Source organism: Trachemys scripta, chromosome 15 (genome assembly GCF_013100865.1).
Source record: "Trachemys scripta elegans isolate TJP31775 chromosome 15, CAS_Tse_1.0, whole genome shotgun sequence".
In the NCBI taxonomy this organism is placed as follows: Eukaryota; Metazoa; Chordata; order Testudines; family Emydidae; genus Trachemys; species Trachemys scripta.
In genome coordinates this window covers 25,596,482-25,657,429 of record NC_048312.1, presented here as the reverse complement: position 1 = coordinate 25,657,429, position 60,948 = coordinate 25,596,482, and the positions used below count along the sequence as shown (strand labels likewise).

The 60,948-nt window shown below is 44.7% G+C and overlaps 1 long non-coding RNA gene across 1 annotated transcript; it reads left to right on the top strand.

Annotated features, from left to right (window-relative positions):
• The first annotated feature begins 432 nt into the window (after positions 1–432).
• Positions 433–33,842, top strand: LOC117888049. Its single transcript, XR_004648251.1, has 3 exons — positions 433–603; positions 2,378–2,500; positions 32,247–33,842. It is a non-coding gene; the product is annotated as an uncharacterized LOC117888049 (long non-coding RNA).
• The last annotated feature ends 27,106 nt before the right edge of the window (positions 33,843–60,948 follow it).

The window sequence follows — 60,948 nt, the reverse complement described above, 5'->3', positions numbered from 1 at the left end:
GACCCAAGCCAGACTGGAGAAAAGGGATACCCAGGGCAAAGATGGAACCAAGGCACCTCGTTACTCAACCGCCTTAAATCCAAATGGGTTTAAGACAAAACGAAGGGGGTGCCTAGCATTTTGTATGGTATCTGCAGAAAGATCAAAGCTCTTTTCCAAAATAGATCCTCCCTCCCTCCTCTCTTGACCCCCCACCCTACCCCACCTTTGCAAAGCGAGCAGGAATTCTCCAGCCCTTCCACTGCGAGATGCAAATATATACAAAAGCTCAGAGGCTCTGCTGTATTAAAATAATCAAGCCGTCAGTTGAGAAGCGGGGATGTGTTTTTATCTGCATCTTCCTTCTCTCTCGCTCTCTCTTTTTAATGTATTATTTTGAGGGTAAAGTTGAATAGGTCAACGCAAGGTAAACAGCCGCCCTGTCGCATTCTACAGCCTGAAGAGAACCAGATTGGTGGGTTGTATTTTTGATAAGAGTTGGAATAAATGGCATGGTTTAGATCTTTCTTTCCAAGTAGGGTTTCACAGAAGCTGAACAATCGACCCAGACTTCCACCAACAAGCCCCTGGAGTACTAATTCTGGATTCCTATGAAAGTTTGAGGTGAAGTGGGGATAAGACAACGTTGTGTAAAATGTGTGTGTGTGTGTGTAAGTGTGTGCGTGCATGCGCGCAGTTTGGCATCTGCTTAAACCTCTTCACGTGTCCTCCAGTTTAATTGCAACTTGAAAAGAATCAGTAGTAGTAAATTCTTTTAAAAATGTGCATAACTGAACCTACCGTTACAACCAACAAATTAGAGACCGGTATTATAACATATTATTTTCTTATTATTTTTAAAAGGGAAATTATATGCAGAGCAATGCAAAAAAAAAGTATTTTCCCATAAATATTGTAAATGTCAGAATAAATCAAGTTGCTTCTTTGGCCGTAGCATGAACATGCCTGCTGTTTATCTTGTAAAATTCATTAGCTCAAATCTCTGTTGCTGTTAAGTAAAGAGAATGACATTTCTGCCTTTCTGCAGCCCCCAAGTGCTTTCTGAATGAAAGTTTCCAGGTAAGCAACTTGGAGGCACCATGTCAGGTCTCTTGTATATTTTGTAACCACTAACTTGTTTATGAAATCCCGGAATTGCACATGATCTCAAAATAGTGAAGATCAGAAATGGAATTCTGCTAGTGAAATTTGAGATTTAAAAAAATAAAGTTAGAAAGTTGCATCCGTAGGATGGTTGTTTTCCAGTGGACAGCAAAGTAGCATGAATGGAAAGAAATGCAAAGAGAGATGATCTAGTCTAAGGTGCAATCCACAACGTGGGACAGAACGATCAAACACCGGGCAATGCTTCTGCCTTTAGGCTCTAATATTGCAATGGAAACACTCACCTCTCCAGATCCAAACTAGCTTTTTCAAGGACCTTGAAGAAAAGTTGAAAACGACGCTGATAAATCGCGTTTATTTCCTTCTGCAGGGTGGAAAAAACAATAATCTAGGAAAAGGACCTCAAGCCCAGGCGCTATAGGGCTATATAGAGAAGGAGCCTTCCAGCTAGAAGCCGATTTGTGGTCTCAGACAAATTAAATATTACTGTTTATTACCAGCCATACTCCAATAAAATAAAGAGAGTTCAAGGCGATAGCTGCTATCTCACCAGCCCTTGCACCTATAGGACTCAGAGACGTCATCATACACGCAACTGGCCCATTCTATCATGGTTGACTGCGGCAGTAATGGAAGGTTAATTTGTATTCTTCTTTTCCTTTAAAGCCCTATCAGCTAGGTTTCCCCCTTTGCAAAGAAACCACTCGGTGCAATGCAAAATGCAGCCAGCCTGGGGGGGAAATATAACCAAACAAACGTGCTTAATACATTTAAAGGGGAAGGACTGGAAAATCCGAGTGCTGTCTTGGAATGGAAGAGGAAAATGACCATTAAAGCCGTTGGCTCTCCAAGATCAACTCCGTTAATCCCATGGTACTGGCACGGTGCAGCTTACTTTTTTAAAACATGTACAATTAGTGTTAATAGGAAAACTTGTCAATGAATGTTGAGGCGCCTCTGAAAGCCAGGGTACTGGGCTGTATGTAGTAAAGGATAACCCGGTTATGGGCACAGATTCGAGTGTGCTTCGGAGAACTATTCTCTGCCATGATTCATGATAATAAAAATGGTAAATCGAGGCGGTTTCTTGACAATAGAAATTGACCGGAAAAACGTCTCCTCTCAAACTCTAATGAGTCGCTGCAAATGACTTAGCCAGAGCATGTAAACCAGATCTGTTAAGCTGGTGCCGTTTTGTGTTGCATTTCACCTCACCCTCTCTGGGGCACAAAGATTTTCCAAAAAGCTGCTAAAACATTGTGTCCTCCAACAGAGAGAGAGAGAGAGAGATCGGAAGAGAAATCAAGAGGAGAGAAAATAAATTGGACACCATACGGCCCTCAGGAAAACCCTAGATACAAAGCAAGAAGTTGTTGCAGGATCTGTGGACTTCAAGGTAAGTGAATACAGCAGAGACCCAGTGAGCTTCCCAGCTATTGTTTCACTGTTTCTCTGCCCTACAGTTTCCCCTGTTTCATGCAAGTGACCTGGCTTTTTCTGGTGGTTGAGTTTGTTCCCCGCCTCCCCCCCCCCCCACCCCCCCCGATTTTCATCCAGAGAACCATATTGGGGCTAGTGCTTCCCGGTACTCAGCGGGCTAAAGAAACAGCGGATGCGGACTGCAGCATTCCAAGCAAACAAGAGCGGAACAGAGTGAAGGCCGGTTAAAAAGCAATGCAACCCCAACTCTGGGGGGGGACACCCCCACAGATCGGCCCAGCAGGGCAATTGTCGCTTTTAATCACCAGGAAAACCGACTCCGTGCTCCCCGATCGAGTTCAGAATACACAGACACGCTCGTTTGCCCGGAGTGGATTGAGTCCCTTTTTATGGAGAGCCAATATCGGACAATTTAGCAACAATCTCACCAGACACGTTTTGCTGTACGGTTGGTCCTACTTTGCCCTAGGCTGCATCAGGCTGGCATTTACAGTTTTAACCTTAAGTGTGCTCTTCATCTCGAAGGGTCTTGACGCTGTTTTATTTCAAATGAAAACAATGCCCGTTCACACACTGCACTGGTGCTGATATTCCCCCGCACTCCCGGCCCATATATTGAAATTTACAGAGTCCTATTAGCTGGAGGAGAAGCAGGTACCGAGTGGCTGCAACTACTTTTGAAGCCTTCTCTCCCACACTAAAATAATCAGACCAACTCCCAGTGTCGACAATGAACCAGTTTACTTGCTGCCTTTTCATTCCAGCAAGGAACCTTTCAACTCAAGCAGGTTGGAGATTTTTGACTATTTTTCCTTTAGGGTTTGCAAACGATGGAAAAAATGCTTAAAAACTAAGCAACAGGAAATACAGATATGTGTGCGTATGGATACGCGCGCACACACCTAAGCACATACATCTATATCTATACACACACATATTGTGTTTCTTCTGTTGCTCGTTTGTTTACTCAGACTTGGGGGGTGTGTGTGTGTGTGCATATATTTAGATATAGAGGTAATCACATTCTGTGTATGTATATATGTGTATGGGGGGGTGCATATACATCTGTATATACTGTGACATTCTCTCACTTTATTCACAGGGCTGGAGCCTTATCTTCTCTATTCCAGCAATAACACCCATTAACTTCAATGGGAATGTTGCCTGAGTAAAGATTACAGGGTCAGGCCTACAAACATAACCTTTGAACGGGGGCGCCTTTGGGGAGCTTGCGGTGCCTACAATGTCTGCATATATTACCAGTGGTATTGCATTTAGCTGGAAACAGCGGCAGCACCCATGCAGCTCGTCTGACAACTTTATATTGTGTCAGTCGCATCAGTTACTTGTTTGTCTAAATATTTATTCGGGGAAGGAAAGAGAGATGGCAAAGCTGATGTCTTGCAGTGGGTCGAGATATCAAGAAAAAGAAATAATGCCTACCTGGGATCCCCTTTTTGGTAAAGGATTTCACATTTTAGGGTGACATTTGAACATTTTAGGAACAACATGATATTCACGAAATAAGGGAGTGTACCAGAATGCACTGGGAGTGCTTTTTTTACTTTTCCATTTTCTCTTTCGACTTCTCTGAAACAATCAATGTCTCCGAAACATGAGAGCAACTTCTGTCTTTCTTTCTTCCTTGGAAGTTGGCTACAACACCTGTCTATTTATACATTGGTGGAAATATGTCTTTTAAAAGTTTCTTAAGTATTTAAAGAACTTCACTCTTTCCTAAATTGCTGGGGCTTTGACTTAATGCATTAATTTGAGGATAGTCGGAGTTATGCCTCCGTCAAAATAACGCCCACACTAGTTCAAACTGTGTCAGTCTTCCCATTACAAAATCACCGCTTTTCTGTGGTGTATCACTCGACTGCTCTAGAGTGAAACTTCTGGGGGTCTGATAGTCTGCGTTGATCATTTTTAAATTACAGGTGGACAACATGTTTTTTAGAAGTTTTGTGGTTCCAACCGCGCTTCCCCCCCCCCTTCTTGTTACTTACAAAATATATATTTATAAACACATTTTCCTGCAGCCCATTAATTCCCCGTGCGAACTGAAGCTTTAGCATAGTTAGGAAAATGAAAAATTAGCAAATACACTTTCTAAACCTCAGTGTATCTTGTACAGGTACAGAACGTTCCTAGCGTCGGGGGCTAGGCAGCGTTTTTTTAAATGTCCCCTGGATATACAGTGATGTGGCTATGGTGTCACTAACTGGCACATTGAGTCCCTAATAATGTACACTGATATGACAGACCGGTCCAGAGACCAGAATAATCTGGTCTCAACAATCCACGGCTAAACTGCCCCAATGGTAGGTTTTGACTGTATAGTTATGTAAAAAACTTTGTCATCTGTCCTGACCCTATTAGAAGACCCCCTATAATACATGGACAGTAGAGGCAATCGGAACCCAGAAGGAGACATTATGCTGTCTCCTAGCCACCATCTGCTGATTACGGGTCGCTAAAATACCTGTCGATAGGACAGAGCACACCCATGTTACGGTCTTTTATCAATAACTCTCAGATGAAGGGTCAGAGACACCGATTGGAATAAATATAAAGGATTTGTTCATTCAGAGCTCATCTGGCTTCAGTGCACAGTATCAGACACATCTCAGTGGTAGATTCCCCCCCACCCTTGGTCTTAAGGAAACCATCCCCCCGGAAATTAAATACACGCGCGCGCACAAACCAGAGTTCACATGGTATTAAAGGTCTGGTTTAAAGCCAGGAAAATCAGAGTTAGTTTTGCCCTCCTGTACATAACTCAAGGAGTTTTGCCTGTGCAGAGTATTCCTATGGGTACATAGCCCATAGGGACTTCAGTGTTAAGCACAGGGTATAGGGGAAGCCTAGGGTATGTCATTTAAACCAGACCCTTCATAATTTGAGTCATTTAAGGTAATGCTTTGTTGGGTTTATCTGCATAGAATCCATCTCTCCCCATTACAACCTGCCCCCCACCCCCACCTCCTGAATCAATTACTAACGCTACAGCCGGATAAAAGCATGTTATTGAGGCCAGAATAGCAACGCTAATCTTCTATTGCCAAACACAGGGTCAATCAGTACTTTATCTCGGTCTGAAGAAGAAAATAAAATAAGATAAGGCCCCATCACTCCAGCCCCAGAAAGAAAGTTAAAGGGGCAAGGAGGGCTAAAGCCTTCAGTGCCCTGGGCCTTTCCCTGAGAGTGATCTCTGCTGTAATGACCTTGGAGGGGGGAGGGAGCCACACTAAAACGGTTAGAATCATTCACTGAAAAACGCTGCACTAGTGACACCTGCAATTTTTCTTTTTCCCTTTTCCATAACACGAGTGAGGAACGGCTCTTAATACCATTTGCGGTACAGCTATTTCTGAAAGACAAGTACTTAGAGGAGGGAGAGAACACGTGAAGGTCATTCAAACAACTTTGTCATCTGGGGAAACCAGCTTCTTTCTTTCTTTCTTTCTTTCTTTCTTTCTTTCTTTCTTTCTTTCTTTCTTTCTTTCTTTCTTTCTTTCTCAATAATATACCTATACACATAACATCTAACTGGGTGTGGAATGCATCTATTACATTACATGTGATTAGTGTGTCCAAAAGATGAAGTTTCAATGGTATTTAGGCAACATATCTTTCTATAGTTAATATTTGAGCGAATATATGTACTCAGACATATAACGGATTCCACTCTCTCTCTCTCTCTCAATTATAAATATCTTTGTAAAATCTCTTTCCTTTTGCTAAAAGCGTGCACAAATTTTCAGTTGGCCTCACGACCTCAACACATAGGTGTTTCCTTTTGCCTCTTATTTCCCTGTGGAAGGACCGATTTCCCCTCCAAGTTTTAATAGATTATTTTTAAAACAAAAAACACAGATTTTAATTATAAAACAAACAAAACATCTCATTTGGGAAAAAAATAAACACCCTTTCCTTAGCCACAACGTGTTGAGTTTTCCTGGCCAGGAGAGATGTTTGAGACTAGAATTCCTTTAAAAATATTCTTTCAGAGGAGCAAAGCCATTTTAAACGGCAACATCTCCCCTATCTCCCGGGGGTTTTGCTGCTTATATGGGCATCAGTGGGTATAGACACTCATTCCACATACACAGTCAAATTTGGGCAAATGGCTGTGTAGGAAAAATCAATTAAAAACTCCGTAAGACAGTTTGATCACGAGGTAGCTATCGTGTTTTTCGAATAAGGACCTCATTCTCACTTTCATCTTATTTATGTTTGTGTGTGGGCCTGGTTTTGTGTGTGTATATATGTGTAGGTGTATTTTTGTTTGTTTATACATGTGTATGCTTGTGTGTATATATATATGCCTTTGCGTCTGTTTTGCTATGCATTTGTGAATGTGTATGGATGTGATCAACAATTCCTAATTAATAATGATCATATTGAAAGCCTAACCCATCCCAAACTTTTACACATAAGCCTCTTCTAAGATACAATCTCCTTACCTTGAAACACTCAAAACTCTTCTGACTGCGTGTAGAACCCACTTTCATACTGCCGGGGGCCTAGGTAAGTAGTTTCCAAGACAATGCTTATTTTCTGTCATTAATAACACATTAAAAAAAGATTCTTGTTTGGATCCAAGACTGTTTTTTATGGTTCAGTTGGACAAGACTGAACACATGTTAGTTTAAGCAGGTTCATGAAATAGCTGTAAATCAAATAAAGTTTACGAGTTTAGCAGGAAATACTGGATAGATGAAAAAAAAATTCCGGAGAGCAACAGGCTGATGTAGGTTGCTTTGGTTTTGTCCTGCTCTGTTTCTCTCTGTTCTCTTGAGCATCTTGCGGATTAAAGGCCTCGGACCTCATTGGAGCCTCTGTGTTGGCGCCAAGTGGCATGTTATTAATCAATTGTCCATAGGTCCAGTACACATAAGAGAGAAATTTAATCACCAGAAACCAGACCCAACATAAAAGAGAATCTAGAATCAATTCCCACCCCATTCCCCTCAACTCGTGGAGGCAATCAAATATTTCTCTATTTAAAAAAAAATGCACCAACCAAATTGCAAATTTTTCAGAGGTTTAACCTGAAGAGCTCTTAAAAAAAGCCCTGCCTTGGTCTTGCTATAAAAGCTGATGAGGAAATAATACAGTCTAAGAATTTTATAATGAAAAATAAAATTTAAAAAGTGACCTAGAAAGAACCTATTCGTTCCCCTTTTTGAGGGTGAAAAGACGGAGGTGCGTTGCCATTTGGAAAGCCAAAGGCAGAGAGTACTTCAATTTTAGCTGTCACTTTGGAGTTCTGCGCATTGTTAGTTGCATTGCAAGTATAAAACCTGCTCCTTGAGTTTTGCTGGCTGCCTATGTGCAAATTAAGGAAGGTCGATACAATGAAAGGAAAAGAACATGTGGGAGACCACATCGATTTTTTTCTGTGTAGACAATAGATATTTTCTGCGGCCCGAAGGTTCTTTCTCCTTTCACGTAACTTGAAAAAGTTCATGGGTCTGATTTTATTCAAAGGCATATTTTCCCTTGAAATCCAACAAATCATATCTATTTTTAAAAGAGCCACCAATGTTCTTGTGGATATAATTAAAATAAATAAACTAGTTTATTTATACAGCTGATTGTAGCTAATTCCACATTCGTATCCAATATTGATTGTGGAAATATTTATAGTTAGAGATAACATGGGGTGTTTCTTTCATAATCTATCTATCTATCTAATGATATACATTTATTCAGACTACAAAATATCCAGCAATTTGTTTGCTTTGCTTTACTTTTCCGTACAACTTTTTCTGTATTTATTTTAAGTTTAATAGGCAGAATAAGAAATGATTTAAATGCAATCAGCCGATTTACTGAAATAAATTAAGTATCCTTCCCCCCGTATAGTATCTATGGGATCTAAAATATAAAGACAATCTCATCGAAGTTTAAAGAATACGAATGAAAACCACAAATAAAGGAATAATAGAATTTAATAAAAATACAGTGTCCAAAATGCCCTTCCCTTTATTTCTGGTTCATAGTTTGCTCCCGCTTTATAAACATCTAGAAGCTTCAAACCAATTCTTTGCATGTTTAAAACCTTCAAAGCTAGATTTTTCCCTATCACTGCAAATTATTTCTTGCCTTCGGAAAGTTGCGTTAACCTATTTCGCAGCGGTGGAAGCTGCCCGTAGAAACCACCTGAAAGGGTTTTATTTCGCCAAAATAAAAGCGCATTATAGTGAGATTGAGAATGTGGTTAAATTTAATCTTAGATTTAATCTTAAATGTAATCTTTGCTGTCCTAATTACACATTCATTTGCCTTCCGCGGACTGGAATGACTTTTCTTACTGGTTGCCGCAAGACCCTTTGGTAAAGCTCTTTTTTCCTCTTACCTTTGAAATCATATTTCACAGAATATGGGAAGCTGAGTCTAAATTATTCTACAAACCTATTGACAGTCTAGGGATGTCTTTGCCCGATTGCAATGCAAGGAATAGTGTGTGTGTGTGTGTGTGTGTGTGTGTGTTTTGGGGACAGGGGGTATGAGAGGCAACAATCAGAGGTCATAAAATTTGACAGACATGCAGCAATATTTAGCTCTTTATTTTTTCCCCGGGGTTGCCTGGTGTTTGTTTTTATTGTTGTTATTATTAGTTTTCTAACTACTTTTTGCCTTGCCTGGCTTAGGAGTTGGCGGTTTCTATTTGTGAGGGGCACGCGCAGGGAGGGGTGGAAGGGAAGAGGGTCGCTCTTGGGCTATATTTGGAAAAGAATTTAGAAGTCCTTCCAGCAAAGCTGTGCAAAAGGTACCAGGCAAACCCGACAGGCAGGCAAGGAGGCGGATGGGCTGCGTTATAACACTCCAGGGCTGACAGGCAGCCCCCACTGTTCCACTCAGCCCCATAGAGGTGCTACATCTTCCCCCTGTGATTAGAAAATGTCCGTTTCCTGTCTCCCGGTGTATTTTTTAAGCAAAAGACACGTTGCATCATGAGACATCCTCAGTAAGGAAACGCTGGTTTTGTTGTACACATTTGTTACTTGAATTCTTTTTGCCTGGAGAGAGTTCTCACCCAACGTTACATTATTCCCACCTCTCTCTGAAGATAGGGAACCTGATTCCCAAAAGCTAAATCCCGAAATAAGTTGAGATCTCATTTAGTAAAATAGAGAGACAGAGAGATCCACAACCAACGGGCGGGGTGCAATCTTGCCCCCATCAACCACGAGTGCCCTGCGAGGCTTAACCACCCCCGAGCTGCTCTTTGAGTTGTTTGTTTCAGTTTTAATCGATTCTTCTTGATATAAAGCGAGAGACAGGATCATTCCTTCCGTAAATGCTGGATCTGAGTGTGCTAAACGGGAATTAAGGAGCCCTCCAGTCTTCCTGCCGGTTTCAAAAGCCTGCTTTATTTAGCAGTGGAAAGAAAGCAGCATTTTGGGAGAATCACTTACCTTGAGCTTAGTTTTCCATCCAACTCTTATTTTTAAACGCTACACCCGGCACCAGAGAGGCACTTCAGCCGCAAACTCTAGACTCTGAAAAAAGAAGTTCGAATCAGAGTTTGACAAGTTACCTTTCAAATGTCTCCCGTTTACTGCCTTCGCAAACCCTGCACTCTAGCTACTGTGCTGAAAACCTGTAAGGTGTCCTTGGGTCCTCGTAGAGTTGTTCACATCCCAGGAGCCCCCAGTCAAGGGGCAGAACGTTGCACTGACAGTTAAACGCACACACATGCAAGTCACGTTTGCTTAGACCTCAAAGCCAGCACGTGGGCGAAGTTGTTTTTTGAAAAATGAAAATGTTATATTTGCCTGCAATTTCCATCAATCTTTCCCCTAGTTGTGGTGTTTTGCCGAGACGGGAGCGCTCTCTGTTCTGTTTGCCTGGAATTATACTTGGTTTAAAATGGTCAGCACAGAAAACCTCTGTGATCGCTTTCCTACAGCTCACATACCAGACTGGAATCATTCAGAGAAAGTAGCGTAAGTACATTTTTTCTGAACAATCGTAGGGAATGTTAGCATCGGCGAGAGATGTATGTTTGTGTGTATATATGCCCACACACGTATGTATATACATATATATGTACATGCATATATGCGTATAAATATGTACTTTTCTACACTATACAAATATATTTATCTATTTATGCTTCTGTCTGTATTTATATATAGGTACACATATACACGTGTCTGAATGCATATGTATGTTTGTAAGTATACACATATATATGCATATAAACGTCTATGTACAATTCAGACTACACACACACACACACACACACACACAGCACCATAATTTGGCAATGATATATATAAGCAGTGATTATAAATACATAATCACCCATATATATTTATCACTGTTAAAATATGGAGATATGTGTATGCGTATAGAGAAAGCGAGAGAGAGCAGGTATATGTGTACATAGATGTTTATATGTATGTATGTTTATATGTATATGTTTGTGTGTGTGCACGCATATACATACAAACATACATATGCACTCAACATTCGTATATGTACACACATACATATGTGTGTGCATATATACACAGATACATTACAGACACATGTGTGTGTATATACCAAAGTACATATTTATACATACATATGTGTGTTTGTATGTATATACCGTACCTATATACACACATATGTATGTATGTGCATATATACACAGATACACACGTGTGTGTATAAATGTGTCAGACACCCCAAGCGTATGTGTCTACATACCATGCATAGAAGATGTGTACCCATGTTTACACACATATACATCTCAGACATTTACATTGCCTGGAGAATTCACCTCCTTCTGTTTCATGTGATTGATTCCCAGTCTGGTATGTGGACTTGGGACAGGGCATCAAGCGTTCTCCTCTACTGACAAGTCCCCCAGAGCGAGTCGGGCACACCTCCATACTGACAGAACTGCACATTGCGGGGAGACCTGTCACCAACGGTGGGAGCTATAGGTGGCTAAAATCCTGCAATGTTGATCTCGGGGAAACTGTCTCTCCCTGCAAAGAGAACATTGATTTCCAAACCCCCGGATGTCAGTTACACTCCATAACTCCTCCTCTATGCAAGTACGGGGTTGCCCCCACCTCCTTCTTATATTTTGCAGCTGTGTGGCGAAGGTAACTCCAGATAAGTGAAAGTGGTATTTTTATAGGCTGATAAAACATACTTATCTAGGCTTTTCTGAATCTCACCGAGATTCCCTAATTGGTCATTTGCCCAGTACGGGCTCCGAAGTGCTGATTCTTCTTATACACTATTTTCAGCTGCAAAAGGGATATCCCCCCCCCCCCCACCCTTGTGTCTATAGACTGCTATTTCTCCCAACCTGGAACCATGACATGTTGCAGTCTTCCCCCCCTTGCTCTGGAGTGTCTTGTACCGACACGTTTGCCCTCCCATACTATTTAATGGTGCCAATCACATTAAATTATATACTCTCACAGTCTTTTAAATTCGTTTATGGGCTTTCGGGGCACTAAAATAATCATAACAAGAAGAAATAATAATAATAATAGTAGTAAAAAGCAGTACATGGTTTAGCTTATAGGCCAGCTTTTCGGAGGGATAATGTTCCAAACTGATTTCTTTGTGTTCTTTCTGGTCACCCACCCCCGCTCCATTTTTTTTTTTCGGAAAAGAGACCAGATTGTTTTCTTTATAGTTTATATTCCCACCGTTTTAGTGACTCCTGACCCCATAACCTCTCATTAGTGATATCCCATATGCAGCACGGCCATGGAAAAATAGTTTTGCTATTAGAAACGGAGAGATTATTGAAGCTAGGGGTGCCCAAGGGGGCTTGAAGGAGGGGGAATGCGAGCCAAAACTGGGATACACTGCAGGTTCTTAATTTGAAAGTAGCGAGTCTTTTCTGAAGCGTGTTTAAATAGTGTTTCAACTGTACTAGCTCTAAAGATGGACGGATAGATAGTTAGATATGGGTCTGATTGAGTCATAAGTCAACAGAAGTGTTGCCACTGACTTCAATGCCACAGTAATGAAACCTTTGACATTTTTGTTCCCATCTCCCGCTAGAGTTTGGTCGTGATGGGGGAAGGGCACCTTCCTTTCCCGGCCTTTGCTCCACAATCATAGATTCCCCATTGTCTCAGGAACCCAAATGTATCGGTGGGGTGGGGTCCGGCATCCTACGCAAAACGGGCCAGATCTAGTCCCGGTGTCTGATAGAGCGTGACCCACGTGTTCTCTCTTCTAGCAATCATAGGTGAATTCAGCCCCTCAACCCAACAGCCGCGCCCAAACTTTGAGAAATGTAATGAAACCCCTAGTCATCTGAAACCAGCGAATCCCGAATTAAAGCGCACCCACCATCCCTGCCTGGTAGACAGGACAGCGATGGAGGGTTTGTCCCAGATTAAAATGACGTCTTTCCGTTGAGTGGTTTTGTTCCGTTTAAAGATACAGACAAGAAATTGCCGTGTGACATAGGGAAGGAGCGGCCCTATCACTGAAGGAAGATATCAAACGATTACTCCCAAAATAGCTAATCTTTCCGGCGGGGAGTGGAGGGGAAGTTACTTGCTGAACTCTGAGTTAGTTGGTTTAGCTAGAGAGGACACTTTTCCTCCCTTGGACTCAATGGGGTTCTTTTATTTGTGAGTCTGTAGGGCTGGCGTAGGAGAATGCATTGACTTTCTCCGCACTGGCCTGGAGCACACAGGAACACAAACAAACACGCCTGGACAGACGCATGTGCAGGCAACACGCGCCCCCTGGCAAACCCAGACATCCCCAGTACCAAAGGCCCAAGCACAAACACCCACCCACACGGACACACACCTCGCGAACGCACCCAGCGAGCCCTCCGGTTCTGCGCGCTCGCCCTGGTTTTGTAATGGCTCCTGTATGACTTCGTAACAAGCGACCACGGATCTGAGACCTGCGCCCGTTAACCCCGGCCCCGGCTCGTTGCCCAGGGCGGCTCGCCTTTCTTTTCCCCTCAAAAGAGGAGTAAACTGCCACTGCACGTTCCCATTTCCTTAACCCCGCTGATCGTGTCCCGCTCAGTGTGAACACCCCGAAGGGAGCTTGGAAAGTTCCCGCTAAACTAATTGCGGAGCGCTCTTTTCTTTTCCTGGGGGGAGGGGGATTAATGGACGATCTGACCTATCGCTGCTGCAGGCGCATGAATCAAACCAATTCAAAGAGCCCGGTGCAAAGGTTACCCTGACCCCTGACTACCGAGTCAATGCTTCTTTGAGGCTCCCATGCAGCGGGGGCTGCTCCGGGCAAGCTAGGTCCATTTCCCGCTGCCCTGTGCACGCACAGGCTGGTAATAAGCTTATTAATGAATTTGGAATGAACTCAACGGTCGGTCTGGTTTAATGTTCCCCTCAGAGGTGCCGGGCGTTGGGGGGGGGGTTAGTGGGCGGGTTGTGGGTTTTAGGGACGATCCTGCGGAATCGGGCTCTCTGGTTTGGTGTGTACTGAAAAGCACCAGAATAGTGCGTGTGTGATCATTACAATTCATTTCCCCCCAATTCAAGCTATTAGCTGCAATTTGATCTGGGCATTTTTTTTCCTGCCTAGAGAGGCCAGTTGTCTATTAAGTGCCCCATCCGGCTCCTACTAAGGTTAATAGCAAAGCCCCCTTTGGCACGAATGGAATCCGGAGTGGGACCTGCTGAGAGGCAGTGGGTGAACCCCGGACTCCATTAAAATCGGTGGGATTCTCCCGTTGATTTCATTGGAGCCAGGATTTCCCGTCTTTCCCAGCCAGAATCCCCTGCACTTGTTGCTTCTTTATGAAGTATTCTAATGTCTCAAAATGCATTTAAATAAAGAAGGCATTTCTGGTTCAAATTATCCAATAAAAATCATGAGTCCTGGGAAATGAGGGAGCTGCGTGTGGTTTCTCTCGCTCTCTCCCGCTCTGTAAAATTTGCTTAATTTTGCAAAGAAAAATAGCCCAGTCAACTCCACGCTCTGTTCCCTTTGCTTTACGCACCTCCGTGGGCGAGCTATTGTTGAGACAGGCCTGAGGGTTGGGAATTTGGAAAGGAAAGACATCACCGAGCAAACCTCCCAAAGCAACATGCGCCGGTTGTTCGGCCTCTCGCTCCTAGCCCGAAAAGGAGCCGCGGGGTGGGGATATAGAGGCTCTCAGGCTGCAACCTTTCGCCAGGCGACACTCCCCTTTGAGATCATCGATTTCAAACAAATTTCCCTGAGTAAGAGCTGCAGGATCAGGTCCCATTGGAGTGGGGGTGAATATTCTGGCCCTAATGGGACCCAGTGGGGCTGTTCCACTGATGATCCCAATAGGACTGGGATCTCCAATCCAGACCAGCCTTGAAGGCAGTGCACATGCGTAAAGTTAAGCACGTGCTCAAACTCTTTCTTGTCTCGGGATGGATGAAGCACCTCCTGGACAGGAATGAACATAAGCACTCGCTAGATTCTTCCCTGACTGGTGGCCTGAGCGAGGAAGCTAAACTTGGCCGAGTTAGCCCAGCCCCCCTCCCCTTGACTCTTCCCCACACTAGTCTGGGTTGCCCCCGTGAGGTGACGTTTGCCCCCAGCCCCAGGGAAGGGCGCAGAGCAGGAGCTGGCGGAACAGGTCTCACTCCGGAGTGCTCAGGCGGAAGCGATCGCTGAAGTAGGACGTTCACTGCCCTGTCAAAGTTTCAAGTTCACCCTCGGTTTAAATGTCAGTTTTAATGGAAAGAGCCCCCCCCCTCCAGCCCAGGCTGACCTGGGCTATTTTTATTTCGGTAATAAAGAGCTTTTACTTATCTCTGCACTTGCTTTTAACCTGAAAAAACCCACCTTACAAATGGGGGGAGGGGAACGCACCCCCCTCTCTTGTTGCCATCCGCCTCTTTAACAGCTTCAAGACATTAGTGACGATTAAACGGTTGCTTAGTGCGGATGGCCTGGGACTCGGATGGGAAGGGGCGCGCCCCGACCTACCGCAGCTGCGAGAGAGCGGGCCCGATCCTGCCCCCGTTTGAAATCAATGGCAACCCTGCCATTGGCTACAGCGGCAGTGGGACCACGCCGGATCCGGTCCCTGTTCAAATCCCTGGCTAAACCCCTGTTGATTTCAATCGGAATAGCCAGGGGCCCGCTTCTGATCCCGTGTGGCAATCAAATGCCAAACTCCCCCTGACCTGGATGCGGGCAGGAACGGGGCGGATCCTGATCCCGTTTAAAACCAATGGCCCAGGTGGTGTGGGAATAGACCTGATCTGCCTAGCAACGGACCCCAAGAGAGGGCCCAGAAATAACGGAGGGGAAAGATGTGTCCCGTCAAAATAGTGGTTGCCTCTTCCCCCACCCTGGAGCCATCCATAAATCCTGTTATTGCGGCAAACTCCGTGTCCAGACCTGCTCCCGTTGGCATTTTGTTTGTCTGTTTTGTTTTTGCCATTAGCTTCAGTGAAAGCAGGGTATAGTCTTGTGCTACTGATATTTGCAATCCTGAATCGATCCGCAATCCTGAATCAAGTCTATTGTCCTCTCCCCTGTTCCCAAAGAGACAAATAAGTAGCGAGGTAGAACTATAATTGAGGGTCCTGGGTAGAGGATCTTACCCCACTCTCATAGTTCCAGGGTGCTCCCCCACCAGTGAGTTATACAGCCAGTTAATAATACGGGATCTGCGGGTCTAATAAAAAGTATCACCTCACCCACCTTGTCTCTCAAGGAGTTTTGGGATTTGGATCTCACTGTGCAGTTCTGGGCTATTAGCAGCTGAGGCTGGGGGTTTCAAATTCATCTACAGGAGTTAGGTGCTCAGCTCAATTTCAATGGGTTTTGGGCACCTAACTCCCTTAGGTTCCTTTGAAAATCCTGTTCTGTACCCTACGTGAAAGCAGTTGCATGGTCTCTGTGCAGTCCCTAGTGCATGACAGTCTTTATTACACCACCTGCCTTCAGAACTGGTGGCAAAATTCTCAGGCTTGTTGGGAGGCCGAAGGCTGAATGGACATTAGAGACTGATTTACGTCCTGGCCTCAAAAAGACCCTCCGGATAAGGGGTGAGGTAGGGCCTAAGGAGAGGGTGGATTTTGTAGTTAAGGCAATGGACTAAAACACAGGTGATTTAAATTCAGTGCCTGGCTCTATCATAGAATCCCTTTGTGACCCTGGAAAGTCACTGCATTTTGCTGTGTCTCAGTTCTCTATCTGTGAAATGGGGATAATAATACTTCCTTTGTCTATCTTGTGTATTTAGACTGTAAACTCTTTGGGAAAGGAGCTGTCTCTTACTATATGTTGGTACAGGCCTACAGCTTGGAGGTCACTAGTTGTATATGTTCTTTGTATAAATGGAGGACTTCAGCATCTATCTATCTATCTATCTATCTATCTATCTATCTATCTATCTATCTATCTATCTATCTATCTATCTATCTATCTAATTACAAACTCTATTGAAATTGATCACAGTCTAACTTCATTTGATCATTCATTCATGCTCTCTGTGGCCACATGCACACATTCTTGATGCTGCCCCCAGAATACAGCTGACAACACCAATAGTCATATTATGATCTCGCTATGACATCAAGCATCCATCTTACTTTGTGAATTCTTATAGGTGGAGACTGTCCTGGCCTGTCCTGGCTACCCATATGCCTACATTGCAGTTCAGCTAAATGCCATTGTAATTGCACACACTGCCATGAGTGTGTGTGAAAAATCAAATAAAAGGGAACATGGAAGGAAAGGAGTAAAATGGGGTGGAGAATGCAGGAAATCCAAAGTAAATTTGCCCTTCGTTTTCCTTGAGTGGGATGGCCATATTGCCTAGGATTTGCGCAAGCCCTCTGCACAGGGGCTAATTTCTCCTGAAATAGACAAGTTTAAAAGCCCAAATGGCCAATGTAAATTTAATATGCAGCATCAGCTGCAGTGTATATACAAACAGTGGGGTAAACTGCGTAGGCCGGCACTTTTGGCAAAACCTTCAAAAGAGCCAGGTCCCATGATCAGATATGACTCAGGCACTTAGGGCCAGATCATGAAAGGTATTTAGAGGCCTAACTCCCATTGGAATCAGTGGGAGTTCAATGTCTAAATAACTCTGGGCCTGAGAGCCATATTGAGACATCTAAAAGTGCAGGTAGTTGCCTGGTGAATTTTCCAAAGTCCAAAGTGTAAATCTGGAGCAACACAAGTTAAGTTAACGGAGGTTCTCTGGATTGACGCTGGTGGAAGTGGGATCAGAACTTGTCCTACAACATTTTAATAGGGAATAATTTATTTATCTATATTTTTGTTTGTTTTTCTGTTTAAAAACACTATACAATTCTACAGAAGGGTTATAAATTACTGTCCAATTCTCTATATTTTCCCCCATAAAGACAGACCTCCTCGCTTTGTTTCTCAGTACAATCATGAAGTGCTTCGTGTGGGTTTGGAGGCACAGTCTGTGAAGGAGTCCACACAAGGTATTCCTCTAAGAGCCAGATTGAACTTTGCATGTTCAAATACCCTATGGGAGTGGACCTAGAACTCTTTAGCCCTGTGTCCCTGATCTCAGCCACCCTGGGCAGATCAATGTTTGGGGGTTTCAAGGTAACTTTTAATGTTGCCTTGATTTCATGTCTCAATTGCCTCTGAAGCTGTGGGACAAGGATCATGTGTGTATATTGGTAAAGATGGGTTTTACAGTGTTTAGCAGGCATCTCAGGAAGTTGCAAATCTACTCACCCCCACCCCCTCTCCCCTGTTTATACTATAGCATTGGTGGTGGGGTGGCTTAGTTTTTACGTGTTTTTTTAGGAATGTTGGGTGGTTGGTTGGTGTAATATTAGCCTTATTACATCTTGTTACACCAGCCTGGAGCAGTATGAGTTTATAGCATCCATTAGACATTGCACCATTGCTGAATTTCTATCTATCTATCTATCTATCTATCTATCTATCTATCTATCTATCTATCTATCTATCTATCTATCTATCTATCTATCTATCATCTAAAACAAGACCATGGCATCTCTACAATCAGTAAAATAAAACCAATAGTTTTATGTAATGTTGATTTCATAGGATAATATTTTACAGTGTGGGGTCACAAACTGACACCTTACAGTACAGTACTGGGATTTGGCTTTAAGGATTACCCTGTTAATAATGTAATGATATCTTGCATCACTAGTAATTGCATCGTTAATGCTTTAGAAGCTATGGTAATGGTCACTTGACTGATAATTATGCGTTGTAGCAAAAGAGTATCATAGCAATGTAATTGCCACTTCCTTGTCAAGTTTAGGGATTGTTTTCACTTGCTGCCACTGCTGCTCCAGAAAAATCTGATTTGTTTCACTTGTTCGCTTTGAAAAAGTCTCCTTGGTGCTGCGTATTTTGTATTCACCTACCTGCCAGCCTATCAGATGGAAAGAGGTCAGTGATGTCACTGGAAAGGGGAAAATAGAGATAATGCCCCAGACCAGTCAGTGAGGATATAGGGATGGATCCGGGGCCAAATTATAACACAATTTTGGTTCTCCTTCAAAACCTTCCCTCTCTGCTCCCCTCATGGACTCTTATATACCTTCCATTCTTGAATCCTGGATCTTCTTCCCAAGTGAGGGAACCAAAACCATGCCTGCAGAGACGCCAGCCATCAAAGTTAGCTGTATGCTACACTGCCACTTGGTATTCTGTCTCAAATTAACTGTACCTGCCTCTGACTTCTGGCCTGGGGAATCCTGCCCTAATTCACCCTGAAGAAATCCAGTACCACATAATAAAGTTCCTCTGTCTATGTTGTGTTTATATAAAACAGAGATCAAATCGTGAGTAACTGGAAGAGGAACCAGAACCCAGGTAGGAAGAAAAAGGAGATGGATCTCTATGTGGGAAATGAATTGTTAAGATGGACAAAGCAGTTGTTGGCCAGAAGTGACATGCAGAGTATGTACATTGGGAATTGGTCCTGCTTTGAGCAGGGGGGTGGACTAGATGACCTCTTGAGGTCCCTTCCAACCCTGATATTCTATGATTCTACATGCACACCCACACACCCCTGCCCTACCCCCAGTTGTCCAGCTGATGCATAAACTACAAGAAATTGTTTTTATCATGAAGAAACCTGATTACACTGCCTTAGATGCCTGTCTGAACCAGGAAAGAAGCATTTTTTTTCCCAAAAGAAACCAATGCAGAGACAACTGTTTCCATTACATGGAGACAAGAAATTGTTGTAACAACAGATCTGTTGTTAAGAGACTTTGAACCTATAAACATTTACAGTCATGACAAAAGTGGCCTCGGTTGGCAGATGATCAGAATGCAACATAGTTCTTCAAAGATGTACCAACATCTGTGTGTGGAGGAAAGAATGGAAGAATGTGTGACCCTGTTATTTCCTTTGGCATAAGAGTGAACAAGAAGTCAGCAAATCCTAGATGCATTTGTGGCATAAGAAGCCTTCCTGTGGGGTATAAAAACAACTATAAAGCCTGGGTGAGTGTTATGGAGTTATCCCTTTGTCTTTGCAAGTGTAACCTGAGATCAATAGTGAAGCAAAATCTCCCTTGTATTGTGCAGTTGCACTTGGAATAATGCAGGTGTCAGCTCCAGGACACACAATCAAACTTTTACAACTTCTGCTTGAGGGCATTGCCATATTACTCGAGAAATGTTATCCACACTCACTGTGAGTAAAACAGAGTCAGAAGGGGACACCTTAACTGGACATGGTTCCTCTAATAGCCTTGCTATTATATGATCATATGATCGTGGACATAGAGTCATAAAGTTTAAAGCCTGAAGGGACCTCTAGACCTTCTAGTCTGACCTGGTCTATCACAGGCTACTAAACACCATCCAGCCACCAATGTGTGAGGCCCCTGCAATGACAGGTAATTGATTACATGAGATATGCCCAGATGATCCTGTCAAGTGACCCACATCCCATGCTGCAGAGGAAAGTTGAAAACAGCCTCTGGGATGCTGCTTTAAAAACTTATATGGCTGACTATTTCCAAAAATGTGGGTTCACCATATAGATTTCAAAGTACCTCAAATCCCTCCTCTTCTAGGAATGAGCATTGCTTCCCTACTAGAAGGAGTAGCTGTAGCACTTAGAAGCCCCAGTCAAGGAATTTAGGGTGATGGTGCTCGGTGCTGTACATATGCTACACAACTTGCCATCTTTACTATAGCTGGGAGAAATTCACAACTTTTGTTCTTCAGAATTTCCTATGTTAATGGTGGTCAATTTCACATGATATCTCAGGGACATCCGCTTCCCAAACTTTTGGTTTATTTAAAATTTCTGTGTAATGACCTTCTTTGCACTGAATATGCAATTGTTCAGTGCATGAGCAGTCTTCATACAACAACAGGCCTATTTTCATTCAGCAAGTAGCCCATTTCTGCTCCTACCTCTATTTAGAAGAAGATGGAGATTTTAATTCAAGAACCGTTGCTGATCTTCCAGTATCCACAAAGCCACCATGCCATATGCCTTTCCAATAGCAAACTATTAATTAAAATCAAAGCACTCATTAAGATTTTCATTCTTTTAAACCAGGGGTTCTCAAGCTTTTCTACTATACAAAATGCTCTACTTCGCGCTGATTAGACCTCAACTGGAGTATTGTATCCAGTTCTGGGGGCCACATTTCAGGAAAGATGTGGACAAATTGGAGAGATTCCAGAGAAGAGCAACAAAAATGATTAAAGGTCTAGAAAACATGACCTATGAGGGAAGATTGAAAAAATTGGTCTGGAAAAGAGAAGACTGAGAGGGGACATGATAACAGTTTTCAAGTACGTAAAAGGTTGTTACAAGGAGGAAAAAGAAAAATTGTTTTCTTAACCTCTGAGGATAGGACAAGAAGCAATGGGCTTAAATTGCAGCAATAGAGGTTTAGGTTGGACATTAGGAAAAACTTCCTAACTGTCAGGGTGGTTAAGCACTGGAATAAATTGCCTAGGGAGGTTGTGGAATCTCCATCATTGGGGATTTTTAAGATCAGGTTAGACAAACACCTGGCAGGACTAATTATCTAGACCATTCCTGACATGAGTGGAGGGGACTGGACTAGATGACCTCTCGAGATCCCTTCCAGTTCTATGATTCTATGAATCTATGAACACAGAGATTGTATCATGGACCATCTCCCTTGCCCAATCTTTGTGCATGCCCCACCTTCCCTTCCATTCCCCGTCAACCAGTTTCACCTCCCTTCCTATTCCCCATTGCCCCATTACCTCCTCTCCTATTCATGGTTGTATGGACACCATGCCCTCTTCCATTCATGGTTGTGTGGATTACCTCCTTTCCCATTTGTGAGCATATATCACCCCTGTGGCAACTACGGGAATTACTTACATGGAAAACTAATATTAGAAAAGGGTTAATTTTTAATGAGTATTTTAATGTGATGTAGCAGCTGGAAACAAGGAGGAGGAGGAGGAGACAACATCATGTGCCTGGCCACCTCTCTGGAAAACAACAGTGAGTGTCCCTGAACCACCGTTTGAGAATCGGTGCCGTAGAGCAAGCAGAGAATGCAAGGGTTAGTCACAGAATTTCTAACCGTTTCACTGAGAGGAGCTGAGATGTCTGATGGCTAAATTTTGATGCAAAAATTACAAAGTGGGCATGACATCTAGGTATCAGACTTTTAAAGAATGACCATGTGAGTGCCCGAAAATATTTTCAACCATGCTCATTTTTACAGCATATTATCTATTTTGAATGTTCAATGAGTACTAGTTGGATGTTTTAAATACATTCTCGTTGACCCCTTTTGTGTCTGCTTTGTTCTGCAAATGTCCCAGGATCTGACCCAACGTCCAATGAAGCCACACTTTGACTCCAAGAGATGTCAAAGTGGGCCACATGTGAACAAGTTTACTGGAAAGAATGTTTGCTTCAAATTTTTGACAAATATCTACAGAAATCAAATAACAGCTGTTTGTTAATGTAACAATTTACATGTTCAACCACTTGGGAACCAATAGGGATCTGTTGTAGCTCTCAATATGCAATGTTGCAGAGTCAATGACATCATCTTGCTCCCTGAGATAAGGTATGGACTAATAAAGCTCCCAGAAGGACTAGAAGCCCATGACCATAAAATGACAATTCTCAGATTATGTGCTTTGGACCACGATGATTCACAAAGAATTTGCTGATGGTCTGAAGAGCTAGTCACCTAGCTAGCTTTCTTCCTTGATTGGACTTGCTAAATTACATGATATAGGGAGCTAAGAATGCATTAAATACTTTCCTAATATGTTTCCATGTAAGTCCGAGCTGTAGTTGATAGAGGAATGTAGGCTCTTCATCATGAACTGCAGGGGCATGGTGCCTGAGATCATCATGAATGGATGAGAAGGTGCCCTTCAAATAATCTCTCTGTGGAATCAATGGCCCAGAGTTTGAAAACCTTGCATAGTACCCAACTCTTCCACACTTTTCTAACTTTTCATTAGGAGATCTCCAAGTACATTAAAAAGGAGGTAAGTATCATGGTCTCCATTTTACAAATAGAGGCACAGAGATGTGAAGTGACTAGCCCACCCTCACTGATTGGCAGAGGCAGGAATAGACCCCAGCTCTCAGGCCAGAATTCTAGCTAGTAGGCCACAAATTGGCATGATCTAAGACCCCCCCCCCAGTCATGGATCAGTAAGTAAGAACTGTGGAGCTCTTAATGTAATATCCTTGGACCAGATTCTGCCCACCCTTACTCATGTTGGCTAGTATCTTATTCTGTGAGTAGCCCCATTGATTTCAATGGCAGCTAGTCAGGGAATAATGTACCTACCACTCATTCGGAGTCACAGTCAGAATCTGGCCTTTCATTCCTAATTATAATCATGGGAGTTGCATAGATATTGACTTTGGGCCGTCCAAAAGGAAGGGAAATTAGAATAAATGAATTAGAGAGTGCCATGATGTGCCTTGTTTCGGCTCGATTTTCAGAGGGTCGTATGCACAGTTAGTACGATGATGATTGTAGTTGCCAGGAGTTCACATGGTCGATAAGGGCACCAGTATGTGTTGAAATCTGACCATGTTTGCTTGACAGATGGTCAGAGGTTCGGGGATTGCAATCGTGGCTACAGTCAAACCCTCGTCTCTGGATCTCCTGAAATGCGCTACGAGCCTGCTGGAAAGGCACCTGGAGTCTTTTCCTGGACTTTGCGGGGCTCTCACTCAGGCTCCAAGGATGGTTTTCCCTCTTTAGGAGCCCAAACCTGACTGATTTTCAACAAGACTCAGTCACGTTAGAAAATCCCACCGCAAATGCCCATCCTGCCGTTGGTTCTTGTGCGTTGGGCGTCCCACCCGCGATGACTGCCCGAGGCTACGGAATAAGTGGCATTGCCTTTGTGCTATGCTTGGCAGTAGCAAAGCCCATAACACTTCTGGTCGCAGTGTCTAATCAAAGGGCAGATTTGGGATGGCGAGGGGAGTCCGGAGTGTGTGGGGGAGGGGATAGGGGTAGTTCTGTATGAACATCAGGCTGCACGGATTGCTATACAATCACAAAGTGACACGTCCAAACGTGTGTAACCTGACAATTGGGAAGACGATAGGCGATTGCAAACATGCTTGTTAACGATGAGAGATTTGGCATGGCCGCTCCTATTTAGCGGGAAAGTCAATCGACATGGGGCCGTTTAGAATATTAAAATCTTTTATTTCGAGCACACCCGAAAGAAGACAGGATCCCCCAGCTCCCTGGCGGGAGTGGGGCGGAACAGAGAAACATCCAGGACAGAGGTTCCGTCTGGGATCTTTCAGCATTTCTTGTGATCTCTGTTTTCCTTTGTGCCAATACCGGCAGCCAGTGGGGCTTGTCTGGATCAAGAGAGCAAGATGAAAGATACAGGGCGGGAAGGTGTTTTCTGAAACGCGCCGTGCTCTGCTTCCATGCACATTTCCTTCGCAAAGGTGATTTGTTTTTGTCCGATTAATTTCCCATTCCCTGAAAATATACTGAGAACTCCCCTTCCTATCTCTATGCCCCTTAACATTGCTGGGAAAGTTTGCCCCATTCCAACCCTCAACGACACACACACACACACACACACTCTCTCTCTCTCTCTCTTGTGGCTTAAACATCGCGGTGCGTTCCATAACTTGCTGATGCGGTAGAAAATTCCTTCGCCATCAGTAACTCTTATTTTTCACCAGAGGACTATAACAGCGTTTGTGATTAATATTGGAGAAAGCCAAACTATAAAATGAGAATTAGCCAACAGGAATCAGTGCCCCAGAGTCTATTACTGTGCCAGCTTCGGGGGGACACAACAACGTCCTTTCATTTGCTCCCAGTCAAACCCTCCGGGACGGGTGGCACTGAGGAAGTGTGTGTAGATACTATGCACTCTGACAAGGGATTTTTAGTTCACAGATGGTATCTTTAATGCTGGGAAGAAGAGCAAAGGAGCCCGCCTCTCCATTGATTTCTTTGGAGCCCTAATGCCCCATGGTAAAGGGCTTGGCTGGTTTATGATCATTATCTAGAATAGGAAAGAAGTCCGTTTGAAGCTGCCTTTTCCAATTCCTTATTAGCCTCCAGTGCCTTAACTTTCTTCCCTAGGCAGGTAGAGTGACTCCAGCTATGGCACTGGGTATCCTTATTAAAGGGCAATCTGTGTTCTCCTCTTGACAGACTCCCACTTGAAGATTTAGCTTCCTCGCTCCCTGCGGGGATACCCCTCTAATGATTCCACTGCCTTTGTGCTCTGCTGTTTGTCAGGAGGGCTGACTTAAAAACACCCTGCATCTGCTTAGGCTAGAGAGCTGGGTTGCCTACGATTTAATAAACCTATAATTTGCACATTTCTAGTATGCCCTGTAATCTCACCGCTCTGGGACCCGGGCTAAAGACAAATCGCAGAGCCCGAGAGTTGGCATAAGGCACCGCCAGAGAATCAGAGTAAATCATGGCCTGAAAGCTGCAGCAGTAAAATAACCGAATGGAGAGCAGCCAACAAGGATTGAAAAATAAACATCGCTCCGCATTCCCTGCAGTTTGCAGCCCGGCTTTATTTATCGTCCCGTTTTGAGAAGCTGTTGGGTGAACTTGGGCCATTCGAATAGCAGATCTAGGGGGACGCTCGAAAGAAACTGACCTGGCTTACGGAGGCCTTTTTATAATGCAACTGGTAGTGCTAACCGAGTTTTACGTATAGATGTTTAATTAAGTCTCCACGTTTTAAAGTGCCAAAGCTGCTCAAGGAAATTGACACAGGCCTCCCACCTTACTGGGACCATGTGTGCGCTTATTCTCAAAGTACAAAAAACAACACCCCCCTCCCATCCAAAAAAACCGACAACCAACCACCCCCAAACCGCACAAAAACTAACTAATTAACCAACTAACCGCAACCCAACCATCCATTAGGGGCTTTATTTCTGCACTAAGATCAAAGGCACACGCACAAACAAACACACACACGCATTATATATGGACAGACACTCACAAATGACTGAATTTGTGATCAAATGACCACGCACGTGTGATATCCATATGTATGGCCCGTTTGAAGAGTACAGGCAATACCTCAATAAAGCCAGATCACCTGATTACAGACAATAATGTGTGTGTGTGTTTGAAGGCATATGTGCGTCAGGATGTATGCTATGGTTCGGACTCGGTAAACTGAAAATTAATATGATAAAACTTGAATAGCCAAACTGAAAGCTACAAGAGAAATGATGGGGGTGTTTTTAGTTTGTCTGAAACAGGCATTGTAGCGGGGAGGGGAGAGAAGCTTTTATTTGGGAGAGAAGAGAGCTCGAACTCATAACCCTACACGGCGCCTGGAAGAGTCAGTCTGACTTGAGCGCAGTACAGATGTTGATAAGATCGCCCCACTAGAACTATCCTATGTCTGGCCCCGCATGCCCTGAACGTCAAATCCTATTATGGCTACTTAGGGCACCATAGGCCCAATTCAGTTTTCCGGAACAGCGGTGTAAATCCATAGTATGTCCTATTTGCACCGATATAATAGAGCAAGATCTGGCCCAGCGCTCAGTTTTACGCAATACAATAATGGCTGGGGGAGGGGCTATTTGAACAGGTGGTTGCAACTTTTACAACATTTTGCTTAAGTAAAAGCACATCCAACATGCGCCGGCGGACGTTGTAAATGAAGCATGGGATATAGTTCGTTATTATTTGTGTTGCCCATGGTGCCAGGCGCTGTACAATCCCGTGGGAAGATACCGTCCATCCCTGCTCCCAAAGGGCTTCCTGAAGAGGCGATGTGACGGTGAAAAGAGCGTGGGAACGTGCACGTGTCCAGTCGAGCGGAAGTGGTTGTGTGGGAGGCACGTGCTGTGAATGCTCGTGAGTCCTCACAGATGTGTGTCTACGTGTGACTCTGTGTGTGTGGCACGAAAGCATAGGTGTGCGAGCGTGGAAGGGGGTCGGATCTGCGGGTGTACGCGCTTTCTATCCTAATCCAGCATGCGAAACTCTCGCTGCACGTTTTGACAAACGGTGGGTGGTGTGTGTGTGTGTGTGTGGGGGAGTTAATACACTCAAGGATACATTGTGCGTCTACATGGGGCACCAGAGTCTAACCAGAGCGGGACAGACCCCTGCAGGCTCCCCAGTATCTCCTCTGAACTTCCTCACGCCGATGTTTGGGATTCTCTGCACAGACTTCTGCTTCTTTGCAAGGTTTCGCGCTCCTGCCCTCGTTAGCGGCAGCGCGAAGCTTTTAAAGAAGCGTGCCCGCGGAGTTTGGAGTAAGGCCGCTATGAGACGCAGCTCTTTCGGCAACACGAGATCGCTGAGAGCTGCACCGGTCCATGAGTCAATAGGTCGAAGAGCCTTTTGCTTGGGAAAACGTTTTCCGGCTCGGGTGCAGTGGAGGTGCCCGTTGGAGCTGCACCTTTGGTTTGCAATAAATGAAATAGCTGCGCTCGGAGATTTTATACGCCAGGGGGGAGTGGTGGTGGTGGTGGTGGTGAAATACTCTTCGGACGCAAGAAATAGAAGAAAGAAATCCCTCAAATGTCAGCAACTAGAAGCCAGCTCTGGCAGCGTGTTTACGATGTAAGATCCTGATAAAACTTATAGTAAAGTTATCTCTCCCTCTCTCCGCCCCAAATATACCTTCCAGACGGGCTTGGAGGTAGCTGGGCTCTGTTAGAATTGGATGCTTAGAAGACAAACCGAGGAGGGGGTGTATATATATATATATATATATACACTCGCCTGGGGAATTGTAAAGACAGATTCTCTTCATTCTGCCAGCTCACAGCAGAGGAGAGAGAAGCGCGCAAACAGGGTGGAACTGACCAAACTGGAGCGCACAACTAAGCGCACCCAGGTAGATCCGTGCGCTAGAAAGGCAGGATAGGGCCCCTGGTTGCGCTCACTCCAGGAAGAGGCTAAAGTTGTTGATTATTTGAGGGCCTCCGTTTTGCCACCCTTCTCGTTAGTAGGGACTAATCCCTACCCGGAAGAGGGAATCAATGGGGTCGATTGGGGTGAGGAAGGTATTAAAATCTGTGGGGATCTTATTCTCCCTGTTCGGGAGGGGGAGTGATATGCTTTGGACACGGGTCTACTTCTGCTCTAAAAGCTGGTTGGAGCGATCTCTCAAAGGAAAATCACCTGGCGTAGATCTGGGCCCGATCCTTCAAACACAACCCGGATCCTCTTAACACTATTACAACCCCGCTCATCTCTCAGGGCCACTTACACACCCTGCTTCCAGGACCCTTCAGTCGGGTTTCCTTTACTTTTTCAACTCAATATGCGGTTGTGTTTTTTTTTTCCCTCCCTAGAAAAAACAAACATTTTCTCCCATCACAAGCTTTCGGGCAAGGTCAGATAACAAGGCAGCTGGTGTGCAACGAAGTTGTAAGGAAATCATTGATATGTCGTAGGCTGAGTGAATCTATCCCAAAGAAAATATTACGTAAGTGAGTCTGATCAACGTGCCCGGGCGAAAGGCGCTCTCATAAAGGGCTAATGGAGCAAATGAAACAAATGATCATTGGAAATGTTAAACACAGAGGGGCATTTCATCACACCAACATAAATTCAGCTTGGAAGAGTTTTTTTTTTTTTAATCCTCTTGTTGGTCAATGCCAAGCAGTTTGAAGACCAACCGGGGGGAGATTTTTTTATATTCATGCTGGCAATTGAAAAAGGTTAAAGGGAGGTGTAGGGTGGGGATAAAACTGACAAAGCCAAAGCCCGATCCTGGCACGCCTGGTCCAAAGCCCATTGAAGTCAGTGGAAAGACTCCCGTGGACTTCAATGGGGTTTTGGATCCGGCTGTTCTTACGCACGGGAATAGCCCCCCGGAACTCATGGGGTCACTCGTGCGACTGGCGCCTCTGAAGTCAATGCGGGCTTTGTCTCTGACTTCAATAGGCTCAGGATCGGCCCCTAAGTGGGGAAATCTAGCGTGGCCCATCTTTTTTTTTTTAATCTAACAACACCTTACTCACTTCTTCCCCTCCTCCCTAGTACAGGACCAGTTTATATAAGCTACAAAGTTTGGTACAATATGCTAGATAACACTGTCTGTCCATGCCTTAGCCTACACCTGCCCCTATGGATGCGTGACTCTAATAATTATGATTTAATAAAGTGATACAAATGCCCTTATACGCTGCATTACGGTGCCCCTCACACATTGTTTCTTCTGGGGACAAAACAGGGGCTTTCCGTTCATTTTCGCGCCAAGTATTTTCTAGGAGACTCTAGGGAACTTTTGGATACATTAAAAGAGACAGAAGCTCGGGAAATTCTCCTTAAACTGTTCTCTACTGGAAATTCCAATAAAAAAGTCCTTACGAGTATTAATGGGGGGGGGGAGTATTTGAAAATTCAGATCTATTAGTCGAAGTACTATTAAACTTATTGTGCAGTTAGTTGTTTATAGAGGGCAGTTTTCAAACGAGCCGGTATTTTTGTTTGGCAACTGTTGGCTTGGGCAAAGTTGTCTTGGATAGAATATTTGTTTGCAGAGAAAAAACTACATTTGCGCGTAGGTGAATTTTGGACACACGTATGCAACATATAACCATATGGCATGCTTATATGATGGTAGATAATATGTATACGTATACACACTCACGCACGACCTTCGCATGCACCAGTGGTGTGTGTGTGTGTGTGTGTGTGTGTGTGTGTGTAACTCTGTTTTGGGAATACTTCTTGCACATGTAAGTACAGTTACTCAGATGAATACCTTTTTCCACATGCTTGCAGGATCGGGTCTATCTATATGCCATATGATTACTCTGGTATGTTCTTGAAATAATCTGAATTCTTGCACTTGTGTGAAGGATTTTCTTTTGTTTGAAATTAAAATGTTTATAAAACTAGAGACAGACAGAGAGTGAGAGAGATCCTTGGAAACGGCTTGAACTAATTTACCCCAGAAGAAGGAAATCTTTCAGGCAGTTACCTCTGCCAGCATGTTTAAAATGTATAAGTAATTTTAGATTGTGTCTTCAGTTAATATATTTTACCCCTTCTCCTCTAGATGACAAGGAAGACCAGTCATTGCAAGATGTCTGCAGATACAGCTCTTTAAGAGTTTCCATATTGTATGGTTACGAAAAAATGTGTTTGTGGTCCCTAAATCCCTCCCGACAACTTTCTAAAGTCATCTCGTGTTATGGTTTCCATTGTTTGGGCTGTATAAATCGTCTTTTGAAATTACACTCACTTCTCCCTCACGCCAAACCTGGAATCCTTTAGAAGGATAGAAACATTGAGATTTATCTGACAAGTGTGTGTGTGTGTTGGGGGAGGAGGGAGACTTTATTTCCACGGCTATCAGAGAGAAAGGAAGAAGAGTTCTAAGGAACACTTTACAAATTCGTGTTCGAAGTAACTTTGACGAATGATTTCTTCACTTAGCAAGTCGGGATTACAGATTTCCTTGGTACATTCAGGTCTGGATTTGATCTTAGTGTTTGGGTGTATGCCCGTTAGGTTACTGCAGAAATAAACTTGCGTCCCTTATTTCTGAAGAGGTCTAAAGGAGATACTTACCTGCCTGTTTTGATTATCGAATGAGCAAGCCAGGCCACTGGTCACACACAATATTTAAAAAAAAATAATCATTTTATTCCCTCAATGATTGCAGTGTCTTTCTAATGATAAATTATGTTACTTAATCACAAGAGCAAAAACATCTATCTATCTATCTAATCTTAAGGAAATGAATCCCCTCTGTTTTACAGAAGGAAAACACTTCACTTTTTCTCTTTTCTTTTCTCTTCCTTTCTCTTCTCTTCTCTCTTCCATAATCTAAACCACATACATCATCTGTATCTGTGAGCTCTCTCAATGCACTTGCTCGCCTCGCAGAGAAGTCCTGAATGTGCCTTTCCCCGTTCAGTTCCCTTGTGGGTCTGAGTGTCGGAAGAGTTTTCGCAGGGCTTTCTCTCCAAATTAGGTTGAAGACGATCACTCCTGGTTTCCTTTCTGCTGCTGCAAAATCAGTAGGGTGCCGATTTGTTACAACGGCTTCGTACACACACCAAATAAAAGCTTTGATCCAAACTTCCAAGTAAAGCAAAAAAAAAAAAAAAAAATGTAGGTTTCATTCATTAAACGTAGCATCGAATGTTAAAAATGTTTTTCCAAATTCCCCAGGAATTCTATGGTGTTGCTCACCCTGTGACTGTGAGGAAGATGAAGAGGAGGGTATAGGAGACCGGCAGGGGGGTCAGAAAAATACTAGTCTCTTCTACAGTTGTACAGCGATTAAAAAAAAAAGTGTGGCATGTTTGGGTTTTGAAAACCTAAAGCAAGAACAAACAAAAGAGGGCCCGATCCCGACAATACTGATGCACACGGGTGTCTATAACCAGCGATACCGTGGGCTTGCTCACAGGGACACTCAAAGTGACTCCCGTGTGTTTTCAGGATTGGGCCCTTGAGTGCTCAGCTATTGGGTATCAGATAGCCGAGGTCTCATCGAAAGAGACGGGACTTGCCACTTAGGCGCTTTCGAAAATATTGCCAATGCCTTTAGCGAATTTCAGTGCATTAATATGTCGTTACACTGATTCGTACGCAAAATAAATACACTTGGACATTAACGCAATGTACAACGATGTTCATTTTCTCCCAGTGTAATTACTGTGCTTCTGTGGGTACACACACATATCGGGTGTATATTATCTCTGAGTGTACATACACACACACACATCATTTCTCCATCCATATTCACATGCCCATTCAATACAACAATGCCTTTCCAAAGTGAAGGTTTATATTATTTTTGTCTTAGATTGAGCACCATCTGCGAGCATTGTTTGTATTATTTAAAGTTAATCTCTGAGCATACATACATCTGTTGCATACATTTCATATTAAATGGAACCCATATGTTTATATTTATATATACCTGTGCAAAGCATGGCCCAGTTCTACAAGCCTCACTCAGGCATAGTTTCTCCCAGCTGATTTGATTTGATTGATTGATTGATTGATTGATTGACATAGTGGGAATCGCAGGCCTGGGCCCATGGTTATATGAATAATGGCTTTCATTATTTTCAGAAAATATACTTTTGCATGTTGTCATATGTATTAGACATTCACAGAAGCAAACATAGAACTTCATGGATATAATCCAAACCTCCCTGAAAATATTTGATCACTGTCTGGCTAGTATACTCCAAATGTTATTCCTGCGAGAGACTTCTGCTTTATGTGCAAGTATTGGCCCTGACATGCTGCCTCTCTATAATTTCTATCTAGATGACATTAGCAATGGACCGCTTCCCCAAGACAGCAGAATGCAGCATTGTTCTACCTGCATTTTCCCCACATCCACCAACCTGCCCCTCCATAGTAGGACTCTGGACCAACAAGGGGCTACACACTTCAGCACTCCAACCCCACAGTCCTGCTGCCCTCGAGTTTAGAACAACCGAGGAAGAAGAATGTGTGTGTCAGGAACGTGAAGGTTTGGCTAGGAGAGCAAATGTCTGCCCACGCAAACTGCGCTCCTCGAGCCTGTAAGACAGAGCCTGCTCCTTCTTATCCCAAAGCCTCTGGAATTCCCATTGAGGGCTTTCATTTCCCCCCCGCTTTCGTGGGCCCCCCTTGCCCCACTCATACGGTGGCTTTCAATCTTCAGAAGTATAACAGCCCTGAAAGGCAGTCCTCCCCCCAGTCACCCCATACACCGTCGCAGACAGGCAGGTATGTTTGTAACTTCACTTCATAGAACAGCATCTTTTTTTTTTTTGTACCTGTTTTATTATTATAATTATTACAACACCGGATGACCGATCCCACTTATTGTGTATGAAGTGGGAAATGGATTTTCCTTGGTGAATTCCTTCAGACGCTAAACAATTCACAATATTAGAGTGTGGGGTTTTGGTTTTTTTTTTTTTGGCATCCAGGGGTGAAACAAAAAAAGCGCGCAACTTGTGATCTTCGTCTTTCAAGGAGTAGCCCTAAATTAAAACACCTGTTGCAGATTATCCTGCGTCCCCCCCTTGTAAATGGAATCATTTAAATACAAACAAGCGAGGATAAATGTATTGGTTTTCTCCCCCCTGACCTGGGATCACAGCTTTGGAGCTCGGTAGCGCTTAGTTGAAGACATTAATAATACATTCGGGAAGCAAATATGGGAGCTTTTCTCAGGTCACCTTTTGCCCTGCACACAGATACATATACACACGCGAGCACACAGACAGCTACACCCAGAGAACATACATAAACCCACTCCCGACACACGAATACACAGACACCCACGCAAAACGTATTCAGATGCACACAATCAGGCCTATCGATATAGCTACACATACACACACAAAACATTGGCACACAGCTATCCACACAAACACCACACTGAAAGCGGCGCGCAGAGTGTCCTCGCTAGGGGGGCTACACAAAACACAAGTTTTCATCTCTCCCTACAGCTGGGGTTATTTCACTCTGTCCATCCCCTGCCGAAACCCCCTCGCCCATCGCCAAGCACTCAGGTAACCACCCCCCGGCCTCCGCTTTGGAAAGGATCAAGGACCCAAGCGGGCGAACATTACCTTGTTGCCGGGCAGGGAGTCGGCACCAGGGCAGAGGGCGCATGGATGAGAAGTACGGCACTTCCCCTGACAGCCGTTTCATTTGGCCACTGGCGCCGTTTCCGGTTGTAACTACTAGGGGACCCAATGAGTTTTGCTGATAAGGTATCACAGTGTCTCTCGTCCGCGGGCAGCACCTTAGCTCTGAGCTCCACGGGACCACTGGCCGCAGTTCCAGGACAGCCGGGAGATGTCGAGGTATTTCTGGTAACAATCACATCACACACATGCCTACATTCCGGCTTCCTTTCTCTTTATCCCTACCACCACATTTGAAGTCACACCTTCTACTGGATTTCTTAGGTCCGGGGTGGGGGGGTGGGTTGCTGCTGCTGGTTGTTAATCTGTAGGGCTCCACCAGGCCAATAAAACCAACATAGCCAGAAACTTCTTTTTCAATAGGAACTTTCTTCTTTCCCCCCCACGCCCCGCGAGAATGCCTGTTTGTTTTCGCCTGGGTTTAATAGTAGAGTCTGTAAGCAGCGCTGGGTTTGTGTGGCGGGGGAAACTCGAAAAATGCCCTGCTCTGAAAGTTACTCAAACTGAGATGCCTTTGTTTTTCTTTTGCAGAGACCTGTCCTAGACATTACACACACACACGATAATATATATCGATATATCTATGTGTGAGTGTGTGTTTTATGTGCAGTCATTCATATCTATCTATGAATAACTAGGACAGGTCTCCTCCTAGAACAAGAACAGAGGCCTTAAGTCTTAAACATCAAGAAGTCTGATACACATGTACATCTTTCTAGTGTTTAACACACGCACAGACACCCCACACATCTGGTCTATGCATACACACATCTGTATCTATATACGCCCATCCATACACACACATCTATTTAAGATATTTTAACATTTAAGACTTCTAATAATAATAATTAATGATTAATTAATAATGTATGTGTGCAGTCAGAAGGGGGGGCCCTGATCTTAGCTGGGGCTTCTTGTTGTCACGTAATACCCACACTATCCTGTGGATTGAAAGCCAGCTAAAGGACGGTAAGCCAAGTATTATGTTTGTGGGAGGCATCTTGTGGGGTTTTGCAAGGATCTTTGGTCAGGTCTTATCTAATATTTTCATTAATGATCTAGTGAAAGGAGTATGCAGCTCATTAATAAAACTGGCAGATGCTTCCTAGCTGGGAGGAGTTGTGCACAACTGTGAGGACTGAGAAATAAAAGAAGGGGACCTAGAAAGAGTAGAACTATTGGTAGAAAATAATACATTAGACTGGATTTAGAAAAAAAGTAGGTTAATACAGCTGGCAGAAAATCACCCAAAACACAGATTTTCAACTGGGACCTGATCCAAACCCCAGTGAAGTTGATGATCAGGCCCAGAGAAGGAAAAGGCAGTGGACAGCAACTTAGACTTGCGTTGGTGGTGCAAAATGCCTGCAGAAACACAAACGGGAAACACACCTATGAGCTGTAGGCACAGAGGTACAAATGCATGGAGCAGGAAGATAATGCTCCCACCTTTGCATTCTGTGTCTACACTAGAGACCTTACGGCAGCACAGCTGTACCAATGCTCTCCTGACATAATTATGCCACCCCCAACCAGCGGCGGTAGCTATGCCGGTGGGAGAAGCACATGTAGTGTAGACATGGCCTAGGAGTAGACGGATCTGACTTTAAGTCCCAGCTCCCCACATGCTTCTTGGCCAAGCATCATAGCTTCTCTGTGTCTCACCTGTACAATGGGGAAAATAGCACTTCCTTACTTCAGAGGGGAATTGCTATGGGAGTTTGTAGAAGATAGATAAACAGGCATTATTGAGGAGGAGGATAAAAGGCCTGGGATAAAATGAAGCAAGAGAACATTTAAGATGAATAGCAGGAAACTTTTCCTGACAGTGAGTTCTATTAGAGTGAGGAATAGCCTCCATAGGAAAATGTTGACAAACCCTATTGCTTGGGCATTTAAACATAGATTAGAAGAGGCAGTAGTAAAAGTAGAATAGAGACAAAGATCCTGTATCGGTGGGGAAATTAAGATGATCTAATAGGTGTTCCCACTTCTCATTTTGGGGATAGCCATTTTGGTATTTAAAACAGAAATGGGTACAAAGAAGCCACACATCATTTCTCAGCAGTTAGAAGAATAACAATGGGGTTTAGCTACAAAACAAACTCATACACGTTTAGAGAGATCAGGTGGATGAGGTAATATCTTGTCTCTAATATCCTGGGACCAACAGGACTACAACACATCTACACATTTGGCATTCTAAGTCCCTTCATGAACTACAGGTCATAGAATTTAAACAAACCCAGCCACCACACTTATATTTATCGGATCAGCTCCTGTGAATCAAGATAGGTCCATTGACATCAACAGACCTACACCAATGTACTCCACTGAGGAGCTGGTCCACTGTATTTTAGCACATACATCTGACTACACGTCTGTCTATCTGTCCGAAAGATTGTAGCATTGTAGGTCAATCAAATCGAATACATTTCTTTCCCCCTTTTATAAGTGATAATGAGCCCACCTATTCCAAAAGGCAAAGAGAAAACATGGACCCAATTGACTACTGCATTGCATCCATTTTAAAGACTCTAATTCCATTGAAATTAACTACACCAGCATGAAATTGGACTAAGACAGTTGTGGATCAGGTCCATTATCTTAATCCTGATCATGTCCATTTATTTTGCAATGATGTTTTTAACAGCTCTTCCCTAAGTGGCTGATTATTTTAACATTTCTTTCTTTCCCTTTTAACACCTAAGACTTAATTATTAAATGAAAAACCTATATCTATTTGTGTCATCACCATCAATATTTAGCGAAGCCATGAATATGATTATGGACTGCGAATATGAACAATGCAGGAGGATAAAGGAGGTGTATGTGTGTGTATGAGAGAGAGAGAGAGATCCCCAATTAATAGACATCCATCTCTCATAATGAGCCCTTTAGGAAGAAATGAAAAATGGTCAAAGCCTGGTAAAGTCAATTAAGTCACTTTCAAATAAGAGGTTACCCAGCAAGGCCAAAAGTTAACATGTAAAGGCTTATTGCCAGGGCAGTAAAAATAAAATGGTGCTTGAATATCTGAAGACATTTGGTTGCTATTATAGACAAGTGGAGCTAATAATGTGGGTACATTCGCTGACTAATCGTGGGACTGGGCATCCTATAAGGACGCATAATAAGGAAAGACTGCAAGGTTCTCTAGCTAAATAAGTCCAAAAGGGCCATTATAAAACCACTGACACAAGAAGTGTGGTTGGGACAAAGAGCATTTATAATGAGAGCTTTTCAAACAGACCCATAACTGGAAGCTAGCAGCGTGAACGTGGCTAAAGGACATTTGTTTTTTATAGCGAACACATGGCGAAGCTTTATGAAGCAAAGTCTTCTAATGATGTTTAGAGTAAACATCCTTACCACCATAACAAGCTGTTTGGAAAATTAACTGTGCTTTCCCCTTCTTTAAATCCAGAACCGGGAAAAAATAACTACACCTTACAGGGTTTTTTGAAGGAGTAAAGGCAATAGTTTCAAACATAAGATAGAAAGAAAGAAAAAGTGAATAGGGGAAGTGTGATGGGTGTGTGCATCCCACACCAGTCTTGAGGCCAATTAGGTCACCTGGCCTCACCTGAGAGGGGGAGGACCAGGGTTAACTGAGAATAGAGCCCAGCTGGGGAGGAGCTGGGCCAGCCCTGTAAAACCAGGAAGCTGGCAGTAGAAGGGGGTAGTAGGAAGGCGGTCTGAAGTCATTCCCTAGATGGAAAGCGAGTTGGCTGGGGACAAGGAGGAGATCAAGGGGAAGAATAAGCCCTGGGGTCCTGCCCTGAACTGTGGAGACCAGCAAGAGGCTGAGAAAGGTGAAGTAGCTATGGGGCACAGGGGAATCTCTAGTGGTAAACCAGAGATTGGCAAGGAGATACAGATATGGGGTAGGAAGGCATCCAGGGAGCAGCAATAGGGTATGGATGGAAAGTCATAGGGTCTCTGAGCTGGGACCTGGAGTAGTGGAAAGGCCTGGGTTCCCCTACCAGCCACTGGGAAGGTGGGAGATGTGGACTGGAAGACCATCTGAGGTGGTATCCAGACATTATGTCTGGTGGGACTTTGTTACCCCAGAAGGGCAGAGGACTGCATAGTGACCTGGCCAGAGGGCGGAGTCATGAAGAGGGAGCAGCCTGTCTCGTGCAGAGAGAGGGGTCATAGTGTGTGTAACGGGTGGAAGGGGGCATCCAGCATGAAGAGCTGCTTCCCAGAGCTAGCCACAAGAAGGTGCAGCTGCGGTGCGTGGGACCCCTTGACAGGCAGGTTTGTTCTAATTCCTGCCAGGCTGCAAGGATCTGATCTCGCTCTCGTAGTGAAGGAAGATGTTCTAGCTTCACTGGGAGTAGAATTGAGCCTCAGCTGTGTGCCGGGCTGATGCCTTTACTACTTATGCAGACAATGCTCCTGGTGAAGTCCATGGGAAGCCTACCTAGGTAAGGAGCTTGGCAGTATGGCCAACAATTAGGGCCCAGTTCTGCCGCATATACTCAGGTTGAGAAGAACCTTACTCCTTGAGTGGCCCTACTGACAACAATGAGTCTGCTCGTGTAGTAAGGTGCTACTCAACCGAAGACAGGGCAGCAGAATCGCGCCCTTTGCACATCAGTGCCTCATGTTAGGCATCTAGCTCTGAATTTAAGCGCCTAAATAACAAAATGGATTTTCAGAGGGGCTGAGCTCCAGCCCCTCCCCCTGAAAGAAATGATGGCCTTCCTACCGATTTCAACAAGCGTCCTGCCAGAGTACAGAGTGTGTGCTGACTCTACGGTTTGGTCCATGCAGTATTAGGGATGTGACATATCCACCTGCTCTTATTCATGGTGGAGCCAAATCATGACTTCCTTCCTCAAGCCAAGCTACCGTTGGGTCAGATCCTGAGCGATGCTGTGCAAATGAAAGTCCCGAAGAAATTCCTCTTGCAGGGATGTGTATTCCTATCCACACACAGCTGTGTATAATTCCTCAAGCAGGCAGGGGGGATTGTGCAGATTTATTGTCATACAATGAGATCTCTACATTACTGAAGACAACATACATCTCTTATGTTCTTCCTATCACAAGGATGCTCTTCCCAGTGGAAGACTCAGTATGGCGGTGGGGGGGGGGGAAGTGGAGGGATGCACAAGGTAACTACAGGTGTATCCTGGACCAGATAACTTGCCCATCACTTACAGTACATGTGTTGGCTACCATTGGAGTACGGTTAACTCCACATGTGGCGCTGGCTTGCTCACAACTTCTCTCTCTTAGGTACTTATATGGCCCCCGTCATGTTGCAAGCTGTAATGTAATTATCCTCCCAACACCCTGCTGAGGTAGGGCTGGGCTATTATACCCATTTTACAGATGGGGAACTGTAGCACAGAGAGAGGAAAGGACTGATTTTTTTCANTGGTAGGAAAGAAAAGAAAGAAAGACTAAATTTTGGACTTACAGGAAATAGGGGAAACTGGAGACAGGGGAGTTATTTATCAGACCAGCTATATGCTGCGAGTCTCTCTGATCTGCCACTAACCCATATATGTTAAGCGAAGCACACGGAGGGTGGGAATGGTTGCTGAGGGTGTCAATGGCAGCTTGGGTAGACATACCTGCGCTAGCTGTACTTGAGCTCGCTCACTAAAAATAGAAGTGAGGACACCATGGCGTGGGCTTCAGCGCTGGGTGCAGAAGCAAGTAGGTACCGGGGGGTCATTGTGGGTTTGTGCAGCCCACCCTGAAGCCCAGCCACGGCATCCCCACTTCCATCTTTAGCAAGCTAGCTAGAGCACAACTAGAGCAGGTCTGCCCCGGCTGGAATGTAGACATCCTCTGACCCAGATTAATCCTTGCATAAGTGCAGGTGCCAACAGAGGGACAGAGGTGAAGCAGTTTGCGCCTCTCCTATTCAGGAGCGCTGGAAGCTGGTGCACCCTTAGGCTAGGGTAGTCCTGAGGCCTGCCTTAAATTGCATCCCTGAGTCAATGGCTCCTTTTGCTGGATGCAGAATAGCTGGGACATTACCGTACTCCAGACAACTCTCCTTCTGCTCCAACACACCTCCTCCTTCCTTCAACCTGCTCTCAGCCCACCCCCGGCCTAGCCCAGAATGCCCCCTCCAGCCAGCGCTGTGGCAGAGAGAGAGCAGAGCTGCCATGGCCAATTCTACACGCAGCATAGGAGACCAATATTCCCCAGAGGGGGCTTCTTGTGTCTGTCCTATGGCCCCTTTGGTCCAGCTTAGCGAGACCAAAGGAAAATGATAGATTGGGCCATGGGGCCAGATTCTTCTCCCAGCTACAAATCTGAAGTAATTTCACCATATTCATTGGAGTTCCTCCAGATCTCCGACAGCTGGAGCTGAGATCAGAACCTGTCCCGATGGCTCTGTCACGGGGAACTAACTTAAACCAGCCTTTGGCTCTTGCTTTTCGGTTTTCGAGCATTAGCTGTCAAAAAGGCCCCACTCGATTCTTCAATGCAGTTAAAATTCTAACCTTTTGCAAGCCACTACCCCCACAATCTCTCTACCGGACAAACAGTGAAGGATAAAGTTCCCCCAGTCAAATTATGGAGGCACTGAGTAACCACAAAGAGAAAGATACCTGGCAAACTGTGCAATTCACAGCTTCAGTAACTTATCACTATGATTTAGTACAGTTGAGTGGGTCCCGGACATCTTCTTTGAACAGTAGCACGCAGCATTCACAGTAGCTCCTCAGTGTTCATTTTGGGGATGTGCCAGGTTCATATTTCTGTCATTTTCCTTTGTATCTGGGTGTCCATATATCTATTTACTGCTAGTCGAGTCATTGCATTAGCAAATCATTCCAGCTATTTATTTAGCAATCCATCAGTGTTGTTGTCACTTTAATTGCCTCTGTCTCCATGGATTGCTATTATTTATCTGTCTTATTAGCAATACATATAGTGCCATCCACCCAATACATTCATTCCATAATTACGTGTGTCGATGTTATCTATGGACTTCCTCCCGCTTATAGAGTGGCCGCTTTCTTAGGAAGAAGAGAAATGTGCTTCAAAACACAAAAAAGGTTAATTTCATTGTCCGTTATCATTACTGATTAATATTTTCTTTAATTGTTAAGCACTAACACCGCACTCAAGACACAAAATGAAGACCAGCCTTGCTCCGAAGAGCTTGACGTTAAAACAAAGAGCCACGTTGTAATAGCCTTACTCATGCTGAATAGCACCTTACAGGGGGTGGAGAGACAAAGGGGATAGTAACGGTGCATGGCACTGTTTTCATAGTGAGGATAGGAATCACATTCTGGCCCAAAAGGAACAGCAAAGATGGGACATACTGGGAAAGCCGTTGGGAGGGAGAACTTGGAGAGACAGGCTGTTTGTTTTGGTTTTTTGAATGTGTGATTGCTTCGCTTCTTGCAGGCATTGGAGAAGGAGGGATCTGAATGTCAGGAGGTGACTTGGTGAATAACAAGGATTAGGCTTTTCTAGGACATGCCTTACCATAATAGCTATAACTGTAGATAGCTGAGCGCTATATCTCCACGACCTATCTTCTCTTTGTATCTCTCTTCCTATGGTGACAAATGTCTCTCCAACTTCTTTCATCGGAACCCTGGTCCCAATAGAATATATTTGAGTTCAATTATAAGAGGCCAAGTAGATCGTTGCCCTGGCCCTGGTATAATCATTTACTGGAGTGCTAGTGGGTGAAAAATGCTATTAAAGCAGAAGGTTGTATTTTGCATCTACTTTGCACTGGTATAAATGACAACCCAATGTGCAAGGAAGGTGTGAATCAGGCCCCAGGTCTTTAAGACAAGGACTTCTAGCTAGCATCATGAAGTCTGTTTTGCCCTGCTCCAGCATAAACGTATTTGCTTCAGTAGTATGGTTTTTTTTTATTCCCCTTCTTTCTCTGCATTTATTTTTCACTCTGTCCCCTCTCTTCTCTCTGTTTTTCCACCCTATTTCTTCATAAAATATTTTCCTATCTATTCCTTTTTCCCCCTCTCACCAAACTAAAATTCAAACTCAGTGGTGCTGGAGTTAATCCAGCACTAGAAGCCAGAACATTTGAGTAAATTTGAAATTAGACAATGCAAAAGTTATCTGTTGCTATGAATAAGTGTCATCTATCTACCTATCTATCGATCTCTTTTCTTTAAATGCTTCCCCGCTGTAAGTCAATTATGAAGTGTAAAATGGTTCCAAGGAACTATTGGCTATTTCCTAGCCAAGTGGCTTACGCATCCTAGACTGGCAGCCTCAGTCTTTGTGCTCAAGAGTTGGCTAGCGTCAGGTGATGGAAGAATTCGGCAAACCTCCCAGACCTCAGGGAAGCGTATCCCTTTTCATGGATGTGTTTCCCAGCAGCAGCCATGAATGGGCTGATTTGTGCACGTGTGCTTGTGTGGCGGGTGGCAGGAGGGGAGGAAATGACATGTCAGGTAAGTGGCCCGTTGCCATCCACATGGTTTGCTCAGTTAAGTTTTCCTTGGAGAAGGCCATTGTGTGGTGTACTTTCTCCCTCTTGGGGATTGGCTCAAAACTGCCGGCCAAAAGCTCTGCTTGAACACCACTGTGGCTACTAATTTGTGGTCAGGCACTAGAGAAAGCTACACCATTTCAGTGAGCTGTCCCAGCCTGTGGTCAGACTCACTGCAAGTTACGTCAGGTGAGAATTAAATCAAGATGCTTTGGGGGTGTTTGGGTTCTCCCGGTGCGTCCAGAAAGGGATCCTTCCCCTTAGCCCAATTGAGAGGCATCCCTCTTGCCAGCTTTCAGCTATAATCCACTCTTGAGATTGATTCTTATACAGAGGAGCCAGCCCCTCTTATATCATCAGAACAGGGCTGATGGAACAACGTCGCACACAAAAATCATTTGCAGGTTCAACCCGGAACCCTCAGCACCACAGCCCAGACCTCTCTCCACTTGAGCTAAAGACCTAACTCTCATCTGGCAGCAGTAGCAAGCGGTTATCTTCTCTATAGACCACACACTAGAGGAGGACATGCCAGGCATTTCGCTAACGGGCTACGCATAGGATTTGTACTTGTCCTCCACGTGGGGGAACTGCCCCCCCCCTGCACTTGTTTAAATCTCTTGTAGAGGGTAAGTCATTTCACACACTAGCTTTCCTCCGGCTTTCAAGGGGTGGGAGATGCTGGAGGTGGAGAAAAGCAAATCCAAAGCCTAACCTGGTGGATGGCCGCCAATTCTGCTGGGGATTTTAATAAACTAACAAATCTTTACAGGCATCCAAGTTCTATACTTCAAACGCAGAGAAAGGACAAGGCACACTGCATAGGGAGGCAGATTGTTTATCAGCCTCAGGTGTCCAGTTCTCAGTCAATGCTGAGATACTGTTATTAGAATGCTCATTTAAACACCTACAGAGCTCACAACTCATGGCGGTTGGGAGTTTTCCAGCTAAATGGTTTTTTGATGGAATACGTGTGTGACGGGTTGGATCACAGAAACACCCTTGGGAACTGCCAACTCAGGTGCCAAGACTACTTCTGCCCCTGCTTCCCTGCCCTGCCAGCCTGGGACTCCAACACCCTGTCCTGTTGAGCCAGTCACGCCAGGCTCCAACACAGACCCAGGGTCTGAACCACGTGCTTCAGAGCTGCAGACTTAACTGAAAGCAGCTTACAGAAGTGTTCCAGTTTTTAACACTCAGATGCCCAACTCCCAATGGGGGCTAAACCCCAAATAATTCCATTTTACCCTATACCCTATAAAGCTTACACAGGGTAAACTCATAAATTGTTTGCCCTCTATAACACTCATAGAGAGGTATGCACAGCTGTTTGCCCCCCCCCACACACACAGGTATTAATACATACCCTGGGTTAATTAATAAGTAAAAAGTAATTTTATTACATACAGAAAGTAGGATTTAAGTGGTTCCAAGTAGTGACAGACAGAACAAAGTGAATTACCAAGTAAAATAAAATAAAACACGCAAATCTAAGATTAATACAGTAATAAAACTGAATACAGATAAAAACCTCACCCTTAGAGGAATTCCAGTAAGCTTCCTTTTACAGACTAGTCTCCTTCCAGTCTGGGTCCAGCAATCACTCACACCCCCTGTAGTTACTGTCCTTTGTTCCAGTTTCTTTCAGGTATCCTTGGGGGCAGAGAGGCTATCCCTTTAGCCAGCTGAAGACCAAATGGAGGGGTCTCCCAGGGGTTTAAATAGACTCTCTCTTGTGAGTGGAGACCCCCCTCCTCTCTCCTATGCAAAGTCCAGCTCCAAGATGACATTTTGGAGTCACATGGGCAAGTCACATAGATTCATAGATTCTAGGACTGGAAGGGACCTCGAGAGGTCATCGAGTCCAGTCCCCTGCCCGCATGGCAGGACCATGTCCATGCATGACTCACAGTTTCTTACCAGGTAGCAGCCATGGCTTACCTGCTATCTTGAATGTCCTCAAGTAGACTTCCTATGTGGATTGGGGCCTCCCAAGATCCGTTGTCCCTTCAGTGTTTCTTGATTGGGCATTTCATTTGCACATTCCTTTCTCAAGAAGCTGACCAAATGCTTTACAAAGGCTACTTAAACATCAAGCCAGTGCCCAGCCAATATTCATAACTTTGAATACAAAAATGATACATGCATACCAATAGGATGAATAGATTCAGTAGATCATAACCTTTACAGAGATATGTTACATGGCATATATAGCATAAAACATATACTCGTTATGTCATATATATATTCATAAGCATATTTCCATAAAGCCTTATGGGGGGCACCGTCACAACGTGGTTTCCAAAAAATGGACATTTTTTTATAAGGAACTGTCTGCTTTGCTGAAATGATTTGATTTTCCCCCTCAGAAAAAAATCTATAGCTAGGGCTTCTGATTTTAGGTTTCAACACTGATAAAACACCCCTGATTTCAAAAATAAAATGCAATTGTTGTTTATCCAGTAACCACTGGAAAAAAACACAGGAAATGGTTACTCAACTTATGTTGACTTTACCCCTTTCCCAGTGGAGTTTGTGACACCCCTGCTCCCTGGCTTGTATCTAAGTGTTTGTCCACATGGAGCAGTAATTGTGGGCTATGAAGGTGTGGTTTCTAAAATGCACTATTGTGTTGCACATGAATTGGTCCATGTAGACCCTGCTAGTGCACACTGAAGGTTCCTTCGTGCACTTGAATGTAGTGTTGTTTGAAACATTACTAGCTGTGTATGCAAATAGAACGGCTCAAGAGCCACATTCTCCAGTGGGCTACATCCCTTTTACGCTGCCTGAGTGGAAACAGGCAAGAAACAACCAGCCGAGGATTCCCTTTGTATTGAGGAAAGCTCTGCTGATACAAAGCCACCCCCAACCCCTGCTATAAAGAGGGGCATGTCAGAAGCAGGGTGGGGACTGATAGAGGGCACAGCCGAGCAGAGCTCCGTTATACCAATAACAAATGACAATGTGTGGCTACAGCCACAAGTAGATAGCAGTGCTGAACTGCTCCAACTCAGCCGGAGCCTGGAGGGGCACTGGCTCCCCCTAACCACTGTGCAACCCATAAAGAGGGTGCTGTGAGCCTGCCGCTAACTGGCTGTGTGGGAGGAGGAAGGGTTGGTGCCGTGACCCCTCTTTTTCTCCTTCCGACCATCTTTGCAGAGGCCAACGCCGCTACCTTTGTGGAGTGCAAGGAGTCACAGTGCCTGGCCCTTTTACAGTGGGAGGTAGTCTCCTTACCATATACTTTCTCCTTCCTTTGTGCATACAAGCACAGCCAGGTCTTCGAGTGGTGAAAACAGCATCAGTGCATGCTTCTGGAAACAGGGCAATGTATGCATCAACCTTGATGGTACCATTTCCAACGATGGGGCCTGACTCTCCTCCACTTTCACTATTGTAAATCAGAAGCGAGTTCACGGCTGTCAGTGGAGCTACGCCAGTCTCCTACGTCAAGAACAAGGGATATGTTCCATGACATGAAATGGTGGCAAATGCAAAACTGATCAAAGAAAATGCTATTTTACACATTGAGAATGTGGAACTCATTGCCACAAGACGTCACTGTGGCAAAGATCTTAATGGGATTCAAAAAGGAATTTAACATTTATTTGGATAACACAATGATTCAGGGTTATAGCGTAAACGTTACAAAATTATCAAGAGATGTGGAAGGGATGTAGGCCCAGATCCTCAAAGGTATGATTTCAATTTGAGTTAAGTACATAAGTACCTTTGAGGATCTGGACCCCATAAACTCTCATGCTTCAGTGCTTAAGCCAACCTCTAATTAACAGGGGTCAGGAGAAAATTTTTCCTGGGGGTAGGTTATCCCATAACTTCCAACTGCTGGATTTCTTGCACCTGACTCTTTACCTTATCCTGACCAATGTCAGAGACAGGTTACAGAATTAGGTGGACCATGGGTCTCATCCACTGTGACAATTCATATGTCCCTAAAATCAGTCCCCATACAACTTTAGAACCATGGGGAGGACAGCACAAACAAACCAATGCCTAGTAAAAAGAAAAATAACTGCGTATAAAGTGAAGGAACTGTGATCATTCTTAACACAACAGGAGGTGTTTTTAAACAGCTGAGAAAATTAAAATCTATTTTTAAAAGCTCATTGACAGCATTCCTTTAAATGAGGGCTGTGGTTTCAGCTCTGCAGTTTCCCTTATTTATGGGGGGGGGGGTTAATTCCATTTGCATGCTAAAGACATTTCTGATGCAGCAAAATCTTCCCTCTGAACCTAACCACACCCCTGCTCCTCTGCAGCAACATGAAAAGGGAGAGCTCTCTGCTCTCAATTAAACAGATACATATCTGGAGTAACTTTACTGATGGTAATGGGACTTACTCTATATTTACACTGGTGAAAATGAGAGCATAGACTGCCCCGTAAGACATTCTCTACTTATTGTCATCTAACCTCATGGGAATCTGCAACAAGAGGGATAGCTCAGTGGTTTGAGCATTGGCCTGGTGAACCCAGGATGGTGAGCTCAATCCTTGAGGGGGCCATTTAGGAATCTGAGGCAAAAATCTACCTGGGGACTGGTCCTGCTTTGAGCAGGGGGTTGGACTAGATGACCTCCTGAGGTCCCTTGCAACCCTGATATTCTCTAATTCTATTGGAAAGGCCAGGTCAATTGCATCCCTGGTGTAACTCTACTGATCTCAATAGCATTACAGCAGGGAGGAACCCAGTTCACCGGGACCAAACGAAGAGGGTATGTCTAGATTGCAATTAGTCACCCGTGGCTGGCTGGTGCCATCTGACTAAGGCTGAGGGGGTTTGGGTTAAGGGGCTGTTTAATTGCAGTGTAGAGGTTTGAACTGGGGTTGCAGCCTGAGCTCTGGGATCCTACAGCCTCCTCCCCCTGTTACCATAGTATTGAGCCCCTTGCAATCTTTAATGTACTTATCCTCACAACACCCCTGTGAAATAGGGCAGGGCTCTTATCTCCATTTTACTGATGGGGACCTGAGCCCAGAGAGCTAGGCACCTAAATACCTTCTAGGATCTGGGCCTAAGTGACTTGCCCAAGGTCACACAATGAATCTGTGGTGGGGCAGGGAAATGATCTCCCAAATTCCAAACTAGCACTCTAACCATTGGACAATACTTCCTCTCTATGGCCCTGCCTAACTGCATGGGAAATCTCTCAACAACAGGGTCCCTCAGGAGGTTTCTCACATTGTCTGCTCCCAGTTAGGTCAGGAATACAAAGAGAACAACCTTTCCTCTCAGTATTTGGTCTCTTCTGCTTCCATTCCCAGCCAAGCTCAGAAGCACAATAGCCCAACAGAAAGGACAAACATATCATTGAGAATAGGCTGATTTTCCTTTTAAAAAGCCTGAACAGTTTCTATTTGGTTTCAGTCTGAATTTCTGGCAAAGATTCAGGTCATTCTGTTTCCCCTGAAGCGCTTCACCCATCCCTACTGCTAACGCTCCCGATCATTTTAATTATTCTGTGCTCACCTCAGGCCTTCGAACAAACCTGCCAGCCGTCTGGCAGGAACTAGTGACATCTAGCAAATGCATTCACTATGACAAATAGACAACAGTCTGCAGAGAAAATAAATCCACATACCGGTGTGTCAACTTGCATATGCTAGAACCCCCCTGATTCGCTCTTCCAGGAGTACAAGGAAAGTACTGTTCCTTGTACTCCGAACCTAATCTTGGAGGTACTAATGCAGACAGTCTCAACTGTGCTCTCTGGAGCACTTTCGGGGGTGGAGGGTTGGGGGTGTCTATAGAAAACTGACTGGTCACATGGTGCTGGCTTAGGGTGACCAGATGTCCCGATTTTATAGATTTAATATTTTTGGGTCTTTTTCTTATATAGGCTCCTATTACCCCCCACCCCCTGCCCCAGTTTTTCACACTTTCTGTCTGGTCACCCTATGCTTGCTCCTCCTCCATTTTTACAGATGCTACTACAGGCATCCAGGTTCTTCGCTGGAAAGAACAACCTTGGATGGTCATAAAAGCATCTGGAAACCAGGAACTGAGCCCAGTTGCTTCCACCAGGCACCGCTGCTACATAAGAGGAGATGAAGAGAAAATAGATGTCCCCACTGGAACACTAGGAGAGTAACCTCCAAGCAAGCAGAGAACCAGGAAGCACGGCCAGGATGTAAGGAAGATGTGACATACGGGAGTGCTGCTAAGGGTCTAAACTTTATTTCCTGGCCCCAGCCATGCAATATGGATCAGAGTCACATGATAGGGGTTAGTATTAATGGCTACTATTAACGTGTTCCTTACATAATCAGGTGCAAATAAAGCACGATATGAAACCCAAAGGACAATCACAGACTAAATCCATGTACTTTACAGACATCTGGGATGCAGATCAGAGGAGACAAGCTGAACCCATGATGATGGAATTATTTTGCCTCTTAGTGGACATCTGTCAGTAGAGTGACTATCATTGAAACCCAATGGCTTTTGGATCGCACGGTCACTTCTTGTTCTCAAAACAGTTCCCTCTGCAATTCCCTGTTTGGCCACCAACCAAAGCTTGTGTTTCACCCTGCTCTAGCGCTTCACTTTTCGCATAGTTTACAACCATGTCCTCAGGACTCGCCTATGTTTATGACCCTGAAAGAGAGCAGGGGAAGATGTGTCTGATCAAAGGGACAAATTCACATAATCAAGAGAGTGTTGTGTATCCAATTGTTCCAGAATGCTGTCAATCCATTGAGGCTTTTCTAATTCCCTGCAGGCAGAGCTAGAGACTTGCCTTCATTTTACAGCCACAAGAATTTCCCAGAAGGAAAATAGCTGTAAATTTTGTCAAGAAGGGGAAGCCCAGTGCTGTGGCTGGGGCCAGGAGTTTATTTTAGGAAGCAGTAATCGATGATCGGCCAATTGCAGCACTTTCCATGCCTTGTAAAATGCATATGAGCTGCCTTGTATTACTTTGTAATGGACTCACTGTAACTAGGAGCAACTTTAAAAAAAAAGTTTCCTTTTTTTTGTAGCTACAAGTATGTTCTGAGGTCTACAAAACACACCCAGCACTGAGAGACATAAAAGGCCAGATTGTTAAAGGTATTTAAGTGCCTAAAGATGCAGGTAGGTGCCTACTAGGATTTTCAAAAGCTTCCCATTGATTTGCATCGATGTGCTTTTGAAAATCCTATTAGACATAGCAACTTTAGGTGCCTACATATCTTTAAAAATAGGTCCTAAAGAGCTCGGTCTATTTAGCTCATTGAAGAGAAGATTAAGAGGATGGTAGTCTATAACGACCTGCACAGGGAGAAGTTGTTTGATAGTGGAGGGCTCTTTAATCTGTTTGACAAAGGAATGATCCAGGCTAGATATGGAAGCTAGACAAATTCAAACTGCAAATGAAGCACAAGTGGGAGTAATTAACCCCTGGAACAGCTTATCATGGAACATGGTGGATTCTCTGCCACTTTGAGTCTTTACATCAAAGCTATACTGTAGTTCAACCACAAGTTGCCGGGCTCAATGGAAAAGCAACCGGGTGAAATTGTATGGCCTACATTATGCAGGGTTAGAGTAGATGCTCACAACGGTTTCAATTCTAGCTTTAAAATCTGTTAAGCTACAACGACGAGATTGTAAAAAATGACAAAGAGACCTGTGCAGGGCCGGCTCTGGCTTTTTTGCCACCCCAGGCAAAAAAGCCTCCCGCCGTGCATCCTCCACCCCTCCCCAGCGTGGCAGGGGAGGGCGCCGAGCCCGGCCGCGGGCCCGCTCTCCACGACCGGCCGGAGCACCAGGAGGAGGGCGGAGAGCCCGGCCGGGGCTCCGCTCTCCCCGGCGGCCAGAGTCCTGGGGGGAGGGCAGCGAGCCCGCCGCGGCTCCGCTCATCCCGGCAGCTGGAGCGCCGCGGGGAGGGCAGCGAGCCCAGTTGGGCCCCACTCTCGGGCCGGAGTGCCGTGCCGCCCCCCTCCAGGTGCCACCCCAAGCACATGCTTGGTGGGCTGGTGTCTGGAGCCGGCCCTGGTCCTGTGGCACCTTATAGACTAACATATGTATTGGAGCATAAGCAGGGCCGGCTCCAGGGTTTTGGCCACCCCAAGCAGCCAAACAAACAAACAAACAAACAAAAAGCCGCGATCGCGATCTGCGGCGGCAATTTGGCGGGAGGTCTTTCGCTCCGAGCAGGAGTGAGGGACCATCCGCCGAATTGCCGCCGAACAGCTGGACGTGCCGCCTCTCTCCAGAGTGGCCACCCCAAGCACCTGCTTGGTAAACTGGTGCCTAGAGCCGGCCCTGAGCATAAGCTTTCGTGGGTGAATACCCACTTCATCAGATGCATGTAGTGGAAATTTCCAGAGGCAGGTATAATAGGGTAACCAGATGTCCCGATTTTATAGGGACAGTCCCGATATTTGGGGCTTTTTCTTATATGGGCACCTATTACCCCCCACCCCCATCCCAATTTTTCATACTTGCTGTCTGGTCACCTTAAGGTATAAATATGCAGGCAAGAATCAGTCTAGAGATAACGAGGTTAGTTCAATCAGGGGGATGAGGCCCTCTTCTAGCAGTTGAGGTGTGAACCCCAAGGGAGGAGAAACTGCTTTTGTAGTTGGCTAGCCATTCACAGTCGATTTTTACAGATCCAGACTAACACGGCTACCCCTCTGATAAATGACACGATTGTGTTTTTCACTGACTGATAGGATATCCACACTAAAGTAATTGACATTGGATGAGGTTACTCCTGGAATGACAGTCCCTTCACACTTTAAAAGGTGCGCTCACTCAGCAGTGTGTCGTCGGTCCTCTCATCACAGCCCACAGGTTTCTCTGAAGTTAGGACACATTGCGCAACAGAACTCTTGCTTTTTAATAGGTCTCTCAACTAGTTAGATCCACCAAGATCTGCACCTGCGGCGGCTCCACCCGGGCCCGCGCCCTAGGCTTCAAGGCGCACCGCAGCGGCCCTCCTACTCGTCGCGGCGTAGCCCCCGCGGCTCTCATTGCCGGCGACGGCCGGGTATCCTGATTCTGCAAAGTACTCAAGTATGTACCTAACTTTAAGTGCATGAGTTGTCCCATTGAAGTTAATGGGACTCCTCATATTTAAAGCTAGACATGTTCTCAAGTGCCTTGTTGAACCAGAGCCTTAGTGAACCAGCACTGATCCAAGGAAGAGATCTTTATTTTGGGGATACTGTATAGATGTCTGAACCTGCTCCATTGAAGTTAATAGGAGTTTTGCTACTGAGTTCAGAGGGAATCAGATCAGGGCCAAAGAATATAAATAAATGTGGAGCTACCCATTTTAGGAATCTGGTGGCACCTTAAAGACTAACAGATTTATTTGGGCATAAGCTTTCGTGAGTAAAAACCTCACTTCTTCGGATGCATCCAAAGAAGTGAGGTTTTTACTCACGAAAGCTTATGCCCAAATAAATCTGTTAGTCTTTAAGGTGCCACCAGACTCCTTGTTGTTTTTGTAGATACAGACTAACACGGCTACCCCCTGATACTTGACACCATTTTAGGAATGTTCATATTCAACATAAATAAGTGACATTTTAGAGAGAAGTGAGTTCTCCAGATTGGGCCAAATTCATCCTGGTGTAATTCAGTTGAATTAAAACGAATCACACTAGAGATGCATTTGGCCCATCGAGCTCATTTTTTAAAAAGTTTTGCAATGCCACAAAACCACGTGCGCAATTATACGTTTGTCTGAGGCTAATATTACGTGTATGGAAACAATCTGTGCTTAGCTCCAAGGTGTTAATTGCCTTAATGAAAATAGATGATCGATGGAAAATCCAATGGGATACCTTCGTTCAAACCTAGGGAAAATTAATTTTGCAGTGATGTATTGCACTGGCACAATAACCTACGGTTCAAAACTGATTCCTCAAACTCCCATTGACTTCAATGGGAACAAATTGAAGTCTCCTTGTTTTAAGATCCAGGCCACTGTTGGCTGCTTTTTAAAATCCCTTCCTAAATTATTTGTTCAAGAATAAGAATTTAAGAAGAATTGGAAGGACATTAAATGATTTTCAACCCAGGGGAAAATTACCCCTTGGAAGCAAAAACATTAGCAAAATCACATCGCACAAAATCACTTAATTACATCTAATCGACAACCCTTCGCTCACACTGGCAAACATTTGTGCATATTAATGACACACACTCACACAAGAGGTCCTCTTCGTGTCTGTGGGGCTACTCATGGGAATCAGTGCTAGCCAACATGAGTAAGGCCAGGTCTACATTACAAAGTTATGCTGGTATAGCTATGTACTCCGGGGTATGAAAATAACACAACCCAGCTGACATAGCTACGTCAGCCAAACCCCCAGTGTAGATCCAGCTATGCCGGCATGAGAATGCTTCTCTTGGCACAGCTAATGTTGTTCAGAGAGGTGGTGTTACCAGTATGACAGAAAAATTCCTTCTGTTGGCATAAGTACACTATACTTGTGGGCTTTTCCAGTATAGCTATACCAGCAAAGCGTCTGTAGTGTGGAGGAGGCCATATGGCAGTGCAGCTATGCCACTGTAGTGTAGATGCTTCGTACTTCGACAGAAGGGGTTTTCCTGTCTATGTCGTTAATCCACCTCTCCGAGAGGCAGTAGCTAGGTTGACAGAAGAATTCTTCTGTTAACCTAGCTGCAGCTACACTGGGGGTTAAATTGATCTAACCCCGGTACTCAGGGCAGGATATTTTTCACAGCCCTGAGCAAGGAAGTTAGGTCAATCTACTTTTTAAGTGTAGGCCAGGCCAAGGTTGCACGCTCAGTGTTTAGCTAGCTATGAAATCTTTCTCCTACAAGTTCAGGCAAGCCAAAAACTGGAGTTGGATCTTAACACCTCTTTCAAGGATAAACAATGGGCGTATTGTAGCAAAGAAATCAAGCCGGTATTAGAAAGCATAGAATGGCAATATGAATGGTTTACAAGGCTCTCTCTCTCCTCCCATCTCCTCAAAAACAGATCTAATGTCTAGGACAACAGGCCCAGACTGTAAATACCTCAAGTGCACCCTTATTCACACAATCTTATGTTGTCGACTGTTCTCTCGTTTTAGGCTCAATGTTCTATACTGCACTGAAAAGGTCCTGACCTTTTACTGGCCCCTAGACTGTGTAATTGGCAACTTCTCTTGGCGTATACATCAGACAAGCATAGCTAGACATGAGCTCATTTTTGCCTTAGTAAATTACTCTCCACACACTTAGGATCTGATCCGAAGTCCATTGAAGTCAAGGGTTTCAGTGGGCTTTGGATCAGGCCCTTAATGCTGAAACCTGATATTTGCTCCTTCCTCCCAACTTAGCTAGAACAGAACCAGTTTTACAAGCAGGGTCTTAGTTCAGCATAAGCAGGGCCGGTGCTTCCACTAGGCAACCCTAGGCGGTCGCCTAGGGCGGCAGGATGTGGGGGGCAGCATTTCGCCACCCTCTGCGGAATTTCGGCGGTGGGGGGTCCTTCCGCTCCAGGTCGGTGGCAGAAATTCAGCGGCGAGTCCTTCACTCGCTCCGGGACCCGCAGCCGAAGTGCCCCGAAGACCCAGAGCAGAAGGAACCCCGCCGCCGAGAACGCAGCTTCAGAGGAGGAGCGCTGCCGCCTAGGGTAAATAATAACCAAACACAATGAACCACAGTCCAGTGGAGTCCAAGGAAACCACCAATGGACCTTTATGTCAAGCTAATACTTACAACCTTTTCACTCGGAATACGGCTTTCTATTGTTAAGCAGAAAGAGGCATTCTTTTCCACCTGTTCTACGATGGGGTTTTCAGAAGTGCCTACATGACTTAGCAGCACAAGTCTCATTGAGAACTATGCCCAGAAGTTACCGTTTAGGAGACCCCTGCCATAGATATAATCAGAAATCTGGTAGAAGACTTTGCTTTCCCCACCAAAGGTCCTTCTTCAGTGCCTGTGAGGTAAGAAATGAACCTGGGTCTGAGGTGATGGCTGGAAAACCAGTTACTGCCAATCTTATTGCACCAGCGTCACTCTCCTCCCTCCCTTTGACCCCTGGACATGGAAAATCTTCATGGATAAGCTTCCCCCATGGGCTGAAACGTTAAACATCCTGCATTGTCTTTCCTCTCATTCCCTTTGTGCATTATTTCCATTGACTATTCATTATTAAATTTAATGGATGGACATGCCCACACTGGCAAGCGAAAGATTAAGGATGCTTCTGTTGTCCTCGTCATACTAGTCTACACACGCCACCATATACCAAACCCAAAATTTGTCCATTAGCTAGGAAAGGGCTAAAACACCCACATACCTCATCCAGACATTCAGAAATAGTGGAGGTGTCCTGTTATGGGTCCATCTGCACAACTCACCAGGACAGGCCAAAGGAGCCAAGGAGGAACAGAAGCCCTTTGAGAGAACATCCATAGTCCACGTTAGAAGCCCTTTCATGAGAGGAACTGGATAGCTCAGGGTAGAGAAATGGGCTCTTGTATCCTTCACCTCTGAGTTGTCAGATCAAATTCACCCGGCCAGTGCTTAACTGAAAGCTGTGACCCATCTGATGGTCTATGAAAACAGTTGGTCCATTCCTAGTAAGCCTTCTCACCACAAGCGACCCTCTTATTAGCAGACTCAGTAGAGACACCAAAGCATAAATGCATCAAGGAGACTGAATTCTCTCACCCCTGAGATGATCCCTCTGGGTACAGGTGGAGACACTTTACTGAGGCAATGCAGAGCAATTTGCACGTCTTCTGCATGATGTGAAGAGAGTGCCTCAGTCTTCAGACTCGCAGCTCTGTGATGTACAGGTATGAACTGGAAGCTTTTCACATCTCTTATGGCTTTCTTATTACCTCTCCTCATGAGGAATTTTTTTTTTTAATGGGCTGAATCCTGAAGATTAACTAGTCCAAGAGTTTTCAAAGCAATTAGTGATTTTGGTTGCTTCCGTTTTTGAGAGCCCAACTAGAGATACCTTATAGGAACCTGGTATTCAGAAGCCGGGGGCTCATCAATTTGATAGGATTCCCGGCACTGATTTTTCACCTGATTTCTTTGGTCATCAGACACCTGATCCACTTTTGCTGGATATGAGGCAGGTTGCTTCAAACAGTTACCTAGAGGTATTTTCAATCATTTCCTCCCCTACACACACACCCCAACGCCTCCGTAGTGTGGAGAGATTTAGAACTTACACAAGATATTAGAGGCCACTTGAAAAACCTGCGCTAACACAAGTCTGTTATTGTACACCTTGTTTACTTAAATCCATTCTGCGGTCTGGGACCAGGAGACTTTGCTCAAGGAAATGTACTGTTCAAATTAATGGGGGGGAAAGGTAAAACTGCTGGCTTTTGGCTCAGGGGTAAGTGCAGGCAAAAGTTGTTCCTGGGAACGTTTTCCGGGGGCCAGGGAAACAGAATGCGTTTTTGAAGGTATTTGTTTTAAATAAAGAAAGTTTATACAGCTTGAGAAAATTATTTGGGCGGAAATTAAATCTCAGAACATAGCTCTGCCAGCTCACCTTGACACGTGCAGCACTCCTCCTTCCCCTTCCCTTTCCCGAGCTTGGTTCAAAAAGCACGTTTTCGTTCAGAGAACATTGCATGCATCATACAGCTAGATCCTGGCCCGGCCTTACACACCCGCTCACAGCCAGAAGGGGGAGTCAGAGCCACTCATACTCACCTCTGCATGGCAGCCTCAGGCTTTAGATCAGGGCACAGGGATAAACAGCCTGCCTCATATATACAGCCCCCCAGGAGCAAAAGGGCTGGAGCTGAGCACTTGGGGGAAAGGAATGTGCACTTAGCAACCTACTGCAGCAGGCTACTTCCCTCCTGCACCATGAAGGGCGCAGGGTCAGTGTTACTTCCCCGATGCTACTTCTGGGGCAGGGCAGCTATGTACCACCTTTGCCCAGAGCTCTGCTCAAAGAAACAACCCAGCCCTTAGTTTGAAGAGTGAGAGGAGAAACTGTCTTATTCAGGAAATGCTACAATATGCGACAGTAATAGTCCAAGCCGCTGCAGCAACACAAATGTAATCTGTAGTTGTGCTGTACAGACCCTATCAACCAGAGTCCTTGGTGATGGGCACAATACACACACAGTCAAACAGAGATCGTGACTAGATTATTTTAGATTAGATTTGACTGCCTAGTACTTTAATAAGAACTGGGTTGGTTCACATATAATATATGTGCAAAGTATGCAGCATGTTTCCTGCTGGGGGTGGAGGATAACAGCCTACTACTGTCACCACCTAATGAAGTCACTGCTTTAGCTCAAGTGGCAGAACTCTGTGTGGTGAGGCGGTGAAGGTCCCAAGTGCAAATCCTGGAGACTGCGGTAGGGGCCACAACAGACCCCCACTGGAACTAGAGGCCTTAATAAGAGAGAAGTGAGTCAAACTTTGCTCTTAAAGAGACGTGAATGAGAAATTGGGGCTTCTTCAGTGCTGCAGCCCAGGGCTGAGCTCCAGACTAACGCACAAAGGGGTAAAGTGAGATATTGAAGGCAATAGGAGCCCAGCATAACAGATTCAACTTGATTCTCTGAAACGTCTCCATAAAACGCCTTACCCCTTTAGTCTGCATTTCACCTTTCGCAGCGTCCGCATCTATGATCCCTTTTAAATCATATTCTTCATCATTATTGTCATCATCATCATCATTCCACTGAGGCATCAGAAAAAGAAAAGACCAGGACCGACTCAGCGGCAGCTCTGGATGGGTGCTGGGAGTCCTGGGAGAGCCAGCTCACCCCAAGCATTACATGGGATTCAGTTCCTGTCCTCACCTACTTCCCAGCTACGTCTAAGCACTGTGCCAGGAGTGGGTTCCTGCTCCCAAGAAGCCTGTTCAGGACTCAGCCCCTCTGAGCTCCCATGCCTCCAGGGTGCAAGGCCAAGGCTCTGGGAGTCCTCTGCTGGGATTTGGTTCTTGTGAGCTCTTGCTGACTGAGTTCATGCAGTTCTTGGCTCCGCCCCACATCCTGCCCAGGGTACCTCAAACTACAAGAGCTCCAATCTATGATGTATTTAAGGGGATGGAGGAAACAAAGTGGAGAGAGAGAAAGGAATTATTTCACCAGTGCCAGAGGGTGAATTATTCCTTGGGATTGTACCAGATGGGGATGGGACCAAGTTGGGAAAGAACAAGAGTTGGAGGGCAGAGTCTAGAACAAGAAAAATGGAGGGGAATAAATCCCACCCTATAAATTCATATTGTCCTAAATTAGGAGGATGAAGGGGGCATTCAGATATTCATCTGCACACCTGCTTCCTTCGATTTTTTTTTTGGATTGACTGATAGAAAACCAAAAAGAAAGAGAAAAAATTCTGCTGAAAAATTTCAGTTTGTAAATGAAAAGTCAAACTTTATCATGGAAAAAACCTCATTTTCCAACTTCTCTAATGCACATCTCTTTTCAAATTTGCCCCCCATTATGCCTTCTAAGTTCTTTTGAAAATCTGGCCCTCCTTTCAGGATGATGCATGCAGGTGACTAAATGAACAAGGATAGCTGGAATTTTTCGACTGAAACATTATTTTTTTTTGTCAAAAATTGTTGATTCAGATTGACTAAAACATTTTGTAAATTCGCGTTGACTCTGCCTGCTTTAGTTTGAAAAAACAAACAGAAAAATCCTCCCAAAACCAAAAGGTTTTGACATTTTTGTTTTGATTCAAAACCTTTTTTTGTTTGAAAGTTTCCTTCAATTTAATTTTTAAACTATTGATGTTAAAAAAAGCTCAAAATCAAAATTAGACATTTCATTTTGGGTCAAACTGTGCATTTTGCGGCATTTCGCTCTGCGATCACTTCCCCCAACGAAATAATTAGGCACAGTCTGGAGTGCGAGACGTTGTAGTTGAAAGAAGACTCAGCAAAATGCGGTGGGGGGGACATGTAGCCCGACTCAGCGACAACAGATGGACCGCAGCTATATCCGAGTGGTATCCGTGAGAACAGAAACGGCGACGCAGTCCGCCTCCAAAGAGGTGGGATGATTTCCTAACAAGGAGATACGGACAAACATGGCGAAGGATGGCCAGAGCGAGAGACGATTGGAAGACGTGTTGTGATCGGCTCAGTCTCAACCGATGAAAGACCGACAGTTTACGCAGTCTATGCATTTAAAAAAAAAAAACACCTTTGAATTCACCAACGTTTGTTTAAAATGTTGTTTTCAGGTTGACCTGAATGAGTTTCTCCCCCCACACCGCCAGAATTGTCAGAGAACCAAAAAAAAAAAAAAAAAAAAAATCAAATTATTCACGCTGTTCCAGGTACATATAATCTGTCAGGAACAATGGAGTTAGTAACTATAAGTCATTGAAATCAAAGGTGTAATCAAGAGCAGAAATGTAATCTTGGCACATTAGTATAAATGTGTCCTAGCCTTCCTTAGTTATATAAGAAACAATGCATGAGACATTTGAGGCCGAACTCTATAATAAGTCCCCTCTGTGGGATGGTACCAGACAGGTTATATCTGATAATTTGCTTTCAATGTAATTTTAATCATTCTGGTCGTAATTATAGCCACAGCTGGAAAATCAGGTGCATCAACAAGTTTCGACATCGTGGAAGGCCAAAGAAGTTTGAAAGGTTTCTCTCTTCCAGCAGAATGTTCTTAGGAGTTTGGGCGTGGCTGGGGGACCCCTCTTCTAACACAGAGGAAACCGGAACACCCTTCCCAAACAACAAGCATTTCAGAAAGGCTGAATTGCCTATCCAACAGCTTGGCAGTGTGGTTTGGGTTGCCCAATCCTCTAGGAGTCTCCAGGAATTAAAGATTAATCTTTAGTTAAAGATAATGACATGTAATGAAATCTCCAGGAATACATCCAACCAAAATTGACAACCCTGAATTTGGCCTACTGGAGAGTGCACTGGGCTGGGAGACTGCTATTGCTGCTGCTTGACCATGGGCAAATCATGTCTCCTCTCTGAGCTTCTATTTCCCTTCCCAGGCCTTAGCTGTCTGATGCAGGGACACCGTGATTGCACAGCATCTTGCACAACAGGCCGCCAACCTTGGTTGGGGTCTGATGCTCTACGTGCAATACCAAGAGCATTTGGGGTGTGGGCGTGATATTCTCTTGCCTTCCTTCTCTCACCCACTCCGAGCTCCCAGCAAGGGTGGAGTGAGTTTAGGGACCACCCTCCCCTGCCATTGGCTCTTTGCCGGTCTCCAAAATAGTCAATGAACGCACTTTTCTTTACAGGTGCTTTGGGTTTTCAGGTTAAAAATCCTAGGCCAGATGCACAGCTGGTGTCAGCCGGCGTAGCGCTCTTCAGCTCACTGGAATTGAGCCAGCTGGCACCCGCTGCGGATCTGGGCTGCACTCACAGAAGCAAACCGCCCTGAGGAAATGAGTGAAACCCATCAGAAATACAGAGTCAGCAGTCACCAAACCAGGATAAGTTGAAACTCGCTAGGGAGTTATTTGTAGCTGAGGTGTTGTGCAGTGGACAATTATTTTTAGGAGGAGGAGTGAGTTCACGCCCATATTCCCTTATGTATGTCTCCCCGCCTCCCTGGTGCCATCGTGATCATCCCTCTGATCAAATAGGGCTGGGCTCACACTTCCTCGAGAACCTCTCCAGCCACTCGCCGAAGGAAGGGGCATTCTCACCAGTGACATGAGACTGACGCCTTCCTGAATGAGCTGCGTTGTAATGCTCTTAGCCAAGGGCATCTTAGCCCTTTTCTAGACTGGGGTTAGCCCTGGTTTAGCCAATGATGGACAGAAACCGGGGTAGCTGCACCAGTGCAAAGCTCAAGTGGAGATGAGACAGCCACAAATTGCACGGATTGAGTTTAATCCAGTTTCAAGCCAGAGATAAGCGCAACTTGTGCAAATTGTAGCTTTCTTTGGTCAGCATCAGAGGTCTACAACAGTCGCTGACCACCAATGACTGAATCCGAGGTACAGAAAAGGTAAGCTAGATTCTGCCCTCAGAAGTGCATACCCACCGAGTTACATGTGCTCAGAGGAAGTAAATTATCTTATATGGAGCAGGGGTAGGGTGTCCAGATAGCAAGGGTGAAAAAATCGGGACAGGGATATAGGCACCTATATAAGACAAAGCCCCAAATATTGGGACTGTCCCTATAAAATTGGGACATCTGGTCACCCTAAGCAGGGGATGGACAGTAATCCACCAGCCCCATGTCTTTGCCTTGTGGTCATTTTAATAGTCAGCCCATGCCCCCTGCAAAGTGGGTCTGTTCTTCCCTGCTGTGCCCCTTTAACTGCTACTGGCAATGGGGCATATGCACCAAGCAGCACCATGTACTTTAAAGGTCCTGTTTGAGGCCTCAGCTCCCCTCCCTCAGGTGAAGAAGCATTCAAGGGAGAGATTTCAGGTCCCTCCTATTAAGTTCTCACTCCCTCCTCTGCCCCTCTCTGTGCCACAAGACAGCACAGCCCCAGGCCTACAGTAATGATGACATTTAGCACTTATGCAGCACTGTTGATCTTCAAAGCGCTTTACACCCAATGACTAATTAAGCCTCCCAATAGCCCAGAGAGGTGTTATTAACCCCACAAGGCAGGGGAGGAAACCGAGACAAGGAGCCAGACTGGCCCCTGGGGTATTGCCGCTGACCTGAGGCATACAGGTGTCCCAGCATGGTGTAGCGATTAGAATCAGTCTCATTGCTGGAGTTAGCATTTAGCTTCGTAGGCTGCAGAACTAGGATAACAGAGAGAACTTGTCGCTCTCACCAACTGAAGTTAGTCCAATAAAAGATGTTGCCTCACCCACCTTGTCTCTCTATTATCCTGGGACCGACAGGGCTCCCATTACACTGCACACGAACTTCGATAATCGCAGGTCTCCCACCCATGCTCTGATACCCCCAGATGAAAGGTGCTT